The sequence below is a fragment of the Ammospiza caudacuta genome, chromosome 9, assembly GCF_027887145.1.
Source record: "Ammospiza caudacuta isolate bAmmCau1 chromosome 9, bAmmCau1.pri, whole genome shotgun sequence".
In the NCBI taxonomy this organism is placed as follows: domain Eukaryota; kingdom Metazoa; phylum Chordata; class Aves; order Passeriformes; family Passerellidae; genus Ammospiza; species Ammospiza caudacuta.
Genome location: NC_080601.1, coordinates 20,439,158 through 20,509,366, shown reverse-complemented (window position 1 = coordinate 20,509,366; position 70,209 = coordinate 20,439,158). Strand labels below are relative to the sequence as shown.

At 43.7% G+C, this 70,209-nt stretch overlaps 4 protein-coding genes across 5 annotated transcripts; 1 reads left to right on the top strand and 3 right to left on the bottom strand.

Annotated features, from left to right (window-relative positions):
- Positions 1-6,720: 6,720 nt before the first annotated feature.
- LOC131561529 (cytochrome P450 2H1-like) lies at positions 6,721-14,280 on the top strand. Its single transcript, XM_058810849.1, has 9 exons — positions 6,721-6,935; positions 7,911-8,073; positions 8,948-9,097; positions 10,830-10,990; positions 11,209-11,385; positions 11,815-11,956; positions 12,241-12,428; positions 12,892-13,033; positions 13,520-14,280. Exons 1-9 carry the CDS (start codon positions 6,759-6,761, stop codon positions 13,699-13,701), a joined length of 1,482 nt encoding a protein of 493 aa, XP_058666832.1. The 5' UTR covers positions 6,721-6,758; the 3' UTR covers positions 13,702-14,280.
- Positions 14,281-16,953: 2,673 nt separating this feature from the next.
- BLOC1S2 (biogenesis of lysosomal organelles complex 1 subunit 2) lies at positions 16,954-20,600 on the bottom strand. The gene is made up of 5 exons (XM_058810666.1): positions 20,498-20,600; positions 19,581-19,697; positions 18,633-18,752; positions 18,008-18,112; positions 16,954-17,489 (listed from the first exon to the last, which is right to left on the bottom strand). Exons 1-5 carry the CDS (start codon positions 20,547-20,549, stop codon positions 17,458-17,460), a joined length of 426 nt encoding a protein of 141 aa, XP_058666649.1. The 5' UTR covers positions 20,550-20,600; the 3' UTR covers positions 16,954-17,457.
- Positions 20,601-21,218: 618 nt separating this feature from the next.
- Positions 21,219-39,677, bottom strand: LOC131561064 (broad substrate specificity ATP-binding cassette transporter ABCG2-like). 2 transcript variants are annotated; one of them, XM_058810153.1, is made up of 16 exons: positions 39,466-39,677; positions 37,686-37,963; positions 37,053-37,112; positions 35,681-35,795; positions 33,284-33,436; positions 32,423-32,580; positions 31,208-31,359; positions 29,920-30,036; positions 28,808-29,073; positions 28,171-28,253; positions 27,722-27,811; positions 26,178-26,302; positions 25,670-25,824; positions 24,142-24,231; positions 22,970-23,082; positions 21,219-22,113 (listed from the first exon to the last, which is right to left on the bottom strand). In XM_058810153.1, exons 2-16 carry the CDS (start codon positions 37,961-37,963, stop codon positions 21,966-21,968), a joined length of 2,103 nt encoding a protein of 700 aa, XP_058666136.1. In that variant the 5' UTR covers positions 39,466-39,677; the 3' UTR covers positions 21,219-21,965. The 2 variants fall into 2 exon arrangements, with proteins under 2 accessions (XP_058666136.1, XP_058666137.1); XM_058810154.1 differs by having other exon boundaries at positions 37,686-37,966; positions 39,466-39,671.
- Positions 39,678-50,338: 10,661 nt separating this feature from the next.
- On the bottom strand, positions 50,339-65,987 carry PKD2L1 (polycystin 2 like 1, transient receptor potential cation channel). Its single transcript, XM_058810152.1, has 15 exons — positions 65,693-65,987; positions 61,800-61,913; positions 60,325-60,452; positions 58,952-59,208; positions 57,875-58,099; positions 57,266-57,494; positions 56,752-56,922; positions 55,850-56,031; positions 54,747-54,867; positions 54,066-54,164; positions 53,210-53,331; positions 52,777-52,894; positions 52,408-52,544; positions 51,508-51,661; positions 50,339-50,524 (listed from the first exon to the last, which is right to left on the bottom strand). Exons 1-15 carry the CDS (start codon positions 65,985-65,987, stop codon positions 50,339-50,341), a joined length of 2,538 nt encoding a protein of 845 aa, XP_058666135.1.
- Between the last annotated feature and the right edge of the window lie 4,222 nt (positions 65,988-70,209).

Genomic DNA, 70,209 nt, shown 5'->3' with positions numbered 1-70,209 from the left:
GCAGAACCCTTGCAAAAAGAATGGTCAGAGCAAAGCAGGGAGAGAAAGGTCAATCATCTTATCTCTGAAAGCAGGCATGGAAACCTCAGAAAAGGAATATTCATTGTCTAACTCCACAGCAGAATGATTTTGTACACAGTCTGTGAGACATTCAAAGTTCAGGACCTACTTCTAAGGCTTGACCTGATGATTTTCTGCCTAGGCAGGCCTTTGCCATCACATGATCTACCCCAGGTAGGTAGTTACACCCAGATCAAGTAAAAATAATAATCCATCCTTAATAGCTCTTTTCCAATGAGTCAATGTACCTTACATGAAAGGTGCAATGAAAAAGGTAAGGGAACACTGAAAGAGGTCATGGAATTTAATTTTCAGTGAAATCTAGTTACAAAGTCTGACGTTGGAACCTTAGGTAATGCCTGGATTAACTGAGTTCATTAAGAAACATTTAACCAATTTATTTGCCCTGATAAATCAAATATCTTTTGTGCCAAGTCCTTGTGAAACAGTAGATAAGCTGTGCAATGTTTGTTTTGCTTTTAGCAGCTGTGTCATCTGAGCTGTTGAATACTAAGAGAATGTTTTGTACAGTACCACATGTGGATCACTCTGCATCTTTTGCCATAGCCCTACTGGGATATTTACTTCAATTAATAATTTTATCTGAAAGTCACAGAGAAAGAAGGAAGATTTTTTTTTTCCTGACAATTTTTCATTGAAATATCATATACTTCACAGCTCTTAAGTGGGAAAATAAATCATAGTTAATGTGCTCCTTTTTCAATATTTCAAAAAAATGAAAAAAGACAGGGGGCATCTTTCATGTATATGAAAGAGCATGCATTAGTCATCACCATTTCCAGAGGAGGTGATATGTGTAGAAGAAGGCAGTGGTTGGGAGGGGGGAACAGCCACTTTCACACTTGAGGGAGACAGGGATGACACCTGAAGCAGGAGAGTTTTTACATGGGCCCTTTTTTGGGATCACTTCTTGGGGTTGTTGTGTTTCTTTCATTTCCTCTTTCATGTTCTCAAGCCACTCTGCTACCTCTGTGCATTTGTCTCTGGCAGGACTGAAAGACATGATGAAGGCATATATTTTATCACTTGGTGTCAGCATCAGTTACTGCTTTTTTTGTGTTTTAAATGCCTGATTTATCGTCTGTTTCCCTTATGACTGTAGTTATTTGATATCATGGAATGTTAACAAAGGTTTTGTTACTTGATGATTACTGAATTCTTCTTGAATTTTAAATCATTTGGTGAGATTTTCTGTTACCATTTTTCTTTATGATATGCACAGTTTTCAGAGCATACAGACTACCAGCAAACTATGTGCTTGCCTGATTTTTTGTCATGATGATAAGTAATTTTCTAAAGTTGCATAATGTCTCTAGTTAAGGCCCTAGCTAGAGTTTGGGCAGCTCTGTGCTCAGACCTTGTTTGTGCTGCAGATTCCTGGCCAACCTTTGGAAAGGCATAGTGGGCACCGTGCCCTATGATGATTGTGTTACATCTGGAGACAGTGACAATGCTGCCCCTTTGCTTCAATGTCTCCCAGACCTTTTGCATGAGCTGCTGTACGCCACAGTGGTTCTGCAGCTGGTCAGCAGGAGCTCAGCTGTTCATGCAGGTAGCTGAGAGCAGCACTCTCAGGAAATCTGCCAAGCTCAGACACCCTCTTTGAAACTGGCAGCCTTCACTTCTGTGCCTCTTTTTACCACGTATAGCACCTGACTGACTTTTCCCATTTCCTGACTCTTTTTTTCCTGACTTGGGGAAGTGCCTGTTCTTTCTTTATGCTGATCACAGTCTGGAACTAAGAACCTTACTGAGAGATGATAGGGTATAGCAGCCACATAGAGACTTGCTGTTGGTGGAATCACAGTACAGGTCCAGTGGAAAGGCTGTTACGAGCTTCATTTCCTTGCACTTCTGATTACTGAAAAGCAGTTTGCCATGTATTGCAAAGGACTTCATTGCAATGAACTTCATTGACTCAATTGCAGTGAACTTCATTGACTCCATTGCAGTGAACTTCATTGACTCCATTGCAGTGAACTTCATTGACTTCATCCTTTTTCAACTGAGTTATGTTTTGGGTCTAGTGAGTTCATACATAAATATTTAACCAAATTTTTTTCTCTAGCTGGTCAAATGTAATTTCTGTGATCTGAAAACAAACTATGTGGTTTGTATCTTATCTGTAGTACAACGTGTAGCATCTTACAGATATGGGTGTTATAAATTGTTGAATACTGAAGATATCACTGAACCTTAATACTTGCTGACCATGGCAGATTCTTTGTCAAATTACTGCCAGAAATAAGGCAGAGGTAGATATTGGATTTTCTACATAGCACTAAGGAAAGTCCTGTCTGAAAACAGTAAAAGTTTAGTAGCTAAGATGTTGCTATTTGCAGCAGAACAGGCAAGATGATTTCCACAGACTACTCTGCCAGCTTGCCGTCCTGGTTTTGGATGGGTAGAGTTAATTTTCTCCATAGTATCTGGTATGGGGCCATGTTTTTGATTTGTGCTGGAAACAGTGTTAATAATTCAGGCATGATGTAGTGATTTTTCAGCAGTGCTTGCACAGCCTCAAGGTATTTTCTAATTTCTCCTACCACCCAGTCAGCAAAAACGTTGGGGTAGCACAAGAGGTTGTGAGGAGACACAGCTGGGACAGCTGATCCCAACTGTTCAAAGGGATATTTCATACATATGCAACATGCTCAATGCGTAAACTAGAGAGAAATAGGCTGGGGGCCACTGCCCAGCAGTGGCTGGGCATCAATTTGTTGGTAGTGAGCAATTGTTTTTAGTTTCCATTACTTGTCTTTCTTAAGTTTAATTTTCATAATTGTGTCTTCATTGTCATCATCATAATTATTTATTTCAATTATCAAAATGTTCTCAAGTCAACCCATGAGTTTTCTCACTTGTAGTGTTCCGGTTCTCTTCCCCTCTATCCTGCTGGAGAGAGAGAGTGATAAGAGTGGTAAGTGGCTCAGTTGTCAGCTGGGGTTAAGCCATCTCAATGGAAATGCTTAGTGAAATGTCACATTTTAATGTAAGGACATAGAAACCCAAGGATGGATGTGCTGGATCATGACAATAGTCAAGGCAGCCCAGAATTCTGTCAAATTCCAACATTAACTTAAAAATTAATTCCCAAGGAACAGAATAAAACCAAACGTGGCTACCACAGAGGAATATTCTTTCAGACTGCTTCAGTCGCCAGTGATTCCTGAGCTATCAGTGGTATCTCTGTGTTTGAGCACTCTCAATGGATTTTTGCTCTCATGAATTGGCCTGGTTACTTTTTGGACACATACATCTTGAAAAATTGTGTTCCACAGCCCAAGGGCATAGTGTGTGAAAAGCCACCTCCTTTGGCCTATTTGAAAATACAGAAAGGAACAAATACCAAAAGTTGCTACATTTATGTAGCATGTGCCTGGATGCCATGAAATAGACACTAGCTAATAGTCTGTACCCAGCTTTCCACTGTGCAAACTCTAGGTTTCTCTCTAACAGGATGAGGGAGCAACCTGGAAAAACAAAATCGATAACATTTCCTGGTCAAGATAAAGAGAGTTAAACAGAGACAGAAAAAATAAACAAGTGATGCAAAGACTCACCCACCACCAAAAGGCTCATGATCACTCAGTCTCTGAACACTGGCTGCACTGGACAGGCAATTCCCCAGTTTTCATTGCTGAGTGTGATGTTAGACATGGGTTATCTCTTAGGGCAGTTTTGGTTGTTGTCCAAGCAGTGTCCACTCCCAATCCCTTGCTATCCCCCAGCCTGTTACTTGGGCTGGGGACAGAGGGAGCAACCAGGAGAGCCTCAGTGCAGTGCAAGCATTGTTCAGCAGCAGCTAAAGCACTACTGTGTCCTCTCCACGGTCACAAATCTGAACTGTGGCACCATGCTGGCTGCTGTGAGGGAGCCAGATCCAGTATGCCTGAGCAGGCTGGGAATACACCCGAAGGGGCTGTTCTGGGGAGAAAAAGGTGTCTGTTTTCTCACAGACCTAATCTGGAGGACAACAGAAGCTGATTAAGTGCAGGTCCCAGATGAAAGGCTACGTGTAAACACAGGATGGAGTCCTAGGAGCTGGCCCATGCATGCCACTAGGCAGGCCAGAAAAGCAGCAGCTTCCAGAAGGCATTCTAAGGAAGGCCTGGAATTTGAAACACTGGTTCATACAGCAGCATCCCACCCTGTCAATTTGAGCTCGAATTCACAGGTGGAGCCAGAGAATGGTGCCAATTTGTAACAAGACCAGAGGCCCCAGCATCTGCTTTCCTACCACACTGGGAAGAAAGCTTGGAAGAAAACAGAGTCTCTTAGGTGCTTCCTCTGAATGTGAACTATATGAGGATGGGTCTTTCAGACCCAGATGAACCCTTCATACTCAAATAGCCTTTCACACTCAAATAATCCCTGTCTTTCTGTCATCAGAGGTGACCCAAGACCTTTGGCAGTTAAATCTCTTCCCGGTTAAACTCATGGATCCCTCCAAGCAGCTCTGGCTTTATTCCCAACACCATTTTGAAACCCTTTGGGGATTATGTGAGTAATTAGATAAATAATAAAAAAGCCATGTCCGGATGTGGGATGATGCTGCAAGCAAAGCTCTGCTTTTCCAGTGCATTAGGCTTCACAGCAGTTGTTCACTCTCAGGGCTGCCAATAGAGGAATGCAAGGCACTTTATCTACAAAAGCAAAGGAAAAGAAAAAGCAAACAACAGGAGTTTTTCCTTCATGACAATAAAACTGACTGTTTTCAGCAATATAATCACCCCTCCAAAGCCTAGAAGGTTCCTTTCAATTTCACTCATCTGCCCACTTCTGGTTTTAAATACCCTGGTGTGCAATATTCAAAGTAATGCCCATTGCACAAAAATTTGTAGAATTTGTTGCTGATAAAAAACCCCATTAAGACCAGGAGAAATGGTCAGAGAATTAGAATCATCTGCCTCAAAACAGATCCTTAGCAGACAGACGTGTAAATCTGTATGCCTCCAGAGCCTTCCTTTGTAGTGAGGAAAAACAAACTTCTTCAGTGACTGGCTCATTTCACGAAAACAAGCTCATAAGAAAAGTGAGATGTCCTATTCTCTGGAAGTATCAGTATTTCCCCACTAACAGGTGAGACTGTCAGCTCATTTGTACATCCACCTTTTTAATATCTAAATTTAAGCTGGATATGTTTCTTTCCTCACTATTGCAGAATCTGCTAGTACTCAGCTAACTAGGCTAAAGATAAAACCTACCCATCCTTAAGCCCCATTCTGACAACTCAGGAGAGAACAAAGTGTGGTGTTTACAGTATGTCTGGCCATTTTTGTGCACAGGAACACTCAAAAACTAATTGAACAAATGTGGACTCAAGTTCTAAGCCAACAAGTTCATGCAGGAAGACAAATTGTTTTCCTTTATATCAGGGAGACAAAGAAGAGATTAAGATACATATATATTCTTATGTATAGGATATGTATTTTTATGTATAGGATATATAAGATTATATACATTTTAACATATCCTTCCAGCATCACAGCATCTAAGGGGTCAGTATCATTTTGGCTACGTGTCAAATGATTGAATGGGGTGGGAAATGTCTTGGCAGGTGGAAGAACCTATTTCTCTGACCGAAATGGTCCCTGACATGGTTGTTTGGGTGAGATACCTCTAATCTGACATTAGTTGTCTGAAAATCTGGATGAGCTCCCTCCCTGGTGTGTAAAGAGAAACAGGCACTGCCAAGGAGACTGACACCAATTTAAGGCTCATCCATTGTCAGTTGGTGCTGTGCAGAGACCCAGGTGTCTGAAGCAAAGAGCAGGAGAGTGGTCAGAGTGTGACCAGAGCCTGTGGGGGGATAGGTGAGGGCTCTCCTGTGGGGCAAGTCCTACCCAGGGAGCATCCCCTGCCTGGGGTCTGGGGCTGTGGCACATAAAGCTTCTCAAAAACAGAGGGGAGGGTGTGAGGGGGAGGAGGGAGAATAAAAGAGAGACAGCTGTTTCAAACGGAACTGTTCAGAGAGATTTTGCTACAGAGAACTCATACGGAGCCTCGCTGAACTGCTAGAGATGGTGCTAATAATGTCAAGGTTGTGTGTTTGATCCCTGTAGGGGCCCTTCACTTCAGAGTTGGACTAGATGATCCTTGTTGGTCCCTTCCAACTCAGAATATTCTGTAAGTGTTCGACACACTTCATTTCTTTTGCCAGCATTTTCCACTGCATTGTCTTTGAATGCCAGCTTCATAGATCAGAGATAAACAGAGAAAACCAATCTTCCTCTGCAGATTCTCATTCAGGATTACTCCAAGAGTAATGTCATGCCTCTTTATTATTACACAGAGACTTCCTAAGGTAATGAAAGCTATGAAAGCTATTTCTTTTTTTTATTCCACTAATACTTCTATTCCCCTTCTTAAGCTACAGTTTTTACCATCTTCTGCTCTCTACACATTCTCATCCCTTGTTTACTTGTTTCCCTACCAGGGCTTTGCCAGGTCTTAATTACCATTGCTTTAGGACAATTACATAACTAACACAGTCAGCTTTAATAACATTCATTCTTATCATTAGCAGATTAATAAGTAAACTCATATCTCAACAGGAATGGTAAGGCACTATTGGCTAATTTCAACCACATGATTTGGTACCACAGCATATAAATAAGCATGGATTTACAGGTCCAGCACTGGGCTTTTCTGACACTTGACTTCCTCAGCCCACCATGGAGGCCCTGGGAGTGACCACTATTTTGTTGCTGGTTTGCATCTCGTGCCTTCTCTTTGCCACATGGAGAAGCAGATCTCAAAAAGGGAAGGAGCCTCCTGGTCCCACTGCATTCCCCATTGTTGGAAACCTGCTCCAGATAAACCCATGGAATTTGCCTAAAAGCTTGAAAGAGGTAAGGAACTGTCTTATTCTTTCCTATGTTTTCTTCATGGCATATAAAACAAAGTCCAATCCCACTGTTCTCAGCTAAATTCACAAGTTTAATTTGCATTGAGCAAATGTTAAACAGCAACAAAAGGTTTCCCAGATACACATGCTTATTAAGTCTATATATAATCACAGTAATCTATTGTATTTTTAAGCCTATATATTACAGCTGTGTATATATAAATATATATATATATGTCTATATATTATAAGTCAGTCTATATATTGGCAATGACCATAGTGAAATGAGTTATGTGCTGACCTCACAATTTGTACCACAGTACTACAATTTGCAGTGGATTTGCAATCAAGGCATTGATGCTGTTGCAGTATGATCTTCCTGTGCTTAATTCCTCACCACGCTGGCAACACAGCCTGGCCATTTTTGGGGGGAGAGCCCTGCTCCATTTTGCTGCCTCTGCTCCCTAGCAGATATGTAGGATCTCCTGGGAGTGGAAGTAGCAAGTGCAAAAATTGAAGTAAAAATATTTGGAGGTGAATTGTGCTGTCCATTCCCTCCTTTGACTGGCAAAAATACCCCTTTGAGAGGCAGTTTCACTGTTTGTGGTCAAAAATCCTTCAGGCATTTGCTTCCATGTTGTTTATGTAACTGATTTTAGAGCTCATGTAAATTGCTATCCACTATGTCCTGCACAAAGGTATTCTAAAATGTTTTGCCAGCCCTGTGAAGGGCTATTTTCTTTTCTCAGATTTGGACTGGATACTTGCCATTTCCATTCATATTCCTTATTTCTTGTATGTTTCCCTCGTCCCTCATCTGTAACTCATAATTGAAAGATCACTGCACTGTTGGTAATCAATGTCATGTCTCAACAGTGTTGGGACAATGACACATCACCTCTCAGACCTCTTTGCTACAAATGTCACAAGATTATCATTGGTGTTGTGATGTTGCTCTTTGTGCTCACCTTTCCTGCAGCTCAGTGAGAAGTATGGTCCTGTCTTCACGGTACATTTGGGCCCACAAAAGGTTGTGGTGCTGTATGGCTATGATGTGGTAAAAGAAGCCCTGGTTGATCAAGGAGATGACTTCAGTGGAAGAGGCTCTCTACCACTGATTAAAAAACTCTTCCAAGGCACAGGTATGTTCTTGGTAATGCCAGCATGCAAAACAGATGCTTTCAGAGCTTCAGAAAGAGCTCCACCACAGCTGAGAGGGCAGTGCAGCAGGGCATGTTAGATTTCATTTACTACTTTCTTGCAGACAAATCAGCAATTAAAGGCAAAAAACCCAGCTCATTACTTGAACTCTTGAGTAAACTGGTCCTCTGGAGAACTATTTAAAGTCCCAGGATGGCTTCACTGAGTGCCTTTTTATTTCCAGCATGCTCCAAGCTCTGGCTAAAATTTTGTACATTAAATATGCCTCTAAAGTCTTACATTGATTCTCTCATTTCTGAAAATATTCTGAAAATATTCTGAATATAGACACAACTAGGGAATCAGCAAAAGGAAAGTCCCCAGCATAACAAGATAAGATAATACAGGCTGACCCAGTAAGGGCCACAGTCCAGATCAGGTCATGAGATTATTCACCAGGTCAGTCCCTGGTATGACATTTCTAGCACATATTCCATGATGTTATATATACAGTGCAGTACCATTGGTATTGTCAATAATGATATGGTCTATTGCAGGTGCACAGCAGAACATTTGAGTGGTTATGTCAGTGCAAAGGCCTTGTGTCCAAGACCAATTCAGTGTTACTTCTTACTTACTTGGTAACATAGTTTTTCTTATCTTGGGTATAAAGTCAGTTTTATTCAAGGGCTGTGACAGATGGATCAAATTTGTCACCTTCAGAATTGCAGAGAAGTTATGGTTTGGGGCAGATAGCAATTGCAGTGTAACTCCACAGAGAGGTGTCTTTTCATGCTGAGTACTTACTGTGTTGCTCCCATTAAAGGGAAAAAAACCTGTTTCATCATGAAGGTCTGTTTTTCCTCCCTGTGTCAGGCATTGTGACCAGCAATGGGGAGACCTGGAAGCAGCTGAGACGATTTGCACTCACCACCCTGCGGGATTTTGGGATGGGGAAAAAGGGCATTGAGGAGCGAATCCAGGAGGAAGCTCATTTTCTGGTGGAGAGGCTCAAGAACACACATGGTATGATAAGGACTTTGTGCCTGTTGAGACACTGCATATCTGCAATTAGACAATAAGGGGTGTAGGGCTGCTTCACAAAATCTATGACCCAAGGAGTGGGTGTATGGCTGCTGTTTCTGCTCCCTGTTTCTGTAGGTAAAATTATCAGTTGGCAAAATTATCAGTCAAAGGTACTGTGACAGTAGGGAGGATAAAAGTAGGAGAGAGAGGCTTGGAAAGCACCTTTTAACCTATTGTGCTTGAGGAACAAGACAGGAAGGGGCAAAAGGAATGGCTTTGCCACAGAGCCAAGGCTCTGATGGAATTCGGCCATGGAGACAGTGCTGGATGCTGTCAGATAATCAAGTATGCTCTTCTTCACCCTGTCTCCTGCAACTCTGTGTAAACAGATCTTGAAGAAGTAGGTGACCAGAGAACTCATTTGCAGATATTTGGGGTTGGGTCCATCTGAACACAAGACAATAGATCCCAGTATTGATGGGGCTGTCCAATGGGAACAGGTATATAAGCTGCTTCTGAGGGCAGGGTATAAGGCTACCCACTTGCTTCCAATCTGTAAATGTGTTTTCTAGTACTATATAAGTCAGTGTTACTTCTAAATGTGTCCCCTGAGGGTGGCACAGTACCAGCCACCCTTTTCGTTGCCAGCCCTCAATGTGTGCCTATTCTGCAAGGGGGAAAAGCAAATAGATCTAAAAGAATGATTAAGCATCACTGCTTTCTATGAGCCACTAGACAATTCAATCTGGCTTCTTAGATAAGCATTTGTTTCATAAAACAGAGAAAACACTCTCACCTCCATTGCTTTTATCTTTTGACTATCACAGTAGTACTATATTTCTTATGCCCTTATGCAAGCCTCTAACTCTGGCTCATCTTTTACTGTGTATTAAAAGGTTTTATAAGCAAGATATATACAAGCAAAAAGCATAAATCCATTATTTATCCTTAATGCAATTAATAAATAGCTATAACTAGTGTCTTCTACATTCAGCATTAATATACTCACCACCTCTGAAATATCCACTGAGTCTTCAATGGCCATGGAGTCACCAGTCAAACAGAGAACTGGTGCTATTGCTCTGTGGAATAGTCTGCTACCAAGTTGACATTTTCTCACTCTGTGGTTTTCTTTCAGGATTTTATACCTTTTCATGTTATTGTTTCTCATCTCGAACCCTTGAGATGCACCCTATCACTGTCTGCAATTAGCTTTCCTTTCTTTCTTTGGTCTAATCTTGCTTTTTGCTTACACCATAATTCTCTGCACAGGAGTCATGCAGCTGTGCTATCAAAACTGGACTTTGATCACAGGCATTTGAATGCCAAGGGGAGGGTTATGTAACTGAGGTTACACTAATAGAGTTAATAAGGAGAGTGCAATAACCTAAAGAAATGGTTCAGGCAAAGTCTCCATGGTTTCATTGGGATTTTGTGGGAATGTTAGGCTGTTTCTAATAACCAGTCTGTAAGACAGACAGGTATGTGCTAGCTGAAGAGCAACAAAGGCACTCAGACCAGTGTTCTGCCGAGAACAAGACAGAAGAGATAAACCACCATAAGAGTGAAATTAGTTCACCTCAAGAATGAGTTGGTAGGCCCTTCACTGTCCTTTCAAAGGAGTGCAAAATTCTGGATCTCCAGAGAATGTGAAACTACTTTGTAGGGTCAGAGGAGGGATTGATCCATGAAATACTGAAAACAAGATACCTTTTTTTGATGGCTGTTGCAGAGAAACCTCTGAACCCCAGTGGTTTCCTAATCCACGCTGTTTCCAACATCATCTGCTCCATCATCTTTGGGGATCGGTTTGACTATGAGGACAAGAGTTTTCTAAGTTTAATTGATTGGATAGAGGAAAACAACAAGCTCCAAACCGCTATACAAGCACAGGTGTGTCTGGTTTTATTTAATCTATTTGTTAGTTATTATAATATTCAAATCCCTGAATGTAGTCAAACCATAAAGTAAATGGCCATAAAATCCTGAGTAAGAAAGACCTACTGTTCCAAAACAGTTTAACTGCCCCATTTTCATAGTTACAATCAGGGGAACATTTTAGTTTATTCACATTAATCAGAATGTGCTTTTTCATCCCTTTATTTTTACAGCTATATAATTTTTTCCCAACTGTCATGGATTATCTACCTGGACCTCATCAACGACTGATAAAAAATTTTGAAAAAGTTGATAAATTTACAACAGATATCGTAATGGAACACCAGAAAACCCTGGATCCCACTTGTCCTCGAGATTTTATTGATGCTTTTCTTAATAAAATGGAACAGGTACTGTAAGAGTAGAGATGTATTAGATTACATGGAAATCACAACTTGAATCAGATCTTTTCTTTTTACTTGTGATGGGACACTGGGTTTTTGCAAATACAGAGAGAAACTTGCTCTTCATGACACATTGACTTCCTTTTATCCTCTCCATTTTTTTATCAAGGATTTTTAAACACAAAATTAACAGCGTGAGCCAAAGTGATGAAAGCTGAAGATCAATCTGGTTAATATAATTCAATGCTCCTTCCATATCATAATATTATTTAGTAAACCAATATAAATGCTGGTGTTCTGGAGAGTAAGTGTATTTTTTAAAGAACACTAGATGTTCTTTCTAAAGATAAACCTACATTATGGGTACAGAATTTTTCTTTTTAAGCATACTTCTTGGGTTTGTCATTCAAAACCTTCTGCCAAATCTTCCTGCAGGAGAAAGGGAATGCTGACTCAAAATTCACCATTGAGACCTTGAGCAGAACCACACTCGACTTGTTCCTTGCAGGAACAGGGACCACAAGCATCACACTGAGATTTGCAATTCTGATTCTTCATAAATACCCAGAAATAGTAGGTAATGGAAATAAATAGTTTAAAAAATTTTAATAGGTTGTGGGATCAGTTTGGACAATTCCTGTCACTACCACGCGTGGCAATACTCCCCTTGACTAAGGAAGTATGTTTTAGCAGTGTGGAGATGTGTGTAAGTCTTAGTTGTCTTCACAAGAAGCAGATGTTAGTACTGAGTATAATCATATATTCCTGGCATGCTAAAAGCATATTTTGTTGTATATAAGGAGAGGTTCAGGCAAACAGATGGGGGATTTGTTCATTCAACATTTACTTATTTCTCAACAGAGAAAATGCAAAAGGAGATTGATTCCGTGATTGGCCGAGAGCGAAGCCCTCGCATGTCAGATCGGAGCCAGATGCCCTTTACAGATGCTGTGATCCACGAAATCCAGAGATACATTGACTTCCTTCCTATTAATGTCCCACATGCTGTAATCAGAGACACCAAGTTCAGAGACTATTTTATCCCCAAGGTCTGTTACACTGTATCTGAGAAAGGTCATAATCTCTTGAAAACAACAATTGAGTTTTGTTCTTTGTATTTATTTTCAAAAGCATTGAAATGTGATACTCAATTTAATTTTTTTTTTTTGTAAGGGGATTCTGGAAGTTGCTGAGTCCAAGCCCTTGTATTAGAAAAAAATAAGAAAATACTTTTGCATCCTCTGTATGAAGAGGGAGATATTTCTGGGGGTTTTTTTCACATCACTGTAAGCTGTAATTTATTTGGACACAATATTAAATACTCTAAACAGACTCTTTATGAAAATTCCCTAAAAAACATCTTTGCCATACCAATGGCATATATTTTTGTGCATTAAATGTTCATTTAAAAGTGGTTAAACTTTGACTACCCTTTTGTTTAGCTCTGGGAACTTCTTAGGGCCTCCTTGCTTTAACATATCTCCATTGTACCTTTTGTTTTTGTTAATTCAGGACACTCTGATATTCCCTATGCTGAGTTCTGTCCTACATGATAGCAAGGAATTTCCAAATCCAGAAAAATTTGACCCAGGACATTTCTTGAATGCAAATGGTACCTTTAAAAAGAGTGACTACTTCATGCCATTTTCTACAGGTAAGACCTCTTGCTATTTCAGATCCCAGACCATCCTGTCCTGAAATCTCTCTGAAGATTTCATGGCTCCATCACCATTATCTGTACAACAATGTCAGCTGACATCTGCTAGAGTCACTTCTGGGAAGCTCTAACCCCTGTACTACAGTTCCAGCTGACTTCCTTTTTTAGCAAACACAAGAACTCCAATGCCTTCTACAAGATGTTTAAGATGTGGGACTCAACCACACAACTTGTCTCTCAAACCATCAAACAGCAGCAGCACTTGAACAACCAAAGCCTTCAAACTGCCTTCACTCACTGAGCACTCTTGTTGGTCTGGACCTTTAGTTCCTAGTTTCATTCATGCTTCCCCAAAATACTGCAGTGCTGCCTGTGCAGTCTGAGATGTCTCAGTTTTCATGGAACTGTGGCTAAAATCAGTTATCAGCAAAATACGCCACTGTGACCTCTTTCTTTTTTTGGTTTTTTTTTTTTTGATTGTAGGAAAACGCATCTGTGCAGGAGAAGGTCTGGCCCGGATGGAGATATTCATATTTTTAACATCTGTCCTGCAGAACTTCACTTTGAAGCCTGTTGTGGATCACAAAGACATTGACATCACCCCAGTAGTCACCAGTATGGCAAACATGCCCCATGACTATGAGGTCTCTTTCGTTCCACGTTAGCCAAGTGAGGAGTTTCCAGCTCCCAAACTCAGGAGTGCTCTGGCTGAATGACAGTCATTCCCCAGTCTGTTGAGAATGAAACACTCAGACCATTTATGGAGAGAAGAGTGCTTAGAAAAGAAAATTGTATGGTGCATTTATAATCACCACAGCCAGCTCTTAACAGAGTAGGCAATCACACAGGGAAGGACACACTACCCTGTGCAAAATTACAGATTCTCCTCTGCATCTACCTCACCCAGCTGTGGTTGCTGTCTGGCTCCTCACATGCCAGGCTGCCTGCACGAGTTCTCTGAGAGCCCTGCTGCTGCTGCCCCTACCACCTGACAGGTTCCACCAGGAATAGATGCTTGTACTCCAGGGTTTTTACAAACTCTGTTTGAAGTACCTCTGTCTGTACTTTCAGTTTCTTTGTAATCTATTTGTAAAGACAAACATAAGGATATTTTGTGGTAAATAATATAGACTTCTTTCCCAAAAACTTACTGTCTACTGTAGTGGGGATAGAGCTTGTCAATGACTGGGCAGATGGGTTATCCTCTGTGATTACAATGAGGGTTTGTGAAATTACAATTTATACTGCAAAATAAAGAAGTAGTATACTGAATTGTTGTTTTTCTGATATTCCAGAACATCTTTCAGTGAAAAACCAGTGTCCACAAAGCTTATGCTCCAAAATCTCTTTCAAGTCCTGTACATATTTGACTGCTTCATTTCACTCATATGAAATGTACTGTGGCTTGAAGAATGAGCTGGTTAATGATCTATAAACATCCATTCCCAATTTGGAATAAAGCTGCACTGACCCTATGGGACCCATCAGAACCCCAACTGTGGTTACAGAGCTGTTCATTGGGGAGAAAAGGACAAATTAAATCATACCAGGATCCCCCCAGTACCTTTTCCTAGATGAATGCCAGCTTGCATCTTCCCAATATTTTATGAAGTACATAAAGATCACTACAGCAATGTTACAATAAGGAAAAAAAAATAATTAATAGAGTTTATATGACTTGCTAAGCATATATGCACAGATCAATGGCTGGCATTTCCTGCCTTGATCACATTCCCATCAATGTATAGTGATTACAGTGAAGAGAGAGAGCTCAATCTATATAATGTGGGAAAAGACAGAACTGTAAAATTACCACAATGCCATTAACTGTTTATGTGAAACAGACAGAACTTGCTTCCTTTCAAAGATTAATAAGCTAGATATACTATGCATTACTAGCATGATATTACAAAGACAAAAAGCCACAAATTCCACAGAATCACAGAAATAAATTCCCTCACCAGATAAAAAGAAGAAAGCACTGTACTTCCTCTTTAGCTGTGCCATGACAAAAATAGCCAAAGCAAATGAGGGAGCAGCTTACTTATTCCAGTTATCTTTCTTCATGCTGAGAAGTCAAGGAGGCAGACAATGCAGATCAGCAAAACAGATTTAGTGCCTGGAGACTCCACCATGGTATGAAGTGGGCTTTGGGATTAGAGGGCTAAAGCCATGTGCCCTGATTCTGAACACTGTGGATATCTCCACAAAGCACTGCTCTGAAACTTGAATGACTTCAGCATAACCTGTTAGAGCAGCTGGGCAGAACTGTCTTCAGATGCTGGAAAAAAAAATCTCTGGAACTGAACTCTTCTGCTTCTTCTAAAAGAGCTGTTATTTGCTAGGCTGATTTTCATTCCCTGGTTTGCAGTTGCAGTCCAAGCCATCAAGAACTGCTTCAGCTCCAAAGTGGTTTGCAGACCATTTTGATGACTCACTTTGCCCCTGGACTCTCATCCATCGGCCCTCCCTTTTCTGTTTTCCTCCTGTTCCTCCTTTTAAGAACCCACTATTTTCTTACTCTATTTTCCACCAGAAAATGCTGCAAAGAACTCTGAGATTTATCTCCTCTGGAATTTCTCAGGGATTCTTCAGTAGCTGAGCAGTAACCAAGCTATGGCTTTGCTTTTAGACTGACTATACATTTCCCCAGTACAATGCTGTTCACACACACCTGTGTCTCTTCCATGGTGCTACTCTCCAAGGACCTGCCACCCTTGACATGATGTGGATTCTACCAGTGGATTCTACCAGAGGTCCCTCAGGCAGGGAGGGTAACAGTTACTCAGAGACACAACTGGGAACATAGCTGTCAGCTCTTAGCCTAACTAGGATGCCACTCTCACAGTCTTCCAGCCAGCCAGGAAGTCCATCTCTAAAATTTCCTCTCAAAAAGAAAGTCTATTGTGGGACAAGCCCTTCTCTCATTTTTGCTTTCTGGAGGTGGAATACTCAAAGAGTTTGTGAAGGAACTATTTCTTACCTTTCTTACCTGAAAACATTGAGCACTTGGTGACAGTGTATGGCTAGAAGGATTTCCATCTTCAGAGCCCCTGGAAGTTTTCATCCTTGTAGTTTTAAAATGGCACTGTATTTTGTACACACAGAAAAGCAACTTTTTCAAGAGGAACAGCCCATGGTCCATCCTGTGCCTTTCCTGTGGGATCTGTGGTTTTCCCTGCTGGAATGGTGCCTCCCTGTGTTCCCCTGCAGTCCTGCCAGGTAACACCATGAGCACAGAAATGCTATTTCTATATCAAACCCAGGATTTTCAAAGTGATGGTGAAGGCACTCAAAAGTCATCTGCTTCACTCTTCAAAAACAGCACTAGGGAAAAGTGTCCATCCTGACTAAACAATGGCTGTACACAGCCTGACAGCATGATGATCTTTATCACACTAGCACCTGACTTGTAAACACTCTTAAGTTTGAACCACTTCCTTCTTACATACAGCACTTGCACTGTCTTCAACTACAACTCACTCAAAAGCCAGCCTGAATTACTTAAGGTCAGCAGGTACAAAAAAAATATCCTTGGAGTAGGACAAATAACTGTTCAGTACAAAGGACTCTGCCAAATCAGCAATTTGGAACGTTGTTAACCTAGTAGAGAAGTAGATTTTTGTGGTAGGCATGCCACTTCAAAAACTACTAGGATCAAAATTCACTGGTGAAGTAGAGAAAGGGTCTGCTAAGTCAACTGAGCATGTAATAAAAGTAATATGTCTTGAAACTTCACCAGAGGTCCAGACAGTCAAAGAATATAATGGCAGGAATACTTGATGCGGACGTTTAAAACATGTTCTCTTCTATCATCCCTAGTAGCTTGAAGGAGTTTGTCTTTATTAACAGACCCCTTTAAAAAATAAAAAAAAAACAGCTTGTGTAATCTTTCCAACAGAAATTGAGATTCCAGAGAAATATATACAGCAAGTTTATTGTAAATTTGTCTCTCTGTTTCAAACAGATAAAAGGGGACACCAAAATGAAGTGTTTTCAATACCCCACCCATTAAGTCCAAAGTTCCAGGTATCTTCCCAACACAGAACCCAATTAAGGAAAAATTGAAGTTTAGGTCCAGCTGCTACTAAGGGAAAATGTCTTTACAGAATATGGAAGACTTTCCCTAGACCAAGTATTTCATGTGGAGAACAGGACTAACACACATATAGCCAATACTGACATGAGTTAAAGACAGGCTTCTACTTTTCACTGCAGAACTGAGGCAACAGTACCCCTTGAGAAGAGGAAAATATTATTCAGCCTTAAGCCTGAACACAGCCTACCAATAGCTGGAAAAAGTCCCAGTCTCCAAGTCAGTTGTAAACCAAATCCTTGTCAACATACAGAATTTGCTGCTGTGCAAAATCAGAGATCAGTCGGATTCACTGCCCAACTCCAGCTTACAGACTATGGTAATTTCATCGTTTCTCCAGTTTTTTGTACTTGGCTTCTGCAGAAGGAAAAATAGTACTTTAGTACTTGGTAGGTAAAAGCTTTGCAACCTGTAAGCTAATTTACTGTATCATTCAGGATCCTTTTTTCCTAATGCATTTAGGCAGATAAAATTGTACAATAATTTTTTTAAGAACCCAGTGCTTAAGTCAGACAATAATATTAATTTAAGCCAAGAGGGCTTGGGTTGCTGGTGGAACATTATGAACCCCTTAATTTGCAAGATTAAACATCAGACTTTAAATTATAAGTCAGTGCCTACCATAAAGAAAAACCAAGCCTCACTAATAAGCAGTAGTTTAACAACACCTGTACTAGTCCACCGTAACATAACACATGACATTAATCTTTTCCCAATGCTTATCACTTCATAGACAATGTTTGTGCTCAAAAGCAGCACAGGCAACTCTGCACTTCAGATTTGTTAAACAAAAGAGTTTACTTTCTTTCATTCTTTTTAAATCCTCTTCCAAGGCACTATGCTTCTAGGTCTTAACAGTGGAGGATGATAGTTACCAAGTTTTTTGGAATATGCATCCAGTTTATAAGCTGCCTGCTCCAGAGCTGCAACCTGTTCCTCAATTAGGTCTATCTGTTCCAGATATGGCTGAAGATCAGCATCTTAAAAAAGCATGAAAATTTTATCTGTCAGTTCTCAGTAATGCACTTCCAAGAAACAGTTCACACTTGAAACACAAGAATTTCTTATTACATTCTTCAGATAGGACACTTCAAAAGGTGCCCTCTCCCAGCCCAAAATTAAGTGGTGACTCTGACAGCCATGTTCCAGGATAATATTAAATGTTTAAGTGTACTGTCTAGTCTCTAACACAAGTAACAAGAGAACATGAATTAAAAGAAATGTTATGCCTATCAGATCCAGAGTCTGGGGTAAACCAGGACATAAACTAGATGTATTTTCTCTTACAGTAGTCTACAGAGTCTAAAGCTGTTAAGAAATATACAAGACTGGCATTGCATAGCAGCACATCTATATCAGTGAGTTTTATTTCCTTCAACACTAATGGAGTGTGAACCTTCTGACTCTAAGATGTTTTATTTCCCATTCTGACTCTAAGATGTTTTATTTCCCAAACAAGTGTGCCATTTATGACACCCCTACCTTATTTAGTGTACTTACATTTTTGGTTTAAATCCTTCAGATTTCTACTGATGTTTATAGCAATATCTTTCATTTCTAAGTACTTCAAGCTAGTCAGCTTATTCATGTTTTCCAAGAGTTTGTAGTCTTCACTGGTGGCTTAAAAAAAAATATAAAGTATATTTTAATTAAAGGTGATGTGGTTTGAATTGTGTGCAGACTCTTCAAGAGGACAAGAGATTTCAATCCAACAGCCAAATAAAGCACAACAGTTTAGATGGCAATACAGGTTATTAGTATACACTCTACAAAAAGATGACATTTTGTGAATTCCAAAAATCAACTGCACTGATGAATTTACTTCTAAATTTTTTTGAAAAAAATTTACTAAGTCCTCATATTTCTATCCTTAACTCTGTCAGTTTGACACTTAAGTTTACAAAACTGATAGCACAAAGCCAGACTAGTAATTTGTACCATATATTCTTCCACTCTGCAAATCAGGAGTGCTTTCAAAATTAGAGCCTAGGACATGCATTAACTTGGTGAACAGTTTACTTTGCTCCAGTTAATTTTGCACAGCAGTTTATTCTAAAGCATAAATGTTGGAAAACATATATGATCCTTGCTCTCAAGAAAAAAATTACTCCACTCTCTGTAGTGCCTCCCTCCTACTCTGTTTTAACCTAGATGCTTTTGTTAGATTGACTTTCCATGTACAAACTTCTTTGAGATGAAAAAGAAATATTTTTAAGGGGCTGATATCACACTAAATTGTTCTGAAAAATATTTGTAATATTCTGGGACTTCATTAAATTATTATAACCAATCTCAGTGTTCTCAGCAGCCTAGCAGTGTGCCAAATTTGGACTGCCAGTCTTACCAGATGCAATCTAAATAGTTACAGTTTAGACAAGCTATCCAAGAGATTTCTTTCAAACAAAGTGGAAAAAAAAGAACTTGCAGGTCAGTATTGCAGTGCCTTACCTGTCAGTTCACCTGTCAGGTAAGTGGCCATTTTGCTGAACATGTCTTTGCAGAGTTCATTGATATCTGCTTCTGCTGGCTCCTTAGCTTCCTCTGCAGTTTCAATAGCAGGATCCTCTACTCAGGGAAAGACATTACAGGGTTAAGACAAACTATAGCAAGTCCGGAAGCACAAGAGAAGGATTACATGGTTCCATTTCCCCCCCCCCCCCTTAAGCTGCCTACAGCTGCTTTCCATGTAAATTGCCTTCTTTACACGTTACACTGTTAAGGAGTAACAAACCACGGCAGATTCTTCGAAGTAGCACCATCGTTATTTCCAAATAATACTTTAGGGAGCATTCAAGAGAGAGGCACCCAGTCTGACAGCACTGACAAGCATTAGTCCCCCTCGTGCCTAGATAGCAAAGCAGTTTGGGCAGAACTTCTGAGTGGCTGAGTGCACGGCGCTGCTGTTTATTTCTAGTCACCGACTCGGAAAAGAAGCACCGCTGCCCCAATCCGCTTCATATGGGCTACAACAGATCCCCACCTGCGGAAAGCGGCAACCGCCGCTTTCTTCTCAAACCCGTTTCTGCCACAATCTGCCCTTGTTCGGCCCCTTCCCGGAGCAGCCCGGCACCTCTCCCCCAGCCCGGCAGGCCGCTCCTTCCCCCGTCGGCAGCGTTTGCCGGCTCGCACACGAAGGCTGCCCGAGGCCCGCGGCTCCCTCCGACCGAAGCGGTGGCAGGGCCAGGACTCGGCCGGTCCCCGGGGCAGCAGCGGCAGGAGGCGTATGGCCCGGCCCGGCCCGGCCGGCACACGCCAGGCCGCGGGCTCGCCAGGAGCTCCTGCCCGCGCCGCGCCCTCCCCGGGCCGGGCCCAACCCCGCACCGCGACCCCGGCCCCCGTCCTGCACCCCGGCCCCGGTCCCTTACGCTTGGCAGGCTGTGCGCCGGCCTCGGGCGGCCCCTCCGCCGCGGCCGCCATGGGCACACAGCCGCTCTCACGGCCGGAGCCGCCTCCTCCGGGCCGCGCCAGGCCCGGGCCCGCCCCGCGCCCGGCGCAAGGAGGAGCGCCCGGAGCCCCCGCCCCTGAGGGGCGGCCACAGCAGGTGTGCGAGGGGCCGGCACTGCGGGGACGGCTGCAGGAAAGAGACGAATGCCGAGGTGTAAAAGGTGTACGAGGTTACTTTGCTCCAGGCGTTACAGGCAGTGAAGCCGAACCGAGAGCGCCTGGTCTGTGCTCGATGCGCTGCGCTGTCAGTGCGCTCATTTCCCCCTTCCCACCGCAACCGGAGCGTCACTGCAGGAGCACTGGCAGGACTCTCCCACCGTAGCCCGGTCCAGGGGCTGCGGCCAGCCCGACCCTCACAGGCAAACTCTCCAGTCCTGTGTTTGAGGATGTTTTCCTTTGGCTAAGCTGATCCACTTACATCTGCAGGTCTTCATGCGATTTAAAAGCATCTCTTCTGCTGCTGCTGAGGTGGCCAGGAGCCAAGTATCTGCACGATAGCCAATACTTGGCGATACTGTGGGGACTGTGGTACACGTTGCTGTAGTTGCCACAGCCGTAGCTACATAGGTGTTCTCCAGTCCATAGTGTAAGTAGCACTATATACAGATAGTGCAGCTAAGAACTGAGTCTGTTGTTAAAAACTTCTGCCAGTAGTAAGTATACAAATTTTTATTTAGAAAGTAATAAAGAAAAAGGGCATTCCCTCTCATCCTTTAAGTAGTAAATATACTTCTTGCTGTTTATGGGGGCGAGGGGAGATTTTTTGGTTTTTCTTTTCCTGCAGTACAACAGTACATATTTCTCTTCTTAGGTGAGATGTCTAACACCACTGCTATTTAGTTTTTAATTAAGCTAAAGTTGTTTCTGGAAGTAGCTTCCACTGAGAAGCTACTACAAGTACAACTGTTTTTTTTCTGGTAATGAGTGCTTGGTCTCTACTGACTTCAAACTCAAATGCATCTCCAACACATTGTGAATGGTCTGTCTCTCCTCAGATGTGACAAGCACTAACAAGGGACAACATATCATTGTACAAATGCCACCATCACCTTCCACCTTTTGTGATGGAGAAGCTCACATGTCCAATGGAATATTTTGTGTATAAGCTGGCCACATAATAATAATGGTTTACAATATAAAGTTTGATATGTACCTAAGGAATTATGAGAATTGTATTTTCTTAGGAAAAATCACTTACGCAATGTACATTAATGCATTTCTTCTTAAAACCCACAGTCCTGTGGAGATCATGGTCCAGAAACAGGGGAATAGGCCTCCCATCTGAAGTCCAGTAAAGTCAGCTGAAACATTTTGGCAATCTCCAGTAGGCCCTAACAAGCTTTGCAGTTTTAACACCTGAGAAGCTGCAGGGCAAGGCAACACAGGAGTCTATGTGAACTTCCTCATGAACCGGAGTTTTGCATAGGCAATGATAAGGAAGATGACAGTCATGCAGAAGAGAGCCACTATGTTTTCCCACATTGCCCAGCTGGTAGGGGCAATTCCCTGGCTGCACAGGTATGCTTCACCAGAACACCTGCAGAAAAGCACGGGGCAGAAGTTCACATTACTATGTTGCACACATCTTCAGGTAATTATTATTGTTTCCACCCCCAACTCTGCAAAACAGGTGATGGAAATAGACAATCCATCACCAAATAAAACTCAAGGGACAAATCTAGATCTCTAGCTCTCATAATTTTCCAGTAGCAACCTAATTGTTCTTTATAGATAACTGGCAATTTATGAGGAAACCTCAGAACCATCTTAAACCATGGTAAGTACAGAAGAATTAGCTTCCCCTCAAAATCACTGGAAGTCCAAAAGCCATGGAAACAGTACTCCAGCACTGCTCCTTGCAAAATATTCAGCTTGCCATTTTTCTAGTACGAATCACGAAATAGCTGCACTGCTACAGCTTAAGATATCAATAGCCAAGAGCATTTCAAATGGGGCAAAATGAAGCACTGTGAGAGAGATACCTTTGCTCTGGATCTGCAGGGAGGTTAATATTTAAAAGTTCTGTGGGAGAGGCATGTTTCTGATCACAGGTCTACTGCTTTCCAGCAACTCTCTAGCTGTCCACACACTGCCATTTCCATTGTTAAGTGATTCTGGATTTGTTTAGGAAAACTGATCAATCAGGGCTAGGTTATCAAATACAAAACTTAATTTAGCTAATCTGCCTATTTTTACAAGTAAAGTTTCATCCCTACTTCGCTCTTGGGTAATTGTGGAGTTTTACTGTATAATCCTAAAATACATTACTTTGGGACATGTTGTTGAGACTGGCTTGTAAGGTGTTATTCCGAAAATAGTATAAAAATTTGACACAGTCAGACTTCCCTTCAAGTAATCACTATTCAGGCCCAGAACCATCATGAGTTACTTACATTTCTTCTGTAATATTGGGGGGACAACTGCCTGTGTATCCCACTGACACTGTAGTATTTGGATTCTTCTCACCACAGAAGTAGAGATCTCTGTACTCATTTACCTGAAGGGCCTAGGGAAAGAGGAAGACACAAGATTTTTGCATAGTTCATGGTTTGGGCTGTTAAAACTGAAACACTTCAGTTTTAATAATAATAATCTTCTAATAATCAAAGGAACTTGATTATTAGAATACACATACCACCATTCTTGGAATCATATGTTCACGTTCCTTTTTATTTTCAAGCTCTTAGACACTGCTTTTCTTAGCAACTGCTCCAAGTTCTACATGCAGGGTGGTTCAGTGTCCCAGGCCTTGGCTTCAAAGTTACTCAGCCACGGGTTTCTGTCTTGCCAGCTACAAGTTTCTGTTCATCCACACTCACCTGGGTCAATCTACTGATCCAGAAAATCATGTGGCTGCATGCAGATACCCCAGCATCACCACACTGAAGGCATGGCAAAGTCAGCCAAAGCAAGAGGTGAAAGGTTCCTCAGCACTGGCATTCTGCACTCACTGCTATCTCAGAGGACTCTTCTACATTGAGTAGCACTGATAAACCATCTCAGTGATACCCAAGTAATGAGGTCTCACACATCTCCCACCCTGCACCAGCTCCAGCATTCATTTCAGTCATTGTTACCTGAAGTAGGACATTATTCCTTCCAAAGAGGCTTGGCAAGGATGCAAACAAGGAGATGGAAACAACTCCACCTGTGACCTGCTCTATTTTCTGTGTTTCAAGCAGCTGCACCCTTAGATTTCTGGTACCCCAGCTCCTAACTATTCAGAAAAGTCAAATTTAATTTCAGAGGAAGCCACTCTGAAGACTGAGACACTTGTGCACTATCGTAAATCCCCTTAACCAGTTGGAAAGTCATTGGCCCCAGCTGGCCACCCATACAGTAGTGTCTGGAGAGGCTGGACAATATTTGATTTTATTCTAAACCACAGGGATCAACTACTCAGGCTAGGAATTAGTGCCTGACTGGACAGCTTGCTCTGCAGCTGTCCAAGCTGCATTAATTCTGTAGCACAAAATGTTTGTTCAAACTTTATACTCAAAAGCTTTCAAGGAAGCAGCAGTGTGGCTACATTACTCAAAGGAGACCAATGCTACTTTCTACTCACAGTGAGGCCATATCGGGGGATGCTGAAGTACTTGAGCCAGTTCAGCCAGCCCATTACTGAAGGGAGGTTCACTAAGAGGCCAGAAAAGATCTGAAATAAAACACAGGAGATTGATGAGTCACAAACTGTTTATTACAAATAATACCATTTCTGCACAGATGCTGCAGCTCCCAGCAGAGGTTCACTGGGATTGATGGACCTGCTACTGCTGTCATCCCTGCACCCACAGACATGAGTTGGAGCCTGGCAGCACTCCCATGCCACTGGCCCGACAGCACACCCGAGTACTCCAGCTGAACTGCTTGCAAAGAGGTCAGAAAGGTTTTCTACACCCACATGTGAGCTAAGAAGCATGATCACAACTTCTTACCCAGGAGGACTATCCTATGGTAGAGCTAGGCAGAAGGTAAAGAAGAGAGGAGAAATAAGAAAGAGATGAGAGACTGGAGAGATGAGAAAGTGGAGAATCAAAAAGGAGAAAAACGGGGAGCCTTATGAGCTGTTATTATTTCAGTCTTACATTTTTTATCCTCTGTCCTACATCTTTTATCCATGCTTTCTCTCATCTGGAAAAATATTTGCTTTTACTTCTTATCACAAGTGGTCTTCATAAGTAAACACAATACTTCAGCCTCTGCTTCATCACAAGTGATCGTGTGCTTACCCCACTGACTTTCAGGACATGCATGTGTCACTCCTTATACACTGTGACCTAACTCAATGTACACCTTCCCCTTCACTACACATGCACACTTCTCATCCACAGTGAGCAGTTAAAGCAGTGCACTTGTCTTATTGCAAAAGCAGCTTAAATTGCAAATCAAAGATTAAGGGAGGTACCGTGGCTCAGAGTATGTACACAGACAGTGACCAGGAATCATCTAACAAGAAATATGTAACTTGGTAGGTTTCACAGTCAAGACGTTTCATCATCAACATCACCTTTTTAAAAAAGAACTCACAGCTCTCATCTCCAAGTGGTCAAAATTTCTTTCTCTCTCTCTTGTTCTCTTCCTTAAAAAAATCCTTAGGGAAGAGTATTGAAGTAATTTCTTGACCCAAGGTAATATTGAATTACAAAACAAGAGAGGGTTTGTGACTTTTGTACCACTTGGGCAGCAAAAAATAATGAAAAATCAACAGATCTAAAGTTTATTTCAAGGCTTTTTCCATATAAATTATCTAGTTGATCAGTTAGATTTCTAATACTGGAAATGCAAGATTTTTTAAAATCAATCTTTGTAAGGACAATTTAATTTTAAAAAAAGTAACACGTGTTTGGGGCACACTGTTGGAAAGCTCTGGTGGCATCACAGCTACTGAATTGCACCCAACCCTTAGACTACAAGCTGGCAGAAGTATATCTTTGACTACCACAGTGACAATAAAATCACAAGCATGGAGCTGACATGCCATTGGATTATGGATATTTTAGCCTGCCTAGGATAAGCTCAACTCAGTCCTCTTAGCTGGTCTCACCTCTTCCCTCCCCTCCACGAAAGGAGCACACACCCCCTAGTATACTTACAAGCATCAGGACAAAACAAATGGTGATGAGCAGATTAGCCACAGCCACCACATCCATCCCAGCACTGATAGCCAGGGACATGGCTGTGGCAGTGTAGGACACCAGTATCAGGGTCAGCATGAAGAAGAAGAACCGCCCTGCAACAGCTTGGTATCCTGTCAAAAAGCAGAAAGGTGAGAGTCCAGTAAACAACCACATGAATTTCAGAGTGGTACCCTTGGATTCCTATACAAGACAGGCAAATCAGGAAGAAAGACCAAGTGTGGAGTTGGCAGGAACTTTGCATGCTTCAGAGGCCCAAAGAGCATTACCAAAAGATGTTGTCAGGAAGGTCCCTGTGTTAGATTGCTGGTGTCTCTGCCCCTGCCCCAGAGTCCTCCAAAGTTATGATGCCAAGCACTTAAATCAGTTGAAAGTTCAAGCAGCAGTATGTTATAGATACAGGAATCTGGCTAAGTCAGAAATGTGTTGGAAGACAACAGGTTCAATGAAAGCATCAATTCTTTACCAATCATCCAGTAACTGATGCATGAGAATATGATGGCTGGAGTAGTTCTCATGGGCAGCAGATCTCCTATCATCAAGGCCAGGAAGTAGGCAGACACACGGTAATATCCACTGGTGTACTGATGGCTGCGAGGACAGGAAGGATGGGAGTTGTACAGGTTTAGAGGTTCTCTAGGAAGCAGGCTCAGAGTGTGTGTTTGATTTATCCTGATTTTTTTCTGCTTTTTCGACCACTGACTCCTCTCTATGCAAATTGCTTATATTCTCTGTGCTATCACTGACACTCTATGAAGCAAGGGCTGATCTGTCTCTCAGACAGTCAAACAGCACACCAAGGAACGTGAATGAAACACTGTGTGACTGCTAAGTAAAATATCATAAAAAAACTCCTAAGACTCTTTTCAAAGGAAAAGATCCTTAATACAAGAGCACAGAGAAGCATTAGACTTCTATAAACTGGAGGAACACTTCATCCACTGCTAACTCATACAGCTGCTTCCAGGGAAGAAGGAATGATACCCAACAATGGGAAAACACCTTTGGGACACCAACTCACCTCCAGTACAGAGCATTATGATTGTTTTGTTGCTTAATGGAGCTCATGAAAAGATGCTTTAACAGGTGATGTGCCTAAATCCCCATTGACACAGCTGGTAAACTGCACTGGCAAGCATGGCAGACTAGCAATAAATGGCAGTGTGGGGGAATTTCACTCCTGAGCAGCTGTTAGGGACAATATCAAGCTGCTCTGAGCAGCCTGTGGGTGGACATGGACATTCCAGGCATAAATCTCCCGTTTCTGTTTTACTGCATAGTATCTGTCTGTTGCTCTTCTATTGCGTGAGCTGGAAGCACCTCCAAACTACACTTTCAATATATATGTATACATACATGTGTGTATACTGTAGGTATACATACCTACCTGTGCATTTACATATGTATACACACATACAAAAACATATACAAATATATATAAATAACTATAAAGATATTATGCATAAATAATATTGTAAGTAAATAACTGTATTTAATTATATATTAATTACTTTTAACAACAATGTAATAATCAAGCACATCCCTCTAAACACAGATGTGCTTGATTATTAATGATCTCTTGTAAGCCAGACAGTGGCCTCCTTTATCTGAGCATCCATTGCAAAGTTCCTGGAGAAACTCTCCCTTCATTTTTGCACAGTCTTGCCACTTTAGGACCATTGCAAGACTGTGCGTCAGCCCCTGTGAGAAAGGGGGCAGGAAGGATTCACAGTCTGCAGGATTCACACGCAGACTTCAAAACCAGCTGTTACCAAAAGTGGGTAGGAAAAACAGTAAGCTGTCACACAGGAAGCAAGAAAAAGCATTTCCTCCTTCCCCCAGCTCTTACATTTCAGCTCCCTGCTCTACAGACTCACTTAGCATTACTATTACAATCTGATGTTGCAAGGGAGCAACCAAGTCTTTGGTGGTAATAATTTTGTTCAGTGTGTAAGATACTGCCCCATCTCATTCCAGGGTATGAGACAGTCCAAGTGCCTTACTACTTACACAAATAGTTTCTTGTCTCTGATGAATAGCTCAATTGCAGAGACACTGGAAAAACACTGGTTTGTAGTGACAAAAAACAAGGATCCAACCCTAGAAGGCAAAACAGAACAGTGGAAAAGTGAGGGAACAACCAGATCAAACAGTGGCAGCCTCAGACACCATTCCATAGAGTCAGTGCTTTTCTCTGTCCACAGAATGGAGATATTTAATCGCTACTGTAAAATCTTAACTGTATCCTTATCTTCCCTTTTACATCCCCTTTGTACTTATGTGCAAGCCTGACAGAACTGTGGCCCCTTTAGGACCCCTGGCAATTCCATGCTGCAGTGCACTGAGACTTGTGAACCCAACCCTCCTTTGTATTTCAAGAGGATTCCAAGGCCTTCCTTCCCTGTGCCTCAAACCTGTTTGCTACAGATAGAAAAATGAGCAAAGCTTTTTCATCTTACCGATTCTGAATGCCGCTTCGGTCCAGTTTTACACCAAAAAAGATAGCACCCACAACCAAGGCTAGAATTACAGTCACTGCAATCTGGAAGTGGAAAGAAGAAAGGTAAAATGAAATCCTTCAGATAAGTAAAAAATCAGGAACTAACATTATTAAGTCATATGTAGGGCTTAAGATTCACACCTGCCTAAAGCCTTGCTGTTGTGAGGCAATGTATACCTGTGACACACCCAATTAAAATTCTTATGACAGTTTTTCAGATTTTATCCTTTTCACTTTTCTACTTCATTCTTTGGCTAGGAGAGTTTAGTAGAAACATGCTTATAGAGTAACCAAGTTTAAGTTTTAAAGTGAGGTATAAAATTAGTATCACCCTAGAAGATCCCTATGTGATTCAGAGAATGAAGCACCTTCCCCCCCCACCCCAATCTTCAGTGCAGCATTCTTATGCTAAACTAAATTGGAGATTTTTTCCAAAGGCCACAAAGGTAGCTGAGCATCTCACTCTATTAACATGGCAGTGGCACAGGACTTTTCTGTTTCCCTAACTGCCTTTGAAAACATATTCTGCCCTACACACTACAGATTACGAGACTGAGAGCAGCAAGAGTTTGAGACTTTTAGCAATTGTTACCTACTTGTGCAATGGAGGCCTGTGGGTTCCTGATGAGATTTTTCAGGGAGCGCTTGGACACCCAGTAGAGCTGAGTGAAGAATCCATTTGCATAGGTGATCTCATGCTCCTGCTTGGTTGGTCGCTGCTTGCTTCCCCGTCCAAGCTCCACTTTCCCCAGTGCTTCCTTTGTGCTCTGATACAGGCTCGAGCTGAGATACTTCTGGTGCAGCACGTCTACCACACTGCTATCCACGTTGTCTTCTGTCACTCCATTTTCACTGCTCACTTCTGAGTGAGAAAAAGAAGACATGGCTTGTGATTCCCTATGAACCTGACCTTCAGATATGGCCCATCAATAAGCTCAGCAATTCTGGAGGCTGAAGAAAAAGGCAGAAATGCCCAGAGAATTTGAGTTGTTCAGGCCTTAGGCCTGAGTTTAGGAGGCTAGCTTGAGTGAGAGGTTTGTCCTACATTTTTAACTGAATCTAGCTAATCTGCCCATTCTTACTGGCACAAAATGGTCATATTCTTGTAACATGGCACCAGAAGACTTTTGTTTCATTGAATTTGGAAAAAATTAATGTTTGCTCTGATTCACATCACTTCAGTGGTGTGAACTGTTGTGTAACTGCTTTACAAGATCTGTTCCCTTATAGTCCTTCAGTTAACGATGTGCAACATGATCCCCAACAAGTATTTCCAAACATTTCACTCATTATACTGGTAGAGAATTTCTTCCCTAAAAGTTCCAATCTCTTTCACTCTCCTGTAAATCCAACACTCCTTAGCCATCTACCTAGTCTTCTCTGCAGCAGCCTCTTATGTGACTGAAAGCTTGTCAGCTGCCTCTTGAGACTAGGCAGTTTTAGTTTTTCCAGTCTTTCCCTCACAGGCTTTTTTAAAATTTGGTATTTGTCATTGCTCTCCTATACTATTGAAGTGAAAAAAATCCATTTAAGAAGTTTTCTGATCTCTTTAAAGAATCCAAAACAAAGTATATCTGTTAGTAGGAACAATGAAAAGATAAAGAAATGCCCTTAGACTCAAGGAAACCCAGAGAATAAAAACTTGCCATCACCACATACAATTTCCCTTCTACACTAGCCAGCAGTGAATTTCTCCTTTGCAATTTACCTTTTCCTGTGTCCACAGGTCCATGATCATCCTTGCTGGCTGCCACAGCAGTTGAATCACCATTTATGACATCAAGGAAGAAGTCAGCTGGATTATTGAAGGGTTCACATTGATATCCTTTAAAAAAAACCAGAACAAACCAAAACCACACATGCAACGTGTTTGCATTGCACAGGGCACACCTCAGAAGGTCAGGTCTAATACTATATCACTTTTCTATAACCCTGTTACCAGAAAGCTTCACTGCTTTTCATAAGTGTAACTTTAAAGCAGTAGACGGAAGACAGGATTTAGGAGATGGTGAATCCAGGGTATCTAAAAAGCTTCTAAGCTGCTTATTCACTGATTTCAGGTGAGGAGGAATCTCTAACTTGCTTCTACCACAACTCAGTATGGACAACTCTTGTCTCCTTGCCATTGCTGTTCAACCACATTCCACTCTGAAAGACACACAGGTCCTCAGCAGAGGTTCCTGGATGTCTGCTCTACAGCCTTAGATATTTCCTCCAGATGCTCAACTCTTGTTGGTGGTTCCCTGGTCACAAGGATGAGGAAGGGCTGTCCAAGAGCAGCTTCTTACAATACAGTTCTAAGTATGGGACACGGAAGAAATTAAAAACAAACAAACCCAAAGACACTTTTACATCTTCCCTGAGAGAAAGGAAGTGGGCTACAAGGAGGAGGAGTAGAAGTACTGACATTGGTTAAAGCCCCCCCATTAAAGCCAGGGAAAGCTTACAATCTAATGAGTCCATGGTTGCATCTAAAGATTGGAAGTCTACTCTACAGTCTCTGTTCATTACAGTCAGACACCCTCACTCTGCTTACTTGAACAGAGGGCAGCCACTCAGCAGTGCAACTATTAACCCATCTTAAGACACACCCAAATTCTGTCCTCTTAGTTGCCCACCTGCATTCAGTCTAGAGCATATTTTTGGATCAATCTGTACACATTGCTGCTAATCTGCAGGCTGTGGTTCAAAAACCACTGGATCTGCCACCGAGGCCTGGTACAACTACAAGCATTATCTAGTGATTCTTGGTTTTTGTCCTCATGCAAGGCAAAACAAAGGCAAGAGAGAGCCATGGTCTCTTGTCTGAAAATTTTTAGGTTTCTCATTGTGTCTTTTTCCTGTTCTAACATAACACTGCTTAGACTGTCTGTGTACAGTTTCTAACATCCCAGTGATAGAAAAGCATGGGCCTATTATCCCATGCTAGGGCAAGAATCTACACACAGATTTAACTCATGAGCCAGCTGCTTTTGCTCTTGGCATGGAAGACTTACCAATAGAACTGAAGTAGTCCAGGGCATTTTTCGCAGGACCGTGGTACAGCACCTTTCCTGAAGCCAGTAATGTCAGACTGTCAAACAGCTTAAATATGGAGTAGCGGGGCTGATGGATGGAAAATATGATGGTTCTCCCTCTTCTTGAGAGCCTGACATAGAAACAAAACATCTCTTAAGTACACCACACTTTGAGTTTCAGGAAGGCAAACCCCAAGTATCAAAATCCAAGACAAATACTTGGCAACTTCTCAGGGCTCTGACCCAGAAAAACCTTCCCTCCCTTCTCTGTCACGGTATCAGATGCTGTCTGCAAGACAGCACCCATCATTACAGGAGACCATCACTGCAGCCCAGGTAGCCAAAGTATGATGTTGTCTGTAGCTAGCAAAGCTTGAGGCCACAGCTGTGTATAAACCCTCCTTATGTGTTTTTTATACCAGATGTCCACCTAACTGCAACAGTCCTACTGTGCTCAATGGCAATACCAGGTGGTACTTATCAGGCTGTGGAAGTCTGGCCAGATGACATTTCTCTTAGCTCTTCTGCTGAAGATTTACTCTAAAGAAAATTCAAACCAAGTTTTCCTTGAAATTTGTCAGATGCTCTTTCAAGTGCTTTAGCACTGATGCCCAACAAGGACCCTTGATGATCAAAGACCTATATCCACAAACCCCAGACCAAAGCAATGCCCACAAGCAAAATCAGACAACTTGCCACAAAGTCGGGAGCAGGATTAGAAAGCCATTCTCATTAAATGACCCTCTTTCATCCTCCTTGCATGTAACTTTATTCTAATTGTCAGAAGACACCTCATCTCCAAAACACAGAACACTTAGGGTAAATTTGCAGGTGAAGTTTTATCTGAGTTCAAGACTGTTGTTGGGTAATAGACTCAGATGGAAGGCCAAGAAATTATGATTACAAGGTTTGACCTCCCAGTCCACTCTTTGTTGTGGCAAAGGGAAGCTGTCCAAGCTACATCTGCTTTTTGGGCTCCAATCCAATGCATGCTGTGGAAAGATTCCCATAAGCTTAAAAAGGCTTTGGAAGAGACCCAAACAAATAATTTACCACTACTTCTGAATACATTTGTCTAGTTTTTATGTTTTTGTTTTTTAAAGGAGGCCTAGAACTACTCAGTCATAAGAACATTCCTTTTTTTACTAATGATTTGACAACCAAATTGCAACACACTGAAGCACTGACTCTTACTTCTTCAGAAGGATGAGGACTGCATTGGCTGTGCTGGCATCAAGGCCAGTTGTTGGTTCATCCAGAAAAAGGACTGGTGGCTCTGTGATGAGCTCCATCCCAATGTTGGTTCTCTTCCGTTCCCCTCCAGACACTCCCCGGATCAATTCAGTTCCGACCTGCATGCAGAAGAAATCAGATATTTGCAACAAGACCCAGTCAGTACATGCTCTGGACTTGTGGGCTTTCCACATCCAGCAGCCATTTTCACTCTCAGTCCCTTTAATGAACTCTAGGACCAACAGCAGGTGAGTTTGACCCAGTGTGAGGGACTGTGTAGCAGTATGCTAAGCCTGATTTTCAGAGGTACCAGGTGCCTTATGACTTCAGGGAACAAGGATGACACTGACAAGAGACAGAGTGGGGCCACAGCATTCAGAGGAGGGCATTGGTGTGTGGGGATGCCTTTTTTTGGTAGCTTGCCTGTTAATACAAGCTCTACACAGAACTTTTCCATCGAAGACCAGTTTTTCATCCCTCAGAGCTTTCAGAAATGAGAAAACAATTTTCTTGTCTTGTTCCACAAAGCCAGGAAGTGACTGAACAACTTTCCAAGATGCAATGACTAAGCGACTCTTTCCCTTCTGAATTTATACAACACTCTGGACATGGTCCAAAATCTTCCCCTTTTAGTAGCAAATACAAATATCTCTCTCCAAGCTCCCTCCTGAGCTGGAGACTGATTTCTTGCATGCAATATGGTTTAGTCAGGTTCCTGTTTGGCTTTCTGTAACTGCACTACACACACCATACTGCCCAGAGACAAGTAGTTCAATTTCCAGAGGTAGTAGGATTTCTGAGAAAGGTATTCTTGCTGCTCACCTTAGCATCAGCCACTTTGCTTAATCCCAGCTCACTGATTATCTGGGTGACTCGCTCTTCCTTCTCTTTAATGCTGATGGAGCTGGGGAGTCGCAGTGCAGCAGAGAATTGCAGGTTCTCCCTCACCGTCATCGTGCCCATAACAACATCATCCTGAAAGTACAAATGGACAGTTGGAAAGACTCCTCAGCTGCTGAGTGGGCACAGGAGTCCCTTAGCAGCAGTTACTGCATAAGTTGCTCGCGTACCACAGTGGAACCCAGACTGAAGGACAACTCCTTCAAATTTTACATGACATGAAATTCAAAGTCGTTCAGTAGCAGTCAAAGGGAGACTGTAGCTCTGCAGGCTCCACAGCTTAAACCCAGCACCCCCTCAGCCTCCTTTCAGGCTGAGAAGTTCAAGTGCAGACAGTGCTGCTGTGTACTGCATGTGCATTTTTCTTACTAGCCAAAGTGAGGCAGAGCAGGTAGTGATTTTGTAGAGTGAAACCTCTGTCAGTCCAGTTGGAGCCCAAGGACACTGCTAGCGCTCAGTGTTCAAGGTAGAGACGCTCAGGGAACCACCCTGGTCAGCTCTGTTTCCAGGTACAAGCCATACCTCGTTGTGGTCCAGAGCACCTGCTGAGTTCAGCTGCCAACAAGGAGCTTTCCCCAGCTCCTCACTGGCAGCAGTTTCTCAGAGAAGAAATTGCACCAAGACACTCCTGCCATGTGTCAGCTATGTACAACTCTTGGACCTAAACCTTTCTTCTAAGGGCTACAAAAGCTTTAACAGCCACATGCACTTTAAGGGAGAATCAAATCTATCCAGCTGACAGACATGGGCATCCTACAGCAACCTGCAACAACCATGAGCCAAATAAGAGATTTGTTATCAGGTCCATTCAGAGCTCCATGCATCTCCATCACCCCCACTTTGGTATTTGCACCAATTCTGTATCCTGCAATATGATGAGAAAAGGGCTGCAACACTGGGTATCTGCTAAGAAAGATGCCTTTTACATCAGCCATCTTTGGAAGACATTCCCTAAGCTCCAGGGCAGCAGATTCTTGCCTGCTTTGGGACTCTGCCCACATCAGATGTAGTGCATCACTAGCACACATGATATACCAGTCAACCATGTTTGGCACTGGAGTTAACAGAGGAAGACAAGAATGTGCTGCTTTGCTGCCAAAGATGGTTTAGGCATTTCAAACCTCCCTTCCCACAACCCCTCAGTCTCTGACCCCAGCCTCCCATTCTCCACTCTCAGATCCACCAATAGAACTGCTGAGTCACTACACTGGAAACTGAACTGTGAATTTAAGCTTAATACCAAACATAACCAACAGTGGCATGACACCTTCACTCTCAGCATGAATGGAGAGACCACCAGCAGTTTTATAGGGATAACATATGACTTAGCATGCCTATATGATTCTCTGCATAAAAATTATCCTATAATTATGTATTTAGGACTTAAATGTTGTTCATAGTTTTTGGCCCGTCTTCACTGATCCAGGGAGTACTGCATGGGGTAGGAAGGGGGAGAGACCATTTAACATTTGACCAAGTTGCTTATCATTTTAAAGTTATGTTTGGTTGCTCTGGACATTTGAGAGACAAAGGTCTCAAACTGGCACCACTTGTGAGAAATTTACAGGTTTTTCACCAGCCACTGAGGATTTGGGGATCTCTGACCTGCAGGATCAAGATTTAGCACCAGTCGCATCCCATGGATCCTGCAGAGCCCCCCGGCTGGCAGCTTTCAGCTGCCTGTGTCACATCTGCCTGCAGTCAAAACCCTGGATGGTTTCCAGATTTGGCTTCTCATACGACTGCCAAGAATCCCCTTCTCCCCAAGCTCCCCAGGGCTTTGAGGGTCTATTATTGGTCCAGGCCTCCACCCACTTCCGTAGATTCAGCTGGCTTTTCCTGTCTCCGAGTGGAATGGACCTCTGTCACAGCCAGCTAGAATCAGAGGAAGAACAGCAGGGATCTATTTATTTCCTAGAATTATTGTCTGATAGTTTGAAGCTACTTCTGCCAGCTAGAACGGCTTCTGAGTTTAACAACAAGAGATTTTGGGTGTCATGTTTTTTTTCTCCTTTTTTTAAAAATCTTTGCTAGCACTTCAGGGCCGAGGCCAAAGGCCAAGTCACAGTAGCCCAGCAATTTGGGCATCCATGTGGCTAGGGGAAAGACACACCTCTGTTCTTGACTAGGCTGGAGTAAGAGTTTGATCTTATTGTCTTCCATATCCCAGATTAAAACTAAAAACTGTAACAGCTGAGTTATCAAATTAGGCTCTGTAGGGATCACTGAAAATTACCTAAACTAGTTGTTGATGCTTCCTCATCTTATGTGGTCTTCCATCCCAAGATCTCCCAGGCCCCCAGGAAGGCAGTTACTCACCTGCACAACATATCCTGAGATGCACTTGAAATTTGGAGGTTGTGGGATGCCATCTATAAGCACTTCTCCAGACAGACCTGCTGGGTCCTTTCTGGCAGCCAGCACATCTAGGAGACTTCAGACAAACACCAGGCATTAGGTTTTGCAATAACTGCTGCTTTTACCCTTGACTGGTTAAGTACCACCAGCCAGGACTGAGTTACAGCCTGCTCACAGTGTGCTGCAAACCAGAGGGCACAGGAAGGGGCTTCCCCTACTCTGCATGCTTTAGCTCTTTGTACACAAAGTCTGGTGTCCATCCAGGATTTTCCAGCACACGGTGTGCCACAGCAGTATGGCAGTGTACAGACGCTCACAATTCACAACAGTCAACCTCCTACAGACATAAACTTGGTCTGTGTATTTACAGATAACCTCAAATGCACAGAGACAAAAGCACCCTGCTGAGTCGCTGCAGGCTGCTCTCCAGCCAGGGGAGCACTGAACTAACTCCTCTTATCTCAAGGAAATTAATCCATATGGGTGTAAAGACAGAGTTAAGATTAGTTCTAGAAAGTAATTTTTTTAACGTATCACTGGATTCTCCTTACTGCCAGTGCAGAGGCCAGCCTGTCTGCCTGATAAGCAAACTGCCCTGATGAAGTGCTGCTCCTGAAAGCATCCTGATTAACCAGCAGTCTCCTTAGAAAAGAAGATCAATGGTCACCACAAAGACAGGCCTTTGTGAACCCTGGCCATATTTCCAAGTGTCTGACACTCTTAAAGTCAGAGAGTGACAAAAGAGCTCTGTTACCACAGGAGAGAAAACAGCATTAGCACTGGATGGAAACAATCTACATGGCATTTCTCTGTGCCTTCATCCAAACAACTCAAGAATGTGTGCACCCCCACCAGCAGGCCACAGCCAAGCTGAGGTAAGGATCCAGAGCATCCCACAGACTGCATTACACCATACTACTGTCAGTTGTCACAGAAGGGTCTGGCCTAGCAGCTTCAAGGAAATCTTGCTGCAGAGAGTTCAGAGGGGGTGACATCTTCCACGCCCCAGGGGAGCTTGTGCCCCATCCCCACAGTCGGACAGAGCCTACATCTGAGCTCCAAACACCCCAGCTCCCCTTAACTCGGGCCACCACCCAAGATGACTGCAGTAATATGGAGCACCAACTGGAGCAGATGAAGCATGTGACACAGTCATGGTGCAAGAACTTCAGCAAGGCTGACAGAGGGGCAGGAGGTCAAGCTGCATCACCAGATCTCTCAAAGGCATGCAAAGGTCTAAGTGTGCAGACACCTCACATCTCCCCTAACCCTCAGAATCCCAAAAATACTTTGAACAGCAGACTATCTATTTAAAGGAGCAGAAGGTACTCACGAAGATTTCCCACTCCCTGTTGGCCCCAGGATAGCATTCAAGCCTGGTTTCATAATGCCACTGGAAGAAGGAAAGAGTTGTTAACAAATCAGGACATTTACAAGGACCACACATATGCAGATTTTAGTAGATGTGAGATGTGAACAAAATGCTATTGAAAGAAAAACCTCAGAGATTAAAAACTTCTTAAATCTGAAATCGATAAGCATTCTTCCTTTCTGTCCCAGACTGCCAGTCAGAACAGAATGAGAACTGGACATAAAAAGCAATCTACATAAGACAAAAATTGTCTTCCCTGCTCAGCAGGGTCTTGAAAAGAAGCAACAACTGCTCTCTGTTGCTCATTTCCTCTGACTGCACCTTGAACCATAGTTAACAGAACCCTCAGATCTTCTGGCAGAAGAGCTCACACAATTTTGGTCCTAATTTGCTCAGATCAATAACTGAAACTGTTTCAGCTATATCCCAGCTATTTTGCCTAAAAGCAAATCAAAGTGCTTACAAGAACTGCTGACTGGCAGGAGGGCAGTCATTTCTGTACCAGCACAGCTGGATCTGGAAGGTGACACGAGGTCACTGGTTCACAGCAGCAGATTAATTCCTACCCTCCTACCCATTTAAGCAAACACTTACTTAACATTGTGAAGGATCTTCTTTTCCACGATTTTCCGTTTACAAAGGAATCCACTGGACTGCTTAACCGAGTACTGGATGTTATGGAAACTCACGACGGAGCCACGAGGAGATCGGAGGGACTCTTGTGTTGGAACAGAACGTTGGAAATTGCCCACTCCTTCCTCTTCTCCAACAGAAACAACGCTGTGATCGAACCTCGCGTCCGACATCATGCTCTTGTTACACAGTCCAAGCTCCACTGCACGGAGGTCACTGCTGTTTTGAGCAGTTCCCATCTGCTGAGGCAAAGAACACGTAAACATGCAGGGAAGAAGATATGTGAACAAAGATTTCTCCAGAAAGTGCCTTGGAAGAGCAAGTTCATGACACCACAGCAATTGGTACACATGCCAAGTTTCCAAAAGGATGGGCATCCGCACCGGAAGACATCCAGTAGTCAGTCCCCAAAGGCACAGAAACCTACAGATTTAGAACTAACCTATAAGGACAAGAAGTCTGTTCTTGAAGTAAATAATGCTTGCTCAAAGGGCATCTAATGAGGCAAAACCAAGCCTACCTATGACGGTCGCCATCTTTGGCAACACAGTCAGTATTACTAAAGGAAGCTGTGACCACTTGTAGAGACTCAAGCTCACCTTCTTCAGTCATAACATGCTTACCCCTCCACCCCACAACACAGATAGCAGAGAAAGCCTATTAATGAATCCATACAAAGAACCAAAGCAACAAAAATGTTTGTGTTTACAAAAATGAAGGCCAGTCACATGCATCTTGTTTGCTGCACAAGTCTGTTTCAGGGATATCAATGTGATTAAAATAACAATTACACATGCTAAAAATTACTGTGATGCTGCAGAAAGCCAAGGTGCTCATCAGGTTAAAAGAGCAAGGAGAAAGACCTGCCCACAAACACACCCGCTGCTAGTTCCTCGAATTTTGTGTGAAGGTAGAAGTATCCCACAAACCACCCCTTTCCCACCATCTGCATTTCTTTCCTCACAGGACTGAGAGGGTGATAACTAGTAAAACGACCACTACAGCAGTAGTAGATTTCTCAGGGATAGAGAGATGGCCACCCTAGGAAACTAGAGCCACAAAAGCCAGGTTTAAAGAAATGGAAATTGTCCTTTCCTCTCTACCTCTTCCTATCTCTGAAAGCTCAACAAGTTGCATAAATTTTCTCCTGTATAAGTAAAATAAAAATCAGGGGCAAAGGAAGGGTTGTTTAGTTTGAACCTATACTGAACTCTAAGGCTAGTCACTCCTGGGAAAGAGCACAGGATATGCTGGTTACATCAGCAAGAGATGGCTTATACACTTGAAAGGTTGCACAACAAATGATGAGAAAAAAAAAAACCAATAGGATGATAGTGACACTAGGGACAAAGACCTTATTAGACTTTCGAACATTTTTCTTGTATCTGTCCTGGCTAGGTTCTGCGGTTTAGTTCACCGTACACCCTTTTATGCAGGGTTCTGTAAAGCTACCGATTAGCACTGGAAGCACAGAGGGCACGAGGACGAGAAAAGCCTAGCAGATAGCAGAGGCTACAGGTAGGCTCGGGCTGCAGCAGCACCTCACGGCAGCGCCCGCCCTTGTCTCCCACCCACGTCCCGCGGGCCGGTTTCGCCACTAAACCGGAGCCCGGACCCGATCCGGCCGGCTGCGCTCCGCTCTCCTCCCGCAGCCCGCGCCCGCCCGCAGCGTAGCTCCAGCCCCGGCCCCCCCAAGAGCGCGGCTCGGCCGCCCCCGCCCCGGCCCGGCCCGCGCCGTTACCTCGCGGCTGCCGAGGAGCTCGGAGTGGCGGCGGCTCTGCCTTGGAGGCGTTTTATAAGCGGGTCCGAGCGGCGGGTTACATAAAGCGGCGGCGGGGAGTGCCGACCGTGGCACGCAAGCCCCGCCGGTCGCGGGCGAAGGCGGCGGTGATGGAGCCCCGCTCCGCGGGCGGCGCGACCCCCGGGGCGGTGCCGGCGCCGCGCGGGGCCGAGCCCGGCTGCGTGAGGGCCGCGCTGTGGGAGCGCTGCCCTCGCCGGCAGCGCTGGGCCCGGGGCGGCGGCACGGAGCAGCCCCCGTGAGCCGGGGTGCCGCGGGCTGCCGGCGCCGTCAGCCCGCCTTCCCGGGGCGGAGAGAGCAGCGGGAAAAGCCGCGATGTTCGCCCCTGGGAACCCCCGAGCGGGCGGTGGACACGAGGAGCCCCGTGAAATGCACGCGGCCCCTGCGCACCCCGGCACGAGAGGGACAGACCGGGAGCGGAGGCAGCGGCCGCTCTCCCTCCTGCCCTCCCGCCTCCTGGAAAGGTCATCACCCCCGGGGCATGGGGCCAGCCCAGCCGGGTCAGCCGGGGCCATTGGCCGCCCTAGCAGCCCTCCCCAGGGTGACACTCCCACTCGGACACTGCCGTGGCAAGGTGCGCCTTGGTGGGCCCGGAGAGCGTCAGGACAGCCTGACAACCCGTTGTCCCGTTGTCCATCAGGTTGCCTCTCCGTGCTGCCATGTGTTCCCAGCTAGGGGAACGTGTGAAATCGGGAATACCGGATTTCCTTCAGTTTGTGGTCAAGTCTTCTTGTCTTCCCATTCTCAAGCACTATTGTCTTTACAAATAAGCTCTGTCTCCCCAGGTTCCTTGATATTGTGAATGCAGGAAAGCCCAATTTTATGGTTTACAAATACAATTTATGGCAAAGCTGTCGAGTCATATTGCCTCCAGTTTGATTGCCTTCTGCAGCTCTGTACAGCATTGCTTTTTTTCCTAACTACACTTTTTGCTAGATCAATTTAAGGCTCAGCTAGGGTAAAACAGACCTCTGTCTATCCAATCTACAATAATAATGGAAACTCCAAAGGCTCACCTCTCCATTTTCCTCACCATACCTCCTAGGGTATGGTGATAAACTCAGTGCCATTGATGCATTAGGCAGAAAACACCCACATCCTATGAAGCTGCATTGCTCTGCAGGGCTGACAGAAGTCAGCAAGTGGGTTTATGGGGGTATTGAAATAGCCCTAGAGATCTCTCAGAAGAGCAGGTTTTGCCTTAGGCTTGATGAATGCTATCTTTAGTCACTCTATGGGTCTTGAGTGCACTTGAGTTCATGTTTCCAATATGATTTAACTTCCCTTTTTGGGGAAAATCTGCCTACATTGAAGACTTTTGCCCTAGTGTTTCACCAAATATGCACATCTCTGTCTCCAAAAATATTTCAATCCCAAATACTCACTACCCCTCAACAAGCTGCGGAGGCAATCTTCTCTTGTCACGTGCCTGGAGCAGTGAGGCAAACAGAGCCTGTGTGCTTTGGAACAAAGGTGAGTATTTTCTGAGTCATGAACTTGCTGCTCCACATAGTGCCTGCACAGTGGTGCAGGAGAACAGCTCACTCGAGGAGCACAATTAAAAACTTCAGGTTATTTTTGACACCTTCAGTTGCACATCTGCTCCTCAGACAAAGGTGGTAGGTGCCTTCATGCTGGTCATTTTGGGAAATAATACTGCTCCTCCCGCACTTCATGGAATGGAAAATCCACTTCTCTGTCCCCTGTGCCTAAACTCATCCCAATGACAAAGAAATAAGCAGAGACCCCAGATATTCAGAGGAACTAAATCTTGCTGGAGGCTCTGGCTTTTCTCAAGGAGAGCCTATTTCATCTCCCACCCCAATTAGGAATATTTTCCAACTGTACCATGTTACTGGTCCAGTCAATCTAACTCATAGTGTTGCTGAGGGAGGTATCTGCCAGTACAGGGATAGAAAACAGTGGCCAGGGCTGTAGTTATTGAAGACAAATACTCACAACAAGCCTGATGACAGCATAATGTTACTGTGCTTTTCTCTTGCTCGCCACTCTGCAGGCTGGTAGGTATGCCAGCAAAGCTTTGTGCTCCTCATCCACTGAGAGGGGCATTTGCCCTGTAAACTGTCAGGCTTTATGCAGATTAAAGGATGTGGTCTTCACAGAAAGACACCAAAAGCATAAGCCCAGTGTAAAGCCCTAGAAAGCACCAAGCCACCAGGCTCCAATGCCCTGGTGCATCTACTGAGTGACATTAAACAAATAATGCTGCAGCCTTTGAACTGACATGTTGTTATAGCAAGGAAAGAACAGCCTGGGTCATGTTTCAGATCTCCTGCAGGTTTTAGCACAGGTTTGAGATCTTTGCTTTTTGTCCTGAACTCCTGCTGCCTTGAGCCTCTGATTTGGCTGCCACTACAGGGTTGCAGAGCAGGAGGGACCATGATATCATCCTGGGCATGAAGGATGCATCCTGGCATTTCTGATCTAGCAGAAAGTGAGGCTTTGAGGAGTCCTGCTGCTTCTCCACTGCTTTCTTTAGCATGCTGCTCTCATTGACCTGAGGATCCTGGGTATTTTTTAATCCTACCTAATGCTGAATTTCATAAAGCTCATAGAATATTTCAGGGACTTGAACCAGCAAGAGAGTGTATAAGGAATATGTCCAGGAGGAGATGTATGAAGATTAGTATTATTGCCTTCTCTAATGAGTGAATCAAGAAGCAGATCCCAATGCTCACTGTATAAAAGCAGCTCTGAGGTCAATGCAGAAGATAGCAATATTAGACATGGTGCTTCAGTGATACTTTCTGGGCTCTTCTTTTCCAGAAGCTCCAGTAAACCACTCCAAAAGACACACCCTGTACAGATGTGTACACATGTACTGAATCTGATGCATCTACAAATTTAGCACTCTAGGCACAAAAAAACTCATTATGCTTTCTTCCACCCTGTTGCTCATCATGTCAAAGCTAGTTCTGACTAGTCTCCGTTACTTGGTTAAAGTGTTGCTTGCCTTGGGGAAGTTGACTTCTGCAAGACTTGCAAGATTATGTAGAAGTCTGACTCTGTCAAGTTTTGTTAATCATTTACTTCATTATCTGAATTCATAGTAGCACTAAATCCTTAATTGGTTAAAGATAAGGAAGGGTTCAAGCAAATCTAAGAGTAAAGGAAATCAGTATTTAACTAATGACACTACACTGAGATATCATGGGCTTCATTCTGACAGAAATAATGAGTAATTAAAATATAGGACCAACACAGTTAAGTATTATCTGGTGAAGCAAGTAATCAGCCAAGGACGTCATAGATAAAGCACCTAGTACATCTAAACCAGTATGACAGTTCTTCAGGGGTAAAAAAGATGACATCATAAATATGCTGAGATTTTTATAGCTCCTACTGCTGCTGTTAGTAATGTATTCAGGAGCCTGCTAAGGAGAAAGAAAGCTCCCATGTCCTCTCAAGCCAAGCAGGTCTGGGAGAGACACCAGCTCTGACTGCCCCTATAGTGTTCTCAAGCCTTTAGGACAGGGCCTAGGACTTCAGACCAAGAAGTGCACCAAGCACAGAGGCCATAACACACAATCCCCAGTACAATTTTCTCCCACACTCAACCCAAGCTCCTGTGCAGGACTCCTTCAAGTACAATTTGTCTTGCTATTTGTGAGTCAGGAATGGGCACTCCATCCTTCTGCTTCCCTTTTGAGGGCCTCAGTGCCTGCAGGAGGCTAACAGGATTAAAGTGTGTTTTATCTGTCCCAACTCAGCTCTGCAGAGGTCAGTTCTCTTGCTAGACATGAATGTTGACATACACATTGTTACGTAGGCAATTCACCTCCTTCCTCAGGAGCAAAGTCCAGGCTGCCCTATGAGACATTCCTAAAAACTGTTTAACTTTTACCCACTCCCAAGGCCTGGGCTGCTGCCATTAGGATTTGTTGTGGCAGCCCTGAACACATTCAGACATTTTTTTTGCAGTAGGTGCTGTACACCCAGAGTTGCAGAGTATTCTTCCCCCAAGGGACTGTACACAATTGTAGGAGTGTGAGATATCCTTATAGCAAACAGCTTGCATTCTGGAGATAAAAAATAGCTCTGTCTTATCCATGACTTGTCCCTTCTTTTGTGCCTTCCTAGAGGCTCACTAGTGCTCTGTGACCTTGACAGAGAACTACTGTGCCATGACACAAGGTAGAGCATCACAGTAGGTGAAAGAAAAAGTGTAAAGGCTCAGAAATCTCAGTTGTCCCCTACTCTGATGCAGATTGCAGGAAAATCACATTTGTAAACAAGTAAACTGAGGAAGAAAAACAGGGAATCACCAGGTAGCAAGTGTTATCAAAGATAAACCAAACCAGAAAGCCAGACTAAATGTTTGGATTTTTGTCTTGAAGATGAAGGCAGTAACAAAGAGGAGAACAAAGAGAAGGAAGCACTTGGTTGCACAACTCACCCAGTAATGCTACAGGAAAAAGCAGAACACTCCTAGGCTACTTATGCCAGAGTTCTTTGTACTCACCTTCCATCTGGCCTCTCTGGTTATGTTCCACTGTGTTCCAACTCGTCTCTATATTTGGCTTTTTCAGTAAAGCCACTGCCTGGAGTCTGTCTTGGCCAGGGCAGCTCAGGTTTTCTGACTGTGTTGCTCTGCTCCTCTCCAGACTAAATTTTTCTATCCTACGTTGGAAATGGCTGTGTAAGTGGAGATGACAAGTGCACTCAAAAGGGGCAGGGGGAGCCCCGGGTCACCCAGGAGCCACTGAAGGCTGGTGAGGTGTCCTAGGCCTGGAGGTAGTTCTCATTAATCAGGAGAGGCAGGGCGGGTAGAGACACAACAGAAATGCCAAGGTAGGTGTGAATGGAGAGTAAATGGGAGCCTGGGTGTAGAACACCAGGAGTGGCAAGTGTTGATGACATTGAGCTTAGCTTCTCACCAGGACAGCAGCACATGTAGGAGTAGCTCCTCCAGGCACTCAGAGTGGGAGACAAGGGGCAATGAGTAAATCTTAATGATTCACAGAAGAGGGACAGGGTGAGAAATTGATCACTGTCATCTCCTAAAGCATGTGAAAAGACACATTCATAAACAACCCTTGGTCACCAGGCTAAGGATGGAGGAGACACAACAGGTCTCTAGCTGATGTTCCTTGTTCTATGTCATGACAAGGACCCTGACCCCAGCCCCTGGACATAGGTCCTCGTGTCCAAATGCTGAACAGTTCCTTTGAGCACATCTCTCCTTCCTCATGAGTATTTGGTAAGAGAACAGAAGCAAGTACAATCTGTTCTGTTTTACAATAAGGTCATCCTATTCTCTTCATGATAAAGAATGCCTGTTGGTGGCATGGCCTCTCCTGGGCCTGAACAGAATAAAATTCTTTGAAGCAGAAGAGGCAGTATTCCTGAAAGGATTCAGAAAGCCTACCATCTCTTGTTGCTGTAACACTTCTCAATTGTGTAGGAAACTGAGAAGAAGCTCTGTCCTTTTTGTCTGCTCCAGAAGTCTTTGTATGTGCTTTCAAAGCCCGCTCTATTACTGAACTCCAAACATGTCTGAACAACCTGGGTAGTTTGCAACATTCTAGCAATAGGTCTGCAGGTGTGTGCACAGATACGGAGTTTTTCTCTCTGAGCTTGCCCTTTACTATTATTTCTGATGCTTTTTGCAGAAGAAGACCCCACAGGGACTCACAGCCAATGAAAATGATCACTTGGGATAGCTTCCCAGTCCCTTCTCAGGCAGCACAAGCAAAGCCAGCTTCAAGCTCCCGCTTTGCATCTTGCTCTGAGTGGCTGTTTCTTAGGCTGCTGTGCCTTCTGGCACCTAGAAGTGAGTGTACCATCAGAGTAACGATTGGTATCTTCTGGGGACACAGTGGCCAGGAAGCAGCAGCATCCAGAGCAGTTTGGGACATCCTGTGCTCTAGAGCCCTGTTACTGCCATGCACACAGGCTCTCTTGGTAACTTGCTATAGCACGCCTCAGCAAAGCTGGCTGATTCAGGCTGGAGACCAGGCTGAACAGCCTCTGTTTTGTCAACTGAACTTTTGCACTCCTCCTTCAGCACTCTTCAGCCAGGGCTTTATCTCACCACACCCCGTGGGGCTGGCACCCTTCTGTCATCTGCCTGAGTGCCTGGCACGTGTATAGCATGGCTGGCTGGCAATGAGCTGCGCCTGGCATTTGCCACCTCTAAAAAAGGGCCATGAGCAGGGCCAGAGGTGCTGAACTGTGCCATGCCTCTCCAAAACCCAGCACATTCACGTTATCACATCCCTTAACCTCTGAGCCCAGAGATGGGGACCTGGCACTCACTGAAGTTCCTGCTACTTTTACTGCTCTCCATTCCCAGGCTTCTTGCTTTCATGTTTGGAGACCTGGAATTAGGGTTTGTGTGACCAGTAAAAGGATGGCACATCATCTGGGCTCGTAATTTGCTAGATCGTCAGGTACTGACTACTCCCCTCCCTTTTTCATTATTGCTCATAAACTCTGAATACTGATAGTTGTTCCCCAATGTTGTTCTTTTCTTCATAGGACTCCTAGGGTGTGTCTGTAAAGCACACAGGGTAAGGGCAGCCTCCAGCTAACAACCTTCGGTGCTAAAGACCAGTGAGCAGCAACTTCAGGCTAATAATAGCACTCACTAAGAGCTTTTCACAAGACTGAAAAAAATTAGCAAAACCTGTACAAATCCTTTTTACAGGTTGTAGGGAGAATTATAACCTGCCTGAGATAGATAAAGCTTGCCACAAGTCCTGAAGTGTGAGGGTCTAGTATCGTAAATTACCTGTTGGAATCCATGGACTCTGCTTCTGTCTTTTCTCTCTCACCACGAACGGAATGTTTCTGTATCTCAGTTTCTTTCAGTAAAACAAACGACAGATTTGTTTCTGTGCATTGAAAATGGAAGAGAAGAGACTGTAGGTGCAAAGGGTTGTGAGTAGTGCTGGCTGACATCTACTGGTAAAACGAACCAGGCTGATAAGCTTGGCTGTATTTGTAGGAGGTCGGGGGATTTCTTTTGTGTTCCTTTTAAACATGAAAAGTTAGGCTTGCTCATTGTTAGGACTATTGGCATTATGTTCTTGGGGAGACGCAACCAGGAGCTTCCCGTGCTCATCGCCACGGCTGGTTGGGGCTGCTTTTTGCCAATGCTTGAGCCTCCTCTTGGACATCACTGCCATGCCCTTCCCTGCACACATCCATGAATCTCTCTCTGCCTCACTTGTGCTTTGAAATCATGGCTCGGACACGCTTTCCTTCCCCCTTGGCTCTGGATCAGGAGCACACACACCTGCCAGAGTGGGCCTCAGACTACATCCACAGCAAGTCCCAACACAAATAACAGTTATAACTGCTGAATCTCATCAAAGGACTTTATGCTTCTCCAAACCTCTTCCCCAAGATTTTAACCACTTCAAGGCACAGCTGGCACAGTGCAGTTTGGAAAGCTATGCTCTACAGATTGAACCAAAACACAATCACACACCTTTTTTTTTTTTGAGGAACAAATACTTTACTTTACCCATCAGACATGTATCATCTAAGTAATATCAGCTCCTGATGGGAGGCCTGACAACACGTATTTGAAAAGAAAAGCTGTATGAACTTACCATTTGGTGTATTGATGTTATTTTTCAACCAGCATGAAAACACAATTGACAGTTGCACAAAGAACAGTCAGTGGCATAAAAATGTACAAGAAATATGAGATTAATGCAGGCACACGCCAGTAACAGAAGTTGTTTTACACTGAGAAGCACTAGCACGACTAAAATCACACCACAGGGGGAAGTGGTCTTTCTGCCAGGAAGGGGGAAAAGAGCTGACCTGGGAGACCACTATAGCCTGCAGTTGTTGTCTGATCACAGCCAGAGCAGATTTAGGGCTCCTCAGCCTGGCAGGCTGACTGCTGCCCCCCAAGTCCAAGGGAGAGGAAGCTGCCAGGCTGTCCTTGCCAGAGAGAAGGGGAGAGCTCTGGCAAACCGGGCTAGAGTCTCCTGCCTTTACCAGAGACAGGCAGAGTGAGAGGCAGACATCTCTCACAGCTGCAGTGGCCTGTGGAGACTCCCATGTCCTTCCTTTGCAGGGGAAAATTGGCTTCCCAAATTTCAGGCATGAACAAACACTGCATGTGAACATTACCATTTTGCTCCTGCTGCTGCCCTAAAGAAAAGACTCAGTGCTTGGGAGCTGGTTGTCTGATGCTCTTGGTCACTGTCCCATGGATCTGAGTTCAGCTGTCACACCTCTGCACTTCACCTGCCTTCCCTGATAGTTATGGGAGTCCCTTGCAGAAAGGAGCAGGGGGTGAAGGTTATCTTGGTGTCTAGTGACAGGCAGGGCTCTTACCCTGTGCTCCTGTGGCTGTAGCACCCCTGCCTCAGTGGGATGTTATCTGTGGGGCTGGTCTTGGGGTTTGGCTTAGAAGGGGAACAGAAAGAAACACTGGGCAATGCAGAAAGGGAGGTTCTGAGTCACCTTCTCTGTTGAACAGAGCAGCTAAACAACACTCTCTCTTGTGAGAAATCTGAGGCTTTGTAAAGCCAAGCTTTACAGATCGTAAGTTTTACTTTCATTTTCTTGGCAGAACCTGATTTCAGGATCCTGTTACCCTCACAGTAGTTATTTCTGGGTTAAGAAGCTCAGCCTCAGCCAGCAACATATCTTACACTGGCTACTAGCACAGGTTCAGCCACCTGAAGCAGACAACTGCTGCTTGGATCTCTCCCAAAGTGCCAGACTTAATTCCTAAAAGATCAGCATCCCAAGCATTTGATATCTGTGCAGTAATACAGACTCAGAATTTCATCCAGTAATTTGAGTCCATGGAAAAGGCAGACACTTTCAGAGACCTCAAAAGAGCAGCCATTTTTTTCTTGCTTTGCAATTATGCCTTGGTATACTTGTAGTCTACTCTGGAGTCAGGATCTAAAACAAGGTCTTACAAATTAATTTATAAGAATCTTCCTCTGTGCCTTTCAAATCTCAGAAGACCTGATGAATTGACTGCAAAGGGCTGTGTGCACTATTTGAGCCCATTATAGAGCACATAATTCCTCTGTTCAATCACAGTTTAGCATATGAATTTTCTGTTTAATTAAAATTTGGAGGGGGAAAAAAGCCTATTTTAGGAAGTACTCCTGACAGGCTGTTTTCTTCTGAACAAGATAATAGCTTCAATGCAGAGAGGAGGAGGACGTAAGCAACACCATTGTTCTGTTTTCAGCCAGAAAAGCTAAAGGTAAGACATTTTGCTCAATTCTGAATTCAGTGGAACTGGGAATGAAGAAACATGGCAATATCTCACAGTCTTGTTCCCAACAGCAGGACCAGCTGATGATGGGAAGTGAATCATGAGACCCTGCGGTTCCTGCCTCCCCAGCTCCTGTTTGAAATCTAAGCTCCCTGTGGGCTGGGCAACAAGCTCCTTCTCACAGCTCCTGCCAGGCCCTTGGAGTTGATTGACAGTCTGCTTCAATTTACCAAGACTATCTTGTGGTTGTGGCAGCCCTGAAACCTGGGCCATCTGAGGACAGGGCTCATCCTGAGACCCTTCAGACACTGCCAGAGGCTTTCTCCAGAATGCAGTGAACATCCATCTTAAAAAAGGTGGCAATACAAGATGCCCCTGCACAAGGTCCCAGCTAAACCTGTCACTGCACAGAGCACTAAACAGTGTAGCACTAATGAGAACTGTTAGCAGTGGTCTGGTACAGCTCACATTTCTATTGGCTTTAAGCCTATGGACCCTATTTGAGGTTAACTGTGCCAGAATATCAGTCATAAAGGTATTTGAAATATATTTACAATGGCCCTGTAATAGCAGCAATAGCCTGCACCAATTACAAGGAAAAAGAGGAGCCTCAGCAAACAGAAAAATGCTTGGAAAAAAAGTATTTTGCATGTGGTAAAAAAACTGACACTCATTTTCACAATATTTTCAATGCTAATGGTGTCAGCACTCATAACTGCAAATTTGTTTCCTTCACAAAAACAAGAAGCATCAAACTTCATAAATGGGCTGCTAGTTTGCAAGGTGCAATTTAAGGAGTGTGAAAATAAATGACATATTTCTTAGTGTCAACAGCTATGTTAGAAATCATATAACTAGAAGTTTGTTCCCTAACACTCAGACCTAGGACTCCACCAACTGCTTCTCATTTTAGAATATTTCAGACCTTCTCCCAGTTACACTGGTGTCAACTCTTATTGTATCTTATTGTTATCCAGTTAAGCACCAGTAACCTCTTTCCTCAACACCTGAGCCTAAGGTACAGAGAGGGTTACCAAGGTAATCTGGAAACAAACTACAACGGAACAAAACTGGCTGTAACCAGGTAGAAAGAACCACATTTCTTCTTCCCATTTCACTCTGGTGACTACATTCTGCTTTCTTTACATGACAGCCATATCTGTCTCCTGCAGACCAGCGTGTTTTGGGAACAAGCTGCAATATGCTTATCTGGACACAAACGGTCAGAATTCTGGGCTCCCTACTTTTTGGGGAAGGCTAGACAGACAATGTTGTGCCAGCCTGTTCAGAGGCAGAAACCTAATACATCACCTAGTGCCAAATTTCACCTCTTCCTGACATATGGGTACAGGGGAGAAGATGAAGGGGGACAGAAGTTCTAGCTCTGTGATGTCATACATCATTACACTGGAGAATAGCATCCCTGATTTTTCACATTAAGAATTCCTGGCAACAGTGGTGTCTGTGTCCAGCTCTCTGGATTATCCTAATAGTGGGGGAACAACTGACAGTGACTTGGTACCATGGCAGCCAGACTGGGAGCACTGGGCTGTTGAGCACTGCTATAACTGGCTAGAAGTTCTTCTAGACTGGCTAGAAGTTCTTGGGCACCTGAGACCCCAGTACACTTGACTTGGGCAAGGTGTGATAGACCCCATTCTGGGAAGAGCTGCCACTCATGTTGTTTCTCTGTATGTGTTCCATCCCCCAACTTTCTCCTTCTTTTCCCAGCTGGTCTAGGCTCTGCGGGTGCAGCTCTTCCTGACTGGCTTCTTCCTCCTGTGAACAAGAAGAAAGTGTGACCTGCAATGTCAGCAAGCTACCAAGAAGTCTAGCAACACTGTAGGAGAGAGGCAAGGTGTGCAGGATACTAAAATATCTTCCCACATTCTCTCAGAAATTAGAACAAGCCTGCCTATTAAAGATCCAATACACTGAGGAATGCACATTCAAGCTTTAGACAAACAAGGAGAGATTCATCCCTTTTCATCCTTTATGAGCACCTTCACAGAAATGCTGTGGCACAGCAAATCTGCAAACAAACACACATAAGATTTTGGGCATGTTCAAAGGAGTAGGACCTCCCAAAACACTCTTTCAGATGCAAAGGGATAGCAAGACTACTCTGCAAAAGGGAGACTTCTTTCTGACTCTGCTAGGTCACTTTGTGCTGTTTGGCTATTCTCATTGTTGAAGCCACAAAACCATGGAGTAGTGACATGGCTCCCACATGCCTTGCTGCCTTTGACTTTAAAGCTGAAGATCCAAAATACACTGGTTGAATCAATATGGGCACTCTTTGGCAAAAGTCACAGTGTTATGCTATAAGCACACAGTTGGCCAATCTTCCACCACACATGTGATGAATGATCCACGGGCAAGATGTTAAGATCACAGTCCACAACAGCCATGAGCTGCTCTTGCTGGAAAGGACAGTTTGATCATTTTAATGCCTGAAGATGAGCAGCTAGAAAGCAACTGACAACAGGCAAATTTTACCCACTCCCATAGAGTTGAGGCTGGCCTCAAAGGAGCCAGAAGATGTGTTTAAAGGTATTAGGGTTAATCGTGGGGACATGAAAACAAGAGGCTTTATGTCATTTTGCTTAAACAGAAAAGGATTGATCATACACCCTGCCCAAGCCTTTTTATCTGAAGTCAATGAAGATTGGAAAAGCAAAGATGATACCAGGCCTTTTCTCCCAGCAGAGCTAGTCACCTGATCTGAAGCTGGTTCAAATGCATGGTGGAGGGCTACCAACCTTGCTAACATCACCCAGTGGTTTGCCCAACAGATCCTTCTTCTTCATCTCTTTTCTTTCTGGCTCTTTTCTTTCAAGCTTGTTCACCACTGCATCAATCTTGTAGCCAATGCTGTTTATGGAGTGTTCCAGCTGCAGCACACGGTGCAGGAGGCTGAGGGAGACATGGAGAGCATTTGTAAGCTTTTTCCTGTGATGAGTCAAGGGATTTGTTGCAGACATCTCCCAGAGACCTCAAATAGAAGTGAATGCTCCCAGATCACTGATTATGTCACCTACTGCTACACTGTGTTTTCATCTGTAATCAGTGGTTCTCTTTAGGATGGATCTAGACACAGCATAATTCCATTATTAAATATTGCACCTGCCTCTCCTTTGATATGGCCCTATGTGGTTTGCTCAGTGTTTCTCAGTAGCAGAATCAAGATATACTGATTCACTCTGCTGTGTTTATCCTGTGCTCCTCCTATGGAGAAAATAGCCAAGTGTTATTCTTGGAACTGAAGGATAAAGGCCAACTAGGCTATAAATCAAGGATATTTATTGCTACAGGACCTTCTGTAAAGGTACCAGCTTTCCCTCACCCAGTTATTTGGGCCACCTTCTGACCTGAAACATGCCAGCATATTGCCTGTGGCTAGATGACAGCTGAAGAGGTTAATCAAGAGGCAGAAAACAAAATTCCTTAATTGAGTCTTTTACAGGAAGAAGTAAACTACATTACTAGAACAGTCCCAGCTATCTCCTGACCTGCTTATTTACACAGGTGCAAGATAAAAGGGACAAGATCTTACTGAAGCTGCTCAGCATCACTGTAAAGAGTTACATCAGGGAAGGAAGCAGCAGGAAATTGGACCCCTCATTTGCTGGGTGTTTAAACTACTGACAGCACAAACATACACTTGGAACTCTTCTTTGGAGACCCAGGTGGCCTTATTGCTGTGGTTATTCCTTGCTTCCATGTAGGTCAGATTCTCATCCAGGTTGTTGTCAGCGTAGGATTTCCCCAAATTTTCAATCTCTGTGTTCAGAGCAACCTGGAAAACAAAGAAACTCCTGCAAATATGGATACTAATTCTGTGGCTGGCTTTACTGTCAATGACACATGAGCTTCACAGGCAAAATACACTCAGCTGCATGCAGGTGGAGTTGGAACTATATTTTAGTTGCCTGCTTAGTTCATACCATAAACCCAAAGATTCCTGAGGCCACTTTGCAGTGATGTCTGCCAAACAGAATTTTTTTTTTTTCCTTGCCCATTTTTTTTACCCTTTTTGCCTCTAGGTCATGCTTCATCTGCTGTTGCTCCTCTTCATCAAGGATGCGGTTGCCATCTTTGTCAAATCTGGAGAAAGCTGCTGTGATCTCATGGTCTGCATGGCCCAGTCTGCAAAAGAATAGAAAGAGAAAGCTCAAAGCATAGAATTATACGGTTAAGCTGTAACAGAGTGGGAATTTTGAAATCAGTGTATTGTTTCCTCCTGCCACTGATAAACCTAAACATCCCAAATGGGCAAGAGATAGTTATACAAACCTATTTAGAACAGGAAATTAAATATTTGAGGAAAGATAATTTTTTTTATTCTTAAATTGCCCAGATCTGAGCTAATCGCTCTTCTTGTCTTGAAAAGCAGAAAATTTAAATTACCTGTATTACTAAGAGAAAGGACTAAGTGGACATCCCTCAAACTGACTCACTTACTGCTTCAAGCTGTTCTTGAAGTCTTCAAAGTCCAGTTGTGTTGTTCCATTCTGCAGGGCTTTCTGCACCTCAGAAATCTGCTCTTTCTTCAGCTTCAGCCTCGTGAGTGTCCGGTTGTAGCTCTGTGACCAAAGCCACAGACACAGAATCATGCACACAAAACAGTGAAAAGTAGAGCAGAGTGGGCAGTGTGATAGAGGTGAGCATATGCTAAGTAATAGCAGGAGTTTTCAAGCTCTCCACAAGCAAAAAATAAAGCACTGCAGTATAAACCTCATCTCCAAACTAGAATCACACCTTCAGAGTGATACTAACACGCTAACCCTCTGCTTTTCTCACCCCAGTTCTTCCTTTATCTGATTTCCCAACACATCAGCTGTTTAAGATTACTATCTCAATTACTATTCCTTGTAGAATATTGATCTCACAGCAGAATTGTGACCTTCCAGGAACTTTTCTGGAATTTGTCCATGGGAAAGACAGATTTAACCTGCTACAATTGTGCCACTGTAACAGGCTCAACTTAGCACAACAGGACTTGCCATTTTTTCAATCAAAGTACATTTTATGAAGGACTGAAAGAGCTTTGTCTAGAGACCATACTGGGAAGAAAAGTCTCTCAGAAACACTACATAAAGTAACAGGATTAACCCAATACCTGCATTCTCATCTTCCCATTGCCAAAGGTCTGGGAGCTTGATTTATCCCAGAAAGGAATTGTGACTTGCGCACACAAAGAAGGGGGATCTGGATTGGCAGCCACTGTTTCTCTCTAGTAAATTCCAGTTAGGTCAGGGACTTCCAAAAATGCTTCATGATTTAGCTAGAAAGTAGCACAGCTTTCACTATTCATCACCTGCTTCAAGATGTCAGAGAGCTGCAGCTCATCCTTCTGGCTCGAAAGCTCCTCCTTGACTTCTGAGTAGGTGTCATTGATGATGGCCAGGAACATGTTCTAGGAAAAGGGGAAGCAGTGAGATGAATATGCATGAGACATCCTGCCTGCTCCATCAGCTGAAACAGCAAGAAACAGACACAGATGTGCAAGACTTAGTTAAACAAGGAGTTGTTTCCCTATGGGATATCTCTTGGGCAAATTAAAGAGGGTCAAGAAAAGGCCTACTTCAGCCACACCATGTTTTCTAAAGTTTTTGCAGTTAAAGCAGTGGCTGAAAGTACATTTATTCCCGCCTCAAATACTACCTTTGGTAGTTTCTCTTGCAAAATCTTAGGTTACATATGGACTCCTGACACTGAGTGTGTAACCTGGTTATTATGAACATTCCTCTGCATCCATTGCCTAGGAAGCCAGTCAGTTTCAGTTTTCACCTTAAGAGATGTTGGCCCTTAATCACCCTAAATAAGCAAATCCCCACTTGTAGTAACACACTCTTTACCTACTGTAGTCTATTTGCACTGCAAAGCTATTGTAACTGAAACTTCTTTTCTAAGCATTTTCACCTAACCCAGGGATTGTCAGGAGGGGTCTCTCAAACACTGCCTTCAATACAGGGACAAGGAGGACTTTGTTGCTTACCAGAAGCACAAAGAAAACAAAGAACACATAGGTGACAAAGTAAAGAGGCCCAAGCACCCTGTTGGCATTGTCAATGGAATTGTAGTCAAAATCACCAAGAATGATCCGAAACTGGGTGAAACTGGGGGAAAGAAAGAGCACAGGGTGACACAAAGGCACACACAAACAGTCCTGAGGTGAACCTGAACCTCCCTGCAGCCCAGATGGGCACAGGCAAAAACCAGAGCAGGGTCTAAGTCACTCCAGAGTGGCAAGTTAAATGCATCCATAGTATTTCAGGAGTGAAGCAAGCTGATCTGGTTAGAGCAAGAGGAAAATAAAACATGGTTTCCACACAAATTCAGGCTGTCCAAAGTGTGTTTTGGTGTAAATAGGAGTCAAAAGCAAAACAATCTGAATTTTCCCTGATTAAAGGCATTTGACTCAATGAAGCCATCTCTTGCAAGAAAGTTTGTGAGACTCTGGAGGGACGTTAGAACTGGATAGTGCTCTTCAACTTTTGTAGTTCATAGCCCCTATAATGATGGGTGTTTAAGTGTATTGATCCCAAGCTTCCTTATCTCTGTTTTCTCTTGTAGACCCTTCAAAGGCAGGACTTGGATGCCCAGAGGTCTGTGGGACACAAGCTGAAAACCATTGCTGTAGCAGATACCTCCATTAACATCACACATTACTTGAGCAGGCCCATGAACTGCAGGATTGTCTGAGAGGGGATTTTAACTCACTTCCCCAACACTCCTTTCCTTCCACATGTGCTCATGCACCCACCTCCATCTCAGATATATTGATCAGTATCTGTGGGATTTCTATGGAAATAGATGTCCTTACCAATATCCACCATATCTCTTGTCCTTACTGATAAACACCAGACAAACAGAAATCTGCCTGTAGCCCTCAGTTTTCTTATTGTATTCTTTCGTCCATGAAGATGTCAGTCACAACCAGAAGGCTGTGAGCAACTTATTAACTATTGTGGCTTTATTACAATGAGATACAACAGGTGTCTGATTGTCATTGAGATTTGCAACTGGGGGGAAGAGTGGAAAGCAGCTAAAATTATTTTGATAAAATTATGGAAACACAGTACTAGCTTACACACTTACATGCATTTAACAAAGGTACTGAAGTTTTCCACTTGTGTCCCAAAAAGAAGGTAACCCAGCTGGGCGTAGGCAAAGAAGACAATGAAGAACATGATGGCAAAGCCCAGGATGTCCTTGGCACAACGTGCCAGTGTGGAGGAGAGCTGGGTCATTGTTTTGTTAAAGCTAATGTACTTGAATATCTGCAGGATGGAAGAATGGGGACAAAGTTAGGCCAAACCACCAGCTAGGTCAGTCCCTCTCACGCATGCACGTGCTTACTAAGACAAGAGGTTCACTACAGGACCAAAGTACTGAAGAGAAAGGTGGCTAGGGAATGGTGGCTTAGTCTTCAGGACATTTATCCCAGGTGTGCCACCATCCTTATCTGGGTTCATAAACATACGACTTTGTTCGCTTTGTCAAAGGAAAATATAAACAGGGACTGCTGGAAAAACAAATCTCTTAAGGCTGATGAGGAGCCCCTTGGTGGCTTTCTGCCACACCAAGATGCTTTAGTTGAAATGCAAAGTCCATGTCAACAGATGAGTCATTTCCAGCTCTTGAATGATCATAATGGAAAAAAATATGATTTGCAGATTATCCTCAAGAATACCAAAATAGTATAGGATGGACAAAGTTACATGGTACTCAGCATTTTCTAAAACCACTTTTACACCGCAGTGTCTGAGCTCATATCCCTGAGGGTTACCTCTGAATAACTGACCTCAGAATGAAGGGTGAAAAGTTGCCCAGATTAACTGCAAAACAGACCATATGACTTCAAGGAAAATTCTCTGTTCTATAACTGTTCTATAGCTGTTACACTCATTTACTCAGAGGGATGGAAGAGACAACCCTCAAGCTATCCAGAAAGAGAGGCCTGACTGGAGACCTGGCACCTCCCAGATCCCTTACAGTACCTTGATCCAGGCAAAAAATAAGTTGACTGCATTCATATTGTTGTACTGGGTCTGCCAGAACGCCAGGAATTCAAAGTCTGCGTAGGTGTTGGGGTGCTCCAGCAGCTCTCCCAGCAGCCTGTTCACCTCTGTGGTGCGAAAGATGTGAAACCCAATGGCAACAATGGAGAGCTGCAAAGAGGAAGAGGAGTAGTCTGCAGCAATCGCTGTTTCTGTGCTTTCCATGGAAATTAAATGTCACAGAACTCATTGCAATCCCACTTCAGAGCTGCAGTCTAGTGGTGGGCTATGAAAATATGATGTGCTGAATGATACCCTGACTTCAGTCTCTTGGGCATCTGTAAGAATTTTCTCCTAGCAGTTCTTCCAGACAGAAGAGCATGTGTTCATTTTAGTATTAGAGCAAAATGTGCAAGTTCTTGTCTTATCTAGACTAATTTCCACTTTCCTTCATTTATTTGCCTCTTACACACCCCTGCCATTCCTCCCCCAAAAAGTGAGCAAGGATCCTCACCAGAATGACAACCACATCCAGAATGTTCCAGATGCTGGTGAAGTACTTAAACTTGTGGATACGGAGCTCCAAAGCCTCTTCCACCACGTAGTAGAAGATGAAGACACAGAATACAATTTCACAGGCAACAATGAAGAAGTCCCATGTGCTGACATATCGTATAAGCTTCACTGTCCGGATTTGCCAGGAGGGAATGGCACCACCAGTGGCTGGAAACTCAACCACTAACCTTGAAGGGGACAAGGAAACAATTTCAAACTAGGGGATGGAAGCTCAGAGATAATTTTGAGAGGCATCCAATTGAGCATGAACTATCCACCAGACCATGAGTGAAAGCATTGTGTATGTGTTTGTGCAGCCATGTCTCTGCTGCTTCACTGCCTGTGATAGGAAAGGGTAAAAGGTGACAAGAAGTGTGACTGGTTATTTCAGGAAGACCAAGACTTCTCACTAAACCATGCAAATTCTACTGACATCACTCAGTAGTAGTAGAGGGGTGGTCACTACCCCACTGGTGGACCATAATAAAATATTTGTATTTTGAGAAATAAATTGAGGCACTGAGGAAGATGCAAGAGGCTGAAGAATTTTCATCTGGACTCAGCTTACCTCAGAACACAGAACAGATTGATATTTGCATTATACACAGAGAAATCAATAAAGACAACTCGTGTTCCCCGATCCAGCCACAGTTTCTCCTTCAAGACCTGCAGGGCTTCAGCACTCTCTTCTCTGGTCATCTTGAGGTCTATGTAGTATCCTCCCCCACTGTAACTGGTTAGTCTTCCCCAGTGAGATGAACCACCCAGCTCCTCCTCAGAATGGTACCTCCACCTGCAACAGACAAGGCACAAAGAAAGGCTTCACCTGCCCAGGCTTGAATATGGCCTTGTGCCCTGGAAAAAATATATCTTCAAGGGGCAGAGCAGTTTTCAATTGAAGCAATTGAAGAATTGGCATTTAATTCCTACTCCTGATCTCACCCTACATAATACTGGTAACCATTATGGTTAGTTTTCTGGTTTAGTGCTTCCCAGCAGTGACACAACATGATTTGCAATACTATGGAGGGAAAATGCTGAGGTTTGTTGGCTATATCAGTCTTGTTTTCATGGAGGTTATTCTCAGCATCTACTCTCTTACCTTCTACCACATCCTACACCGCCATCTGCTTAGAATGCTCTTGTACTCATATTTCCTAATGAATAATAGTTTCTCATTCATGGATCAAGATTCACACAGAGAGAAGTGAGCAGAGATATTAAACTGCAGTTACCTCACATTATTATAGAGAAACAGGTTGTCAAGATGAAAGAATTGCACTCCCTTTTCTCTGGCTCCTGAAATCCCAGAGGAAAGCAAATGGTAACTTGCCAGCTAAATGTCAGCTTGCCATTTAATGGATCTGGTCCCAGAGGTCTTCATTTATTCTCACTCTCTTAAAAATAGGCAACAATTTCTTCCTATATTCCCACTGTATTTTTTAATGGCTTTCCCAACATGGAAACTCATTCTATTGTACTTCCCCCAAAAAGACACTTGACATTATTGATAGACAAAAAGGAATTTCTGCCTCTGACTGCAAGGGCAATTCCAGCCTTATGTGAGAAACTCACCCTTGGCATCCTGCAGCTCAGCAGCTCTTATTTGAATGAGAAGAGACTCGTTTGGATTAGATGTACTTACGCCGTTCCATTGATGAGCCCAAAGGAGAGCCTTTCCTCCTTGTCTTCAGAGTATACATCATAGCAGCCAGAGATTTCCTCCTTGAAGTCATCGTGGACCACACAGGAGTTGTTCTTCACCTTCAGCTGCCTCATGCGTGGGACACCCAGCAGCAGGTTTTCGTAATAGATGTATGACTGCGTGCTGTGCGCCGCCAGGGACTCGTTGTTGTACCACTTGGTCCAGTATAGGTTGTCCAGCAGGGGCCCTTGTGCATACTGCAAAGGAGGCAGAGGAGAACAACTCCTTTGTAGCTCACACATTCTCTTAGTCTGGGATTGAGGTAGTGAGACCTGACCCACCCCTCTCTGGTCCCCAAGATGAAGAGTAGCCAAAGTTTGTGTTGCATGTACGTTAACGAGAGGAAAGACCAGGGCTGGTGGTAGAGGAGGGATGCTGGGCAGCAGGGTCATCATTGGTTTCTCACAGCCCTGTAATGTGTCTGTGGCACCTTCTGTGCCTAATGAAGAGACAAAAGCCCTACAAGTCTCATTGTCTCTTCTACTTCAGTCAGCACAAGTCTCAAGGAACTGCCTTGGCGCAAGTTGCGAATGATGAAAAGTGCATGTGCCAGTGTCCTGGAAACAGTGGTGGTGAAACAATAGGGCCATTGTTGGCTGGAGTGTTTTAATGTGACAGAAAAAGGCAACTCTAATTGACAAATAACTTCTGGCTGTCAGAGATAAGTGGTTGCAATACCTCAATGGCCTTCACTGAGGCTCTTGTTATTCTTTCATCCATTCTTTCACAGAAATATGTTAGAACCCAGATGTTTGTCCCCTTCATTCTCTTTGATAAAAGTCACTGCAAATTTTAATCCAGCTTCTTCCTAAAGAATCTATAGATTAGACAAGCCCAGGCATGAATTACAGGCAGGTTAATTTTGATGTTCTCAAAATATCATGAAAATGGACATGGCCTATTACTAAGACACCAGCTAGAAGACATTGTACTCTAGGATTCAAGTCCACTTGTGTCACAAGGAAATCTGAAGTAAATCCCTTGGCTTCTCTAGGCCAGTACTTCCTATCTGTGCAATATCACCAAAATTATTTTTTTTAATATCCTGCCTGTTTTACTGAGAAATGGACTCTTCTGGGCACACACAAATCTTAGCCTAGCCAGTATTCTGGACTCAGTGCTCAGGGATACACTATACTTGAAATCAGTTAATATTTTGAATGCAAATGTTATTGTGACTATTGCTAGTAGCTGGCAAAAGCTTGTGGCAGCAAAACGTCTGCTGAAATCACTAGATAGTACTTCAGAGGGAACTGAATATCCCAGTCCAGCTGAGTTTCAGGGTTCCCATGGCAGGCCAGATTGGTACTCACCACCCAGAAGTCAGCCATGCTGCTGATGGACTGGAAGGAGACACGGCCATCTGTAGAGGTCTGCAGGAAGAGCTCAGACATCACTTTGGTGTAGTAATAGGCATTGGAACTTGTCATTCCATATGTCACTAAGAGAACAAGAGGAGGGTCCTTTCTTATACCTGAATACTGGCACCTGATATTTATTTATATATTCACTTTCTGTGTACCTTATATTTTCACAGGTAAGCTGAACAAGACACAGGAGAATAAATTTTAGGGTTTTCTGCTTTCTTAGAGATTTACAAACTTATCTGCTCTATGTTGCAGAGTTTAAATTGTCAGACTGAACAAATGTAAGAGTTAAGTTGTAAGAGAAGACCATTGGAGGATACAACTGAACATTCTGGATAACAGTTTTTGTTCCCAGACAGAATTTCTGAGGGAAATTTTATTTTTCAGAACAAAGTCGATGACCTATATTTTGAATTTCTGATGTGAAGTCATGAGGGCACAAAGACCACCTTATTTTCCCAAGTGAAAAGCTCCAGGTAAGTTTTCATCTACCAAGAAACCCCAAGAGGAGCAGGCTCTAACTTCCACAAACATGTTGTTTCAACTCTCCAGTGCTCCTTCCTTCAGGAAAACATCCATCATGGTGATCACTAAGAACATGTCCTACTCTTGAAAGGACACCAGGAGAATAAAGCACCTGACATTCAAGACACAAGCCCCCACACCTCCTGGATGAGTCAGTGTGTGACAACACGTACATCTGTGTGCGACAACGCGTACGTCCGTGTGCGTGTCTTGGTTCTTTAGGAAGAGCGACTGAAGCACTGTCTCCCTGACACAGCATGATAGTAACTTAGGGTGGTATTGTCTGTCCATCTCTCCTGCTGTTGGGTCCATGAAATATAACCCTCCTCACTGTCCCATGCCACAGGTGCTCACTGGTGATAAGGAATGAACCTTAGCAGAACCAAACAGCCATTGTCCTACTGGCACAAAGTCCATATTAGCATTGCCATTCACTACAGGGACACATTACACTCACTCAATAACAACAGGGTGAGCTGTCATCTGCTTTATCGCCTCAGCCACCCATCCAGTCTCAGAGGGGAAAATCTCTCTGAATTGTCTTTGCTACCAGCAAGTTTCTAGAGCTACTCTCTGGGGGTTGAGCATTTGCTGAGAAACTGAGAAAAGACCTTGGGCAGATTCTCCTAGGACTGTGGAGTCAGTGGCTAGAACTGATTATGCCAATCAGAAAGTACTGCTTAAGTCTAACTAGCATCAGTTAGCACTGGTCACTAATTTTACTTCTCTGTGCAGCATCAATTCTTTAAGGTAATGACAACTTCTTGCTGCTGTGAACACCCATACAATAAATGTAACATTTACAGCAGAGCAAGGAAGACTAGTAATAAAATCTCACATTATTCCCCTCATGCTGCACACAGAAATGGTGCCTATGAGATATGACAGCTACTTACAGAGACAGATGTCCACCAAGAACATAACATAGACCAGCAGTTCTCGCAGGGTGGTCTTCACATACAGCTCCCTGTTTTCAGCTGTGTTCTCAGTCAGTGTAGTGCCCCACAGACCTGTTGGGTATAAAGAAGGAACTGTAGAATTTTTCATGGCCATTCTCAACGGCCATGCGAGGAGCTGTAATCCTGTTCCAAAAAAGCACTGTTGGGAGTTGAAGTTTAGTGGCTTTTTGAGGCCAAGTCACTTTTCATTTCAAAATCTGACTAAAAACATTTGCTAAATACCCCTAAGAAGAACCATTCCAGCATGCATAAAAGATTTTTAGCTAACCAACACTGAAATATACTGGATTTTTATTTTGCTAAATCACTATTTCGTTTTATGTTTCTTCTGTTTTCAGTTCATTATAGCCTGATCTTTTCCTGACTGTGTTTCAGCTTACTCTTTGCAGAAGTTCAGTCTTTGTCACAAATGCTCTTGAAACCATAATATTTCATCTCAGTCACCCATGTGCCAACAGCTGACTTTCTGAGAGGTCTTTCATTCCAGAACTGCATCTGGTGTTAGCTTTACAACTATTACTCCTTTTATTGTATACTGAACCATTAGGGTCCAAATATTTGTCTCTTGCTTACCTAAAAACCCTTGCAGTTTTCTTATTGGTCATATAACTCAATCAAATAACACAACTCAGTATTTTCAGCACAACATTTAGAGCCAAATTATCTTCAGGACATCTAACAATGGAGCTTAGCTGAATCCAATACACTAATTGCACCAGCTAAAGATCCTATTTCTTCACACAACTCATTAAATGTCACCAGGGTCATCAATAAGAGAGAAATGCTTCCTTTAAAAGAAGCCTTGATATTTTGTGTTTGATGAACCACCTAATACCATTAGTGTATTTGTTTGTTCTTTTTGTAATGGCTTTCTGTTGTGATTTCTGGAATGCTCCTGAAGTTGAAAGGCATAAGAACTTTCAATTGAAAGCCTGGTGATGAAAGCCTTGTCAATAATTGCCATGGTCTTGCTGCTTTCTGCAGCTCCTAAAGAGCTCAGCCCTGATTCCTATCCCCAGTGGGATGAAACAACCTTCTTCCTGCAAACCAGGATCAAAGCTGATCAAAGGCCCTACACTTGAAGTCATCTCCGGCAGATACAAACTTCTTTTTTGTCTGGAGTAAGCAAAAGTGTTCTAGTGGTCTGTGTGCATTTATCCTGTCATTTTGATAGCTCTTTGGCATCTCAAGAGATTAGACAGTTTTCTGCACCATTAACTACCATAGTGACCATAGTGATGTTGCAGCATCTGCCATCACATCTGCGCAGGCAAACCAGGAGCCTGTTCTGGACAATCCAGACCAGCAAGAGAAATGACAGCCTGGAGATGATCTGGACTAACTCCTGAGGAGAAGAAAGTATCATATGATCTACAGGAATCTTCACAATGGACAAAAATCACTTTTAAATTACTACCTTCATCCTTAGATATGACTACACCACAATCTTTTAACAGGTTTGTTTGGGGTTTTTTTCCATAAGCAGGAAACCCCTACTATCCATATGTTTGGAGCAAATGCACAGGCTTTCTTTACTTTTAGAACAGTAGTGCACTCAGGAACACCCAAATTCAAGGAGACTCTAATATCCTTGAGAACTTGGTTCAGACTCTTGCCCAAAATGATACCTGGAGGACCATGAGGCTGCTCCAGTCCTTCCAGATTGCGTTAGTTGTAATACTGTATCAGCTGAGGTTTATTTTCAGCTATGTCTTTAGGAAACATGCCAGGGAGATCTATCACCTCATACATGAAGCATGTCCCCATCTGTGTCTCCTTTGGCACCACCTACCCCCTTGGGGATGCAGCTATTTTGGACATGACATTTGGAGTAGAAGGACTCAAGGCTAGAAGGTATCCAGTCTTCCTTATGGCACCTTGAATGACCACCCAGAACCCATGTGGCTGAGCAAAGAAAAAATAACAGAACCTAGAAAACAGGCTATGAATGCAATCCTTTTATGTCTCACCTTCCTGATAGTTAACAAGTAACTGATAAGAATTACTGGCAACACCTACATTATCACCAGACTTGTGACCCAGGTGAGTGACTAGCTCACGGTCTCAGGTACAGCTGGAGATCCTCTTCCAAAGGCAGTGGGAAGCTGGGTACTCCTCATCAACCACCATACACCCATACCCAGCCAAGTCTGCCCATGTGCAGGCCATGGACCAGCAGAGGTGGCAGGAGGCAGGCAGGAACCAGGACACAGAGCTGCTTGCACACTGCTTAGAGAGGAACAGTCCTGAGCACTGGCACCAGGTGCAGCAGCTACTCGCTACTAACCCAGCACAGTAACTGATGAGGACAAGAAAAAAGATTAATAATCCAACTATTGCCTCTAGCTATGGACATGTAATCCCAGGAAATGGTTTTTAAGCAAAAAACCCAACCTCTTAAACTCTCATTGTTTAACTAACTTATATGTACTACTTCTATTTTCCATGTGAGACACCAAGGTGATTAAATGGAAAGGGAAAAGCCAGCAATGGAGAGGCAATGAAAAATGATGAGCACCTAGTAAAGATGCAAAGGAAGGAAGCAAATCCTTCAAGGAAAAAGTCCCCACTTCTGTGAGGCTCAGAGAGACCTTTGGTCTGTCTGCACTGGCCTTTGGATTCCCAGCTTTGGTATTTCCTTCAACCCTATTTACCACCCTTAGTGTCAGGACACGCTGCTGCAACAGTCAGAAGAAGAAAATGATGTGGTATCTTGACAGTTACCATCATTTGCATGCTCCAAATTCAACTCTGGCAGCTCACAAATGGAAATTTGATGTTAAAGTATGGATATGGTTTTCCATTTTAAGTCTCAAACAATGCCTAGAAGAAAGCATTTCAGAATAAACCAGGTAAATGATACACTGCCTAAGAGTAATCTGTAATTAGCTACCAAACCCACTCAGCACTCTTCCTTGGCCAGGAGAAATCTCTAAAGCCTCTGCTCTGAATTCCATGTGAGATAGTAGTGTTAGACTGTAATGGCAATGGCAAAAGCATTGATCACAGAGGGGCTGTGCAATTCAGGACCAAACTGTACTGTTATTCACCCACTCATACTGTTAGAGGGTATGGCTCTGAGAGGGGTTCTTACCTTCCAAGTGAGGAAAAAAAAAAAAGACACGTTGGCAAGAAATTTTTTTCTTTGCTTTATCCTTCCTGTTTTTAAAATATTGTGATCTTATGCCTTCTATAAGAAACTGTTCAAATAATGCCCTTACCCAGGACTGTATTCTGACAGGAGACTTATCTTGCCCCCAGGGTTTTGTTTGCCTCTGAATAAGCCTACATAATATTTTATTCCCCTTTGTCTTTTAAACTGGAAACAGCACCTCTTTCAGCTATCTTCAAGCAAAACATTATTTGACACATTGCTCTAATCCCCTACATTTCAGTCCTGACAGTGCTAGATTTTCTCTGGTAGATAGGGCTATAAGTTCTTATGCTACTGTAGCACAGGGGCCAATACCATTCTATCTAGAAAATGCACACAAAGACAGAATAGTCTCACCACCACAGTGATGGCTTCTGGGGATTCAGACCACCTAAGACCTGCCAACAGATTCACTGCATGACCTTGAGCATGAGACCCACTAAGTCTTATGGTAAAGGTAACAGGACAGACCATGAAGCTACAGCAAGGCACACAGAACAAGGATACTCCTTTCAGGTCAGCCAAAGATGATCTCTGGAGTAATGCTACTGCATGTTGAACAGGTCCCTGGGCTTCACAGACACTATGAGGTTTTTGCCATCTGCATCCCTTCTCTTCCTCCCCTCACCATTGCTCTGAGGGCTAATAAGTCCCTTCTAATGAGATAGAGATTTACCTCGGATGCCTCGGAAGATGTAGAAGCAGCACTTGAGGAAAGGACTTGTCCTCCCATTCACAGCTTTGCTCTGTTCTTCCTGGTAGGGCAGCGCATCCCCAACCTCTTCAAAATTCTCGTAGGGACTCTCCAGGACAGGTTTGGGGTTGTAGATGGTTTGAATTTTCAAGGAGGTAGAGGGAGAGCCATTGTAAACAGGATTGTCCCAAGCTTTCTTCCCCACTGTCTCCAGTTCATGCACCTCTGATACTTTAAAGTGGCTCTCAGCTCTGTTCTTTAGGTGAGACATATTCATGACTACTCACTGCCAGCAGAAGTACTTTTTAGCTGGAATTGTGACGATTGCCTGCCCAGACTGGAATTAAAAGTTAGCAGAGAGATAATCAGTGCCAAACAGCTTGTCTGCCTCAGCAGCCAGGAGAGGGCACACCAGCAGCTCCCCACAGACAGTAAGCATCCTCTCTTTCTTTTATATCAGCTCAGCTGGTGACACCGACCAGAGGGGTGGCACTGCCCCTTGTTAGGAACCACCGTCAGCCCTATTATCCCAGTCGCCCTGGGAACACCGGCAGGTCCAGGAGTCCTTCCCTGCTTCACAGCGGCAATGACAGAGGCAGATGCCGCCGTGAGAAGAGGAGGCAGCGGGGAGCGAGGAGCGCTCCGGGTCAGTTCGGGGCACCCGTGAGACCGGGGCCGCTCCGCTCGGGGCGGCGGGACCCGCGCCTGCAGCCAAGGGACAAAGAGCAGAAACTCCCCGAGCGGCAGCGCCCAGGCGGGCAGGCGGCACAGCATCCTCTTCCTTGCGGATTGCAAAATCAGGGCTGAAACGCGGGAGTAGCTGGAGTGGTCGTTTTGGAAACCAGGGGCTGGAATCTCCTGCTTTCGCGGTATTTCCACAAGCTCGGTAGTCCCTGCCAGCCCTGAGGCAAGCCTGATTAAAAAAAAAAAAAAAAGCACCATTACCACCAAAAAACCCACAAAAACAAAAGAAAACAAATTGAAAAACCCCAAACAAACAAACAAAAAACCCAAAGAAAGAAAAAAAAACCCAAGCAAAACCCCAAACAAACAATGCCTCCCAAAACAAACAAAAAAAAAACCCCAAACCAAAACCAAACCCTAACAAACCAAAACCCCATCAAGATAAAAAACAGGCAAAACTGGCAATAAGAGTGGCAGGGACTTGCCTGCACCCACCTTTGCCACTGGCCACCAGCGAGTAGTCATCCCAGGCACCACAGGTCCTGCAGGTCTGTGACTGTACCCCGAGGGGTCCCAGAGCTCAACCCCAGGACACCACACTTGTCTTGGTGATGAGACTATAAAAGAACACGTAGCCTGAGCCTGGTCCTTCCTCACGTCTGAATATATAATTCAGAAGAGGTGCCTCTCCATGGGTACTGAGGGTTGCTATTTTTCTGGCATTACCCAAGAAAGCAACAAGACTCTCACACCTGTAGGCCCAGATGAGGATGTTTTCTCTGGACTCTGATGTTGCCAAGCCAGCTAGGAAATGCAGAGATGTCCCCTAGATGTGACCTAAGATTGTGGCACTAAGCAGCTGCTTGAACAACAGTGAAACAAGACCTAACTTGCCACAGGGCACTAAGAGGGCACCCTTAGTGGCTGGAAAGGCACTGGAGGTCTGGGTTGGATCCTTTGACTGAATTTGGTATTATTTGGCCTGTTGTGTTTTATTACTCCCTTGCCAGATGAAGGCAGTGGCATGGGAAGCATTTGCAGAGCTCCCAGGCAGCAGCAATGCAAGGAGTGAGGCCTCAGTGAGAGGCCACCTGCCAGAGCCAGCCATCCCTCCTGGGACCACACAGCAGACACCCCTGCCCATGCACAAGTGGCATGACTTACATGTGGAGTGCTGCTTTGGGGGAATGTGGGGGCTTTTCACAGAGCAGCTCTTGCACAGCACATCCCACCCCATCCTTCAGGAGCCAGGTACAGGGCAGATCTGCCTTCTCAGAGACTAGGGCACAGAGCAGGTGGTGAAAGGGGTGACGTTGTCCTGTATTGAAAGACCAAGTCACCCACCTAGCCCAGAAGACAGGTCATGTCTGTGTCACCTGATTTTGAAGAGCCTAACACAAGGCAGAACCAAGAGCACTCTATAATTAAGGAAACACATGCAATGCTTTACAGGCAGCATGAGGTGACTCAGTTTATGTGGGTCTAAAACACTCCTTTTCAGCCAGTAAACTTGAATGATAGGAGATGTGTCAGCTGGAAGAGAATATGATCCAGACTTTAGGACCTCATAGACCACTCTGCTGTGCCCTCTGTGGTGTTTGATGTAAGCCCATGTGGAGCAGCAGTATTTCCTGGCTAAGGAACAGTGTAGGTCTGGTAGCATCTGTGAGCACTTACATCTCTTTTCCTTACAGTGCTTTGGACCTCATTTGCCAAACTTTCATTCTTGTGAAAACCAGCCAACAGAATTTCTCTTCTCCATTCTTCTTTTTCCCTCCTTTGTTGAAATCCATTTTTCAGCAGGCCTAGAGGAAACCTTTCAGAGATACCCAGGGAAGACTCTTTCTGAAACTAGAAACCACTATCACTACAGGATGCAGCATGTTAGAATAAGTGCCACAGCCACTGAAGTTTTTCTGTCAGTGTGCCAAGCACACAGACCTTTAAACAATATCTCACACTTAATTCCTTTGTTTAAAGAGAAGAGAGCACCAAAGAGTTCATATATTCCCCCCTCAAAAAGCACTCTCAAACACTGAATTAGAACTACAAAGTGTTTAGATGACAGGGTTAGAAAAAAGTCCTATCAGTTAATAAGAGCAGTCACTTGTTGGGACTGAAGGCAAATCTGCTCACCAGGCCCAAGAGGTCAGGCTGTCCAGGAGCTCACCAGCCTCTGCTCAAGTGGCCCTGCCTGGTGGGAACGTTTTCATCAGCTAGAGATGATGCTGGGACACCAGTTACAGACCAACTTTCTGTGCTGAATAGAGCTGGTAGAGGACCAGGACAGAAGCATCCAGCTCTAAAACAGAATCAGTTTTGGCACACATTTTGAACAATATTTTTAATTTCTTCCAGGAGCTTAATCATCATCATTGAGGTTTAAAGATTTACAGATGCCTTGAGAAATCTTGTATACAAGTTTAGCAGTACAAAGTTTTCTATAGTCACTCTTCACTGCAACTAAAACAAACAAAGAAAGAGACACAACCATGCATAAACAATTCTATATCCAAGTTCCTGTTTTCTTACTTAGGGTGCTATGTTAATTCTCTTGGCAATAATCCATTTTCAGCAGGTTCTCATCAACACAAGCATTTGGTTCCCACTTACAGGCAACATAAACAGAGCTAGAGACAGTTGTTATCTCTATGGATTGCATCAGGAATAGGGAAAGGGAAAGTGGTGGTGACAGCACTAATCAGAAATAAAAAGCCAGACTTCCAAGCACAGTACCTTGGTGTTGAGTAAACTGTTTATGAGACATTTTGAAAAATTTCCCAGCACAGTGTAATAATGTTCAGGTGTTTTCATTATTTTTCATTTAAATGAAGTCTTCTCTGTCGATCTCTTTTTCTGCATCAAACAGGTGGATTTTATCTACATTTTAATAATACTTTTCTTATTCTAGTTATGTCCAGAGGCTAGAGAGACCATCTCACGAGACACTTGTTGAGGAACCAGCACAAAAGGTGCTTTCTGCAGACCAAGATATAAGAACTGTTTCAGTAAGCAGCCCTACACATCTCCAATCTGTCAAGATAAATCTGCCTGAGGAGGAGAAGGTGAAGAGAGAGCAAAGGACATTTTAGCTCAGGACAGGTTGAAATTGATCTATAAAAACTTGTTACCATGATGTACAACTTTGCAGTAAGTTTTCATAAACATCTGTACAAAGACATATTTACTAACACATAATTCCTAACACATTGGAGAGCTCTTTTACATTCATGTACCCGTGCAGTGGCTTTCAGTGGGGACTTCACTGGCTGGCTGCAAATTCACAGGGACTGTGCATGTGCAACTCCACCTGAGCAGAAAGAAGCAGGTATAGGATGAAGTTATCAGGTCCTTTACAAGATACTATTGATTTTTCCTCTTTTTAGAACACAGAACTAAATTTTCTTGATCTCTAAATACAATTTTGATTACAAAGAACATTTCCTGTCACTCTGCAGGGTGTTGTTTTCTTGAGACTTCACTGCGATCCGTGCAGCTGTGCAGGGCCATGTGTGGGCATGTTACCCCACACACGTGCAGCAGACACGCTCTGTGCTCCCAGGAACTGTCTGGGCCAACTGGCACTGCTGGGAGAAAGTCTGTGCTTGACACACCGTGGGCAGTGATGAACGCCCAGCTGAGCACCACGCCTCACAAACAGAAGTGCCTCAGGAGGACCAGCTTCAAAACAAGAGGTATTTCCTCCTGTGCAATGAAACCCGCTCTGGGGTGGCAACCAACCCACAGTTTACGCCCAGAGGTGACCCACACTTGCCACAAGTCAGGAAACTTCCATCAAGGGGCTCAAAGAGTCA

Bases quoted from the DNA above. Each gene is read 5' to 3' on its own strand.
- LOC131561529 (XM_058810849.1), top strand. From the start codon at position 6,759: ATGGAGGCCCTGGGAGTGACCACTATTTTGTTGCTGGTTTGCATCTCG. The intron at 6,936-7,910 runs GTAAGGAACTGT...CCTTTCCTGCAG, and splicing joins TGCCTAAAAGCTTGAAAGAG to CTCAGTGAGAAGTATGGTCC. The intron at 11,386-11,814 runs GTACTGTAAGAG...ATCTTCCTGCAG, and splicing joins TTCTTAATAAAATGGAACAG to GAGAAAGGGAATGCTGACTC.
- BLOC1S2 (XM_058810666.1), bottom strand. From the start codon at position 20,549: ATGGCGGCCGCGGCGGAGGGGCCGCCCGAGGCCGGCGCACAGCCTGCC. The intron at 19,698-20,497 runs GTAAGGGACCGG...TTCCCTGAGTAG, and splicing joins CGGCGCACAGCCTGCCAAGC to AGGATCCTGCTATTGAAACT. The intron at 17,490-18,007 runs GTAACTATCATC...TTCCTTCTGCAG, and splicing joins TGCATATTCCAAAAAACTTG to AAGCCAAGTACAAAAAACTG.
- LOC131561064 (XM_058810153.1), bottom strand. From the start codon at position 37,963: ATGGGAACTGCTCAAAACAGCAGTGACCTCCGTGCAGTGGAGCTTGGA. The intron at 33,437-35,680 runs GTGAGTAACTGC...TTGTACTTTCAG, and splicing joins TCTCAGGATATGTTGTGCAG to GATGATGTTGTTATGGGCAC. The intron at 31,360-32,422 runs GTAAGAGTCAGT...TTTCTATGTCAG, and splicing joins GTCCTCATCCTTCTGAAGAA to GCTCTCAAGAAGAGGGAGAA.
- PKD2L1 (XM_058810152.1), bottom strand. From the start codon at position 65,987: ATGAATATGTCTCACCTAAAGAACAGAGCTGAGAGCCACTTTAAAGTA. The intron at 58,100-58,951 runs GTAAGTACATCT...TGTCTGTTGCAG, and splicing joins GGGCTCATCAATGGAACGGC to GTGGAGGTACCATTCTGAGG. The intron at 50,525-51,507 runs GTTGGTAGCCCT...TCTTGTTCACAG, and splicing joins CACTGGGTGATGTTAGCAAG to GAGGAAGAAGCCAGTCAGGA.